At 41.8% G+C, this 72,089-nt stretch overlaps 1 protein-coding gene across 1 annotated transcript; it reads right to left on the reverse strand.

Moving 5' to 3' along the window:
• Window positions 1-16,316: 16,316 nt before the first annotated feature.
• On the reverse strand, window positions 16,317-60,303 carry DOK5 (docking protein 5). Its single transcript, XM_059827263.1, has 9 exons — window positions 60,238-60,303; window positions 39,909-40,016; window positions 29,249-29,363; window positions 29,029-29,148; window positions 28,115-28,304; window positions 26,628-26,763; window positions 19,568-19,630; window positions 19,228-19,348; window positions 16,317-16,384 (listed from the first exon to the last, which is right to left on the reverse strand). The coding sequence occupies exons 1-9, from the start codon at window positions 60,301-60,303 to the stop codon at window positions 16,317-16,319; spliced, it is 987 nt and encodes a 328-aa protein (XP_059683246.1).
• Between the last annotated feature and the right edge of the window lie 11,786 nt (window positions 60,304-72,089).

Genomic DNA, 72,089 nt, shown 5'->3' on the forward strand with positions numbered 1-72,089 from the left:
TCATCTAAGGCATTCAGATCTGTACCTCCTGCAGCACTGGAGAACGCTGTTGGGCTCCCGACACAACAGTGATGTTACCACATGGGCTGTTCGTTTGCCCATGGATAGCCCTGTGGTGTTGTGGTTACGCTGTCTTCAGTACCCATACTTGCTCATCCACCTCTTACACACCATGGAGCTTCAGCCTGCCTCTGAGAGAGAGACGGATCAAGATGCTTGTGTCTTCATTGCATGCTCCTCCTCTTTTGACCAAGGAGCATCACTTTCAAGAGCAAAGACCAGGTGTTGAGATGCTGCCAGGTCATTCACTGCTTGGGGCGGTTGTGCAGGACAGACTGAAGAAAGGCCACTGGCTCCACTCTGCAGCACAACGATGTCCCCTGCAGCCCTTGAGGCTTTCAGAGCAGGTAGCACCTGGAAGGGATGTGACACCTTCCCCTTGGGAAGTGCTGGCCCTGAAGCAGCCCTTTCTCCAGGGCTGGATTCTTTTCAGACAGGGCAATCCCAGCTTGTAAAGCCCACCTGAAATCAACTGTATAGGATTTGCTCAGTGCCAATTCTATTTATTTAAAATAATGAAAAAATGTAAAAGACAGATGTCTGCGCAGTTCATTCAGGAAAGAAAATACAGTATATTTCTGTCTGCCCTGAATCAGGTGGGGACAATTAAAGACTCTCATCAGGAATGGCACAAATACTAATAGAGCCAGAGATGTTTTATATACAGCACTGCTTCAGCTGACAGCTCAGAATTTCCTTAGAGTGCTTCCCTGATGGAATGAATTCTACCTTCGATCTATACTGCAAGGGGAGGAAATGGATATTTAAGTTATCAGTGTGTTCCTGTGGACTTTTATCCTTGCTACTAGTAAAATAATAAGAGGAACCCGACGTTCTTGTTGCTGTGGCTTTCAGTGCACGTGTTAAGGCAGTACGGCTAATTCTCTGCAACTTAGACCTTGCCACCACATCTGCATTATAGTGCCCGGCGTTATCACAGGACCAGGGAATTGTAAGTGGTCCTGAGCAAGCCTGAGGCAGAAGCTGTTTATTTGTGATGGACTTGTGGAAAGTCATGACTGAGCAAGTGCATTGGAGAAGCCTCTGGCAGCAATTCCAATCACCAGGATGTTGCACTGCATTTTAAATGACTAGTCTCCAGAAAATGTGTGCGTGTTGGGGAAGGGGGGATAAAATACACTCATTAAATCACAGCTTTTCAAAATATGATGTCGCAACAAGTCATATCCTATTAAAGGAATCAGAAGATAAATGTTTGCTGTGGGCTGGTGAAAGAAGCCAGAAAGAAAAATAAAGCTTTCCACCCTGTGTGTAAATTGTAAAAGATGACTTCTTGTGCTGCCTTGCTTCTGCCAAAGAAAAAACTCTTTGCTAACTAAGAGAAATACAGCAGAAGACAAATATCACAAAAATAGAGACAGCAACTAGGGCTTTCCACCACAGAATGTCTTATTTCTGAATGCAGTTGTGTTTTGTTTAGGTTTCATGCCATACAGTCTGCGGACCAGGGCTTTGCTTTAATCCAAGCGAGTTCATCCAAACCTAGGGCAAAAGGTTCATATCTCAGGCTCTGGTTTCAAACATTACAGAGATAAGAAACAGTTGTTTAAGAAAGGAGGTATTTGAGCTCTGGGATAAAATTAATGAAGTCTCCTGTTTACACCAGTATGTGTTACTGTACAAGCAGTACCAGGAAGAGGGAGGACAAGGCTAAAGTTTCACTCAAAATTCTCAAGATGCCAGGAACTAGTGGGAGCGCTGCCCAAGCACGGCACCTGCATCAGCCTCTTGGGAAATGGACTTTTTTTGATACCGTGAACTTTTGCACGTTTCCGTATAAAAGATGTATCTGGTGAAACTGATGTGTTATGACAGAGCTCTCTCTTTTTCTTCTTACATATCAGATTAAAAGATGCGTTGCAAGAATTCCACATTTCTGTCACGGCTTCGCTGTGTCCTGCTTTCCACAGATTTATATTGCTCAGAGAAGAGTGGCAGCTGTAATTCTGCCTGCCTGGCAGCCCTTGACAAAGACAATGAAAGCACTCTGGGCTCAAAAGAAAATTGTTATTTAATTAAAGCAACAGAAAAATTCCCTTTCTTGCGGTAGCCGGCAGCCAGATGGGCCCCAGCATCGTATCTCTCTTTTTCCCTTAAATCATCTTCTGGAGAGGGGGTAAGCAACGTTGAAGAAACAGTTTTACACACCACAGAAATAGCAGGGACCAGCTTCCCAGGGACCTGGGTCCTGTGAGTGAATTATCAGGTGCGAGCTCCGCAGCACCTACCTTTGCCTACATGGATCTCTTGGGTGTCCAGTAAAAGGCGAGTCCATATCTCAGCCTTTCCCTTTGTAGAAAACCTCTGCTCTTCATGAAGTTTGTAGGAAGTTAATGATCTCTGAAACCATGACCACAGTGTAAACTCAAAAGCAGATTACAATCAGTATGTTTGAACAGTGAGGTGGTCTCTTCTGACAAGTCTTTTATTTTGGTATAAAAGAGTGCTGAGATCTTTTTAAAACATCTCTTCTAAGTTCGGAGTCAATCAGATGTGTCCTTAGAAGCTGGCTCCTGGTGCCTTTGCTGCAAAACCTAATACGAGGGTTTGCTGGAGGCATATATTAATGGCTTTAAAATGAACTTTCAGCAAATGGTTCCTTGGGAGCACCCCTTTAGCCTGTACTTCAGAAACATTTTGAAATTAAATATAGTGAAACAGACAGCTAGAAAAATAGACCATATTAATACTAATAAAAACCCTAATAGACAACAGGCTGCAAGGCCATTAAAATTCTAGTCATGGCTGGGAGAGCAGACTGCAAACTTTGGAGACAACAATGGAGAAAAAGCAACTAACAGCAATTTTGAAGAGAATCTGACGTGATTGTAAGAACATCAGCTGGTTCTGCCTTGGTATAGACTCTGTTGTGACCCCCTGCACGGCAGAAATATAACATAATGAAAGACAAGGCATATAAATCAGCAATCAACTCTTTTTTCTTCTCGCCACATCAGTAACAGCTAAATGAAATGAAGATCTGGGATGCTCCCCTGAGCTAGTTCTGCACCACTCAAATTGCACTCTAATCTGCCATATTTATAATGCAAGCAACTTCAATGGATTAGGTTCTTCGAAATTCAGTGTAATTTTGTAAAACAAAGTAATTACGAAGCCATACTCTCCAAAGGGCTGTTAAGGCCACAGCTTACTACAGTGACAAAAGTGATCCAATGGAAGTATGAATCTCTGGATCAGTATCAGTGAATCATAAATACTTTTTTCCTTCATTCTGATGGTGGATACTAACACATTGCTTTGTGATCTAAAATTTCTTTTAATACAATGTAACTATCACTGTATGCTGTAGAAAATGCTTGTAGCATGGGAAAAAAGTGGAAGGAATTATGAAAATGCCAGTATTTTAGGTGGAAATAGCCATCCTGATACCTTTGTGTATTTTTACCCCATTATACACTTCAGATACCTCCACAGGTGTTCATTAAGTAGTCAGCTGATTGATCACCAAAGGATAGCTTAAAGTGTCATTTCAGCAGGACCCTTCCAGGTGCCAATAAGAGGCAAAGAAAATAAAATCTAGCTAGAACTTCTGATTCTTGAATATAATACGGTTTGTGAAAATTGACAGCACATGGTGGGAAAACACACGATACTGCAATAACGCAGCTGGAAAATGCCACTAAGTGTCATCAGGGTAAGAAAAACAACCTTCCTGCTTTTGTTTACTCAGAGTTAACTGATTAATTCTTTATTTTAAGGAAATCAGTTCGAGTTGCCAGTCTAGTTTGTATTTTTAACAGATAGGCGGCATTGCATATTGGCCAGCTGCCCACCTCTGAGACCGACTTCTTCTCTGGGAAGTTCCCACTTTGCTAGAGAAAGGGGTAAAAACTCAGTTCTGACAGAAAATTATAAATAAGATAATTCTTACTGCTCTTAGACTTAGTGCTCCTCGGAATGTGTGGAGAGGCTCCTTTCTTCTATTTTTCACAGGAAAAAATGGCTTGTTAAGTTCTATATAAAGGGAGGGCACGAGGCATAGGACGGCGTGCTCTCCCACTGCTGCTGAAGCCATAGCAGGCTGGTGAGATGCCTGTTGTTGGGTACCAGCTCCTGTTTCCATCCTCACCTTCCTCAGGGCAATGACTTTCCTACGGAAGCGAGCTAGCCAGGAGTTGGGAATTGCAAGGCAAAGGAATGCCTTCTTCAGGGTTTGATATGCTGGGATTCAGATTTGGCTTTGCACACCAGGATGACAGTTCTCCCTTCCTACGGCAGATACTGAACGGATGGTGAGAGTTCACTGAAAAATCCTGAAGCTGAGACAGTCCCAATGCTGGCACACCTAGCTATTGAGATAGTCATTTAAATGTTAATGCTATGTGGTCACCTACTTTTATTCCATTTCTCTTTACCCTGATCAGAGTTTGGCACTTAGACAATAAAGTACTTCCAGCTCCAGCTGATGATTCCCTTTTTGAGGGCATCAGGAGAGTTATAAAAGAAATGTTCCCTTGCCCAAAGAACCAAAACAAGCAGAGTTCAAATGTGTTGCAATGTCAAAAAGTATGTTTTGCTTCATTCAGCAGCAAGAGAGCTCACGCTTGCCCATATGGGAAAGCCAGCGCAATTATCTGTTCGAGTAACTCTCCAACTTCTTTGACTCATGCTTTTCACAAAGGAAACATAAAAGCATGTAAATCTGATAACAAACTGCTACATCTGGAGGGAAAGCAGCTCTTTATTTCCCATCAAGATGTTTTTACCGAACCACTGTGAAAAAGCACCTTGGTGTACTGTGTCAGAGACAACATTATTTGGGATTTTTGACAAGAAACTGCTCATTGACTTGTGCACAAGCTGCAAATGTGATGAAAAATAAAATGCAAGAAAATAAATTATAAAACAATGATGATTCAGGTCTTCTTACAGTTAAAACAAGCAAACTCCTTCCTGCTAAATGATTCCTTCCTAATGACATTCATTAGAAAGTACTTTGGATCAGGCTATTCTCTATAATGAGGGGGAAATCAAGGAGATGTCACAGTTTAGGAAGATGGAAAAGGAACAGTGCAATCTGCAGGAACTTGTATGGACAATAGGGACAGGGTCTAAACTTCTCACATGCTGCCTGTGCATATCAGCTCCTGGCTTTCTCTCCCAGCAACTGTCTGCTGGTTTGCATGGTACTTCCCCGCTCACAGAAGCAGCAGCCAGATTTCCTATCCTACACACATTTGTTCAGCAAAACTGTGCTTGATCCAACTTAGAGCAAGCCAAAAGTTGATTTAACCTGCAGCTGCTTCTAATAACTCCAGGCAGTCAAAGAGCAGAGGTCGCACATAGGTGGTAGGTACTGACAGATGCATCCAAAGGATCCATATGGCATCTTTGCTGGAGAGCCACCACAGTCGTAGCTACCAAAAAAAATAAAAGGCTTGTTCATATTTTACTATCATCAAACAACTTGTTTCCAGCTTATCATATTGCTTTAAGTACAAGTTTCAGTCCTTGATTATGTCCGGCTTTCTTAGATGCATTTTGAATGATTTCTCTCTTGCTTTCTGACCAGTCTATTTTTGTCCTGTTTCTCATTTGCAATAGGCCTGGAGGAGATATTGCTCCTGGGAACAGAAGTAGCATCCCAGCTCAACGCTGGAAATCAATACAATTAGAAGATGCTAGAAATCTAGTTTTCCCTGAAAAGCGGGGGTTGTATTTTGAGTTCTAAATCTGCAAAACCTTCCCATATTTTGTAAAGCAGGTGAAACCACATCTGCAAGTACCTTCCGGAGTACCAGGGTTTGTATTCTTGCCTTATGGGGTAGATAAATGAACACGTGTCAAAAGCAGGAGCAGCACTCACAGCCTTTCATGGACAATGATGTGTCAGTCTTGATTCTTCTAATAAAGTAAAAAAAGCTAGCACTATTCTTCAGAATCCCCTAATCATAATCAAAGAAATTAACTAGCACAGAAGCGTAATCAAATAACATAAAAGGTTTGTTACCAGCCTGATAGTAGATTCAAACAGATTAAAAATAGCACTGTCAGCCTTCCTCTCCTAGAGTTTCCTTCTTTATTTCCACTGGGCTTGGATTTCTTGACTCATTTTATGTGTTACAGACCTAATGTTCGCATTGACATTAGCAGCGACAGCCGGTAATAATGCCATTGTCATTCGACGCTGACTTCCTGCAATCCCAAGAGTGCTAATAAACGGTTGCCTGATCCAAGCCCAGCAATATCAATGGAAAGGATTCCTGCCGCCTTCCGTGGCTCAGTTGTTCACTTTCCCAGTTTAAGGTTGAATTAAGAGGTGACTATTGCAAATAACACAAACATCACCTGGCCTTGCTCAAATGTCAGCTTCTATTTTGGGCTGTGTAGCTCAAGGAGGGAGCCTGGAGGGGCCCTGACACTGAAGGCAACCTTTTCTTACATAACCTGCTATATGCTCTTATTTAAATAATGGCTCCTCAGGAAAACAACATGCTGTCACAGGACGTTCCCCAGGGGAAAAAAGACACACAAAAGAGAGAAACAGTCTTCTGCAAATGCATCTGCTTAAGAGGTTCTTAATTCCAGTTTTCTTACAGGTAGCGTTTCTCCAGCTAAACTCTCCCCATCTGACGTGAAGTCTTTGTCAACAGTCAAACAGCACAAGCCTAACTGGTTAGAAGTTAATGAACAATCTTATCCTCCTTTGGCAAAAATAAAGTGAAACTCATAAAAAATCCAAAACTTGAGTAAAACTCGAGTAAAACTCAAATCCAAAAGTGCTCTTCATACTGAACCAGATGTAAAGATTTTCAGCAACAAAATCTGCCTGTGAGTTCTCATGCCTGCTTTCCCTTTGTTTCACTTCTGATTCAGGCAGGGCTTTGCACCACAACAGCTGGGCACTGGTGCCAAAATTCTGCCCTTTATTTGCTCCTGCCTTTGCTTTGCCCCTCTCCGTGCCAGCAGCCCCAGAGTGAAGATAACCTGGGAACGAATTCAAGTTAAATAGACTAACAAAAAGCCCTACCCAAACAAAACATTCACCAAACCCATGTGCAGTTTTGAGCAGATCGGTTTTCTGCTGACGGAGAGCTAACTCTCACTGTGCCAGAACGAAGATCTAACGACAGAGATCTAAATCAAGGCACAGCCCACTTTTTCCCTTTTTCCTTTTTTTCCCCACCCGAATGAATATGGTTTGGAAATGATATATTCTTAATATCCTGCAGCATATCAGCATCTTAGGAGGCTGGTTACAATAGAAAGCTGAGCTTTAGGTACCTAGGCTGCCCTATGGCAAAAACTTTCATCCAGTTCAGTTGGTGCCAGATCAGGCACTGGTGGGCAGGTCATGGCTTTCAATGTCAAAAATCACAGATCTTCAGTAAATCCTATTCCTGGCCTTAAAAACATTGACTGAATAGAACATAACATCTAGGTCTGTGTAAACCCATCTCACTTTTTTTAGGTGTTTAGTCATCAGCTCTAAGGATCAGGCCCATGTTAACAGGTGTATTGTATTTTTCTTGCTGCCTGGTCAGTTGGACAGATATACATGTAAGCATGAGATGGAAGAGAAGATATATTCTTATACACTGGTGAATTGTGCAGTGTCAACTTGTGCACCTGGTTCTGCTACAAATGAAGACACACTTCACAGAGACTACTGAGCAAGTAAAGAAATAAAGCAAAAGCAATCAGAGAGCATCAAATCTTCCAAGATAATTAAACTCTAATTAAGCATTCTGTTCTCACTTTGAACCATAGATCACACAATTTAAGCAATTTTCCACGAGGATTTGACAATCACATGTGGCAAAAGAAAAGCAACTTTTGATTGATTTTGTTTCATTCTGTAAGCAAATAAATTGAATAATACATGGGATAAACAAATGCTAGAAATAACAGACACCCCCCCCCCCCAACAAAGCTAAATGGAATTTTTATTTTATATATTGCTGCTCTAGGTGGACCCTGGCCTTGGATCGATCCTTATTGGCTCACTGCAAAAGGTTGGCAAAGGTCTGCCACAGGAGCATTTTTACTTGCAAATACTTGCTACCTTTCTGAAGTAGAGAAAAGGATAGACTGTGCTAGAGACCTACCATGGCTCTCAGGAAGGAGAATGACTCAACCCCTCTTAAAAGCATGCATTCTATTTTTCCTTTGGTTTCATACTGAAAATGCCTTTTGTAAAAATTCCAGGTGTCTCAAGGAAGAAAATAGTAAGAATGTGCAGTTAGCCCAGATCAAAGCATGTCGCTTGACAGTATTCCTAGTAAAGCATCTGTGCCTGGGTATTGCGCCAAATCAATCTTCCTTCCCAGCAAGAGAAATGCCACTTGTGTCTCAGAGGGACTGCCCAACGGTGCGAGTCCAGCCCATTCTCCAGTGATGGATGCCTTTGCATAAAAGAGAGGGAGACCTTTTTTCTTGAGAATTTCCACTGAGAGTCTGGATCCAAAGAGGAATTGGGCACCTCAGTGCCATTCCAGCCCACGCCAACAACCACTGGTCCTCTCCTGGGAAGGATCAGCCTCTACCGGGATCCTCTTGACTTGCGGTGTGAGCTGCAGGGTCTGTACAAGAGAGCTGACAGCTGGAGGCTGTGAGCAGTGATGGACCATGACAAGACGGACCGAGCCAAGTGAGTTACAGCAGCTCATCTCCACAAGGCAGGGCTGTGCGACATTGTCCTTTTTGTGGGCTGGCATGGTTGTAAGGTGCGGTAGCATCTGCAGAAACCACAGACTTGTTTTTTCCAATCCATCTCTTCATTCAGCTTAAGAAAGGACGTCATTTTGCTGGGGCTTTACGTGGACATTGCTCCATCATAGCCACTCTTGTTCCTCCTTGCTGCCTATGTCCACGGATGTTCCAGTATCTGAACATATGGAGTTCCTTTGAGCCTACCCCCAATACATTCAAAAGGCACATGAAAGACTGGCCTGGTCGTCATTTTGGGACAAATACACGAAGAAAAGGGCAGGTGACGCATGGGCACCAAGGGGACACCGGACCAGAGCTCTCTAGCTGTGATAGGTCCCTCCAACTCCTTATCTTTCACAGCTGGCAGAAGAGCTATAAATCTAATTTTGCTACCTTTTCCCTTCCTACACTGCAGAACGGCATTTATGTGTTTCATTTATGCTAAATGTAGGTACACTTTCATTTTACTAAATGTGACAAAAATACAGATCATACATCATTAATACTGTCTGGCTTTCAACTGAGTCATTACATGTTTATGGAGAAATAAGTATTTATGCAACTATTTACTTCAGTTTTATGGACAATATATTCCAAAAAGGTGCATTGCCTTCAGCATAAAGAGTTTTCTATATCATTTGGTCTGTATAGTTTATCTCATTATGTAAAATTAAGCACTCTTTGTTCAGTCAAAAGGATACAATAAATTGTATCAGCAAGTGAATTTCTCTTATTCATTTCTCTTAGTCATTTTGTAATGTCTTTTATCCAGCGATCTCAAAATAAAGACAATATCTGATTAGAAGCTATAATTTCATACAAGCATGATTTCATACACTACATATAAATAGCGTGTCCACCTCTGTGGTAGAGTATGCTAGATTTTTTAAGTTCACAGCAGAATATAAAAGTATAGGACAGGAGGTTAGGGAAAGTCAATGTAAAAAACTGAGAAACAAATTCAGGCAGTTGCCAGAGTTTAAGTGTGGCTAGGGTGCAATTTTCTTACAAAAAAGAAAAAAATACCAAAAGCGTCTTAACAAGCACAGGTAATTAGAGTCTCTTTTTTATGTGTCCTTTAAAATATAATTTGTCCAATAGGGCCAGAGTTCCTCTTCACACTATTTTATGTGGTCTTTACCGTACTGTTTCTGAAAATGGCATGACTCTTACTACACATTTATCGTGGGGACTACTGCCTGCGGATGTGCCATTCCATTTTTAAGATGTGGAAAACCAAGTGGGAATCCCAGGTTGTGCTGGAAATAGAGCCTGAGCCAAAAAATGAGCCCATCTAGACATTGCTAGTTTCCTCACCCGAGGATATAAAGCTCTTCACTTAGGTTGTGACCTGTAGCAGAAGTGCAAGGGCAAGATAAATCACCCGCATCCCCCGTTTTCTCTGCTCGGCGGTGATGAATTGGCTCAGAAGTACGCGGCTCCTTTTGCTAGGAGGCGGCTTTCTGGAAGCTTTAACGGCGACCAGCTGCAGCTGGGTGACTGTGACCTAACGTTTGGAAGCTGGAATAATGTACTAAGAAAAACCCAAGCAAACAAATGAACTACCTTCCTTCAGGCAAGCCTCAGAGCCTGCCTCTCTCCATCACCGGGACGGAGCAGCTGTACGGCTGTGCTGCACTGTGCCGACTCAGGCACCTTCGGCGAGACATGGCGGGAGCTGAAAGCAGAAGGTCAGGGCTCATTACAGGCTTTGGTTTCTCCAACTGATGTAAGAGGCAGGAGGAATCTGTGCAAATCCAGCTACATCTACCATCCCTCCTTTCCCTGTGCAAAACCCGCTAGGTCAGCAGCAAAGTGGGAAGAGTGGGCTCACGCTGCTGCCCCCCAGTCCTGCTCACACGGTGCAAAAAGGGCACCAGCCGCGCGCAGGGAAGCATTTTCTCCTATATATTTATTGCTTGTACAAAGGGAACTTCCAGTTCTCCAAAACATTTGCACTTCTATTGTGTTTCGCTCAGGTTTAGCCACAGAGATCCCTTTTAGAAGAACCCACAGGTTTCACTTTGTTTCTATCGATACACAAGCGCGGGACGAGACGGAGCGTATAGGCTTCATATGGAGGAGGTGGTGGAAGGCGCCGCGAGACAGATAAAGGAAAAAAAAGTCGGCGATCTTTGGACGTTCCTAGCTCCAACCCCCGGCGCAGCGGGAGAGGAGCGAGGCAGGCAGGCGGCGGCAGGGTAAGGAAGCGGGAGCGGGTGCTGCCTTCCCCGCGGCACGGCTGGCACCCGGTGGCCGAGGCGGAGATCGCGCCGCCACCCGAAGGCACTGCCGGCGCCGGCGGCCCCTCGGGGGGTGCAGTGGGCTCACAGTGCCCGGCCCCGGCACGAGCCCAGCCGGAGGCAGTCCGAGATAGTTTTGGTTGCTCCTGTCTGTATTTTCTCACGTTCGTGTGACCGGGAATTAATTTCACCAGAGAGACGGTAACTTTTTTTAGATGGTTTAGAGCAAGATGAACTCCGCACACCTTTTATTTCCAAGATTCGCAGAGTATTTAATAGACAGTTAGCTGGGAAAATACTCACATACAAAGCCAACCATCCTGAATGTCTCAGCACCTAACCCCCTTTTTTAGGCTTGTCAAGAAATAGAATAACGCATAGGCTAAATACTAAAGAGAAAGCCACGACAATAAATTTTTTCCTGGCAAGTTTATTTGCTGGCATTTGTAAATCCACTGAGAAAGTGTAGTGCAATCAATACAGCTGAGGCCCAAGTTCTAATTAGAGCCTTCTGTTTGAAAACAGCTTTTCTTTAAACGCTACGTGGCTAGTGGTAGTGATAAAATATTCCCTAAAAATAAGAAAATGGTTCATTAGTGTTCATGGAAACAGAAGATCAATCTGCCCTTGTGAAAGTTAATGAATACACAGAAATATCACGTCATGACCCCTGATCTCAACGCCTGAGGCAGCAGTATTATTATGCACTTGCCAGAATTGCTCAGCAACAGGACTCAGATACAACTCTTACTGCATTAATTTTATCTGTGTGATTATTTAAATTAATGACATTCTGGCTGCAAGTCACAAACTTCAAGAGATGTTCATCTGCTTAAATATTAATGATGCTTTTCTGCTGTAAGGTGTGAGAAGGGAAAGCAAAACTAAATACTAACAATTTTAAGAATAAGTATTAACAGTACGAGCACGAAAAATAAAGCTGTTTCACTTAGACAAATGCTGAAACAACCCGCTTAAACTGCTACCCTCCATCCCTCAGGGAAGCAAAAATTGTTTTGTTACATCTTGGTCAAGCAAAAACTGTAAGAACCCCTCTATTTAAAAAAAAAAAAAAAAAAAAAGTTTTGAAGCATGATGAAAATACCTTGAGGTCTTGAGCGACTTTTGGCAAGTCCTTGCATGACTCCATCTCCTTCTATAAAATGGAAATGGAGAGGATGTCAGCCATCCCATTTCTCTCAGCAGCACGATGATTTACGGCAGTTACGTTGCCCTCTATGCTATTTTAGATAATAGCATTTGCATTCTGTTACCTGTAATAAGAACATCTAAGAAAAAGAAATGTAATTTGAAGTCTTGATATTTGAAGTCTTGATTTTTTTTTTCCCCTAATGTACTTGATTCCAGATTAGCCTTTTAAGATCATTACCCGCCGAGTTCTGCTGCAGTCTGGACCCTCTCCATCTACCTACTGTGCTATTACCAGTTCGCTGGTTCATTCCTGCTCAAAAGACAGAACCACCTTTCTTAGCATGGATTTGAAAAGTGGGGTAAGCAGCTCTATGCTTTCTCTTCCGATCCCTTCTTCTTTCACCCCTAAAACACATTCTTCCATCTCCACAATTATGGCTTGCAGATTGGTCACTGGTCTTTTGTGGGATGAAAGGCACCAGAAGGTACGGCATTTCTGTCCTGTCTTTGAGGAGCAGCCGTCTGAGAAATCGCACAGCGTTACTTAGAGTCGTATGAATAGGAGAGGTTACACAGAGCCAAAGACCCGCTCATCTGGATGACTTTGCAGAACACTTTTCTGCCTTTGAAAAAGTTATCTAGGAAGATCTATGGACATTGGAGAAAGAACAAGGTTGATGGATATAAAAGGGCGTGCTGGAATTTGGTGGAGCAATTGAAAGTAGTCCGTAAAAAGCTCAAAAAAACCCTTGTGAAGTCCTGTTAAATTGGCGGGCCTGTGTGTAGGGCAGAGACTGGAGAAAAATAGTTCTCAAGGATTTGTCACACACTGATCCTTGAATCCCGTGGTAACCCTGAGCCCTGCAGCTCTACAAATGGATTTGCAGCATATTTTCTGAAGTACATTTCTTCAGAGTGTATCTTAGGTACCTGAAGGATTTCCACTCTAATTCTGCACCTGTGTTCACCGGCGTATCAGGTACCGCTGGCACTCAACTGGTTCACACGATGGCATCATCATATCGGTGTTTTACACACACAGTCTGCTGTACAGTCTAAACAACCCAACTACAAATACAGCGAAGACCTTTCCCTCACCATAAAGCCAGAAACTATAGGAGTAGCAAACCCTCTACTTCCTTCAGCTAATGACCTTGCTAACTAAGCAAGTTAGCAATGATGCAAAGTTAAGTGACTTAATCTGTCGATACCAGAAATTAAAACAAAGCAACTTCTTGATATTGTGTCATAAACAGAGTAATTCAAAGCAAAGCTACTTCTAGGCCTTTTTTCCATCCTTCACAGCCAGTTTCACTAGAAAGAATAATATCAGAGCTAGTTGATTTAATGACCCTTCATTTAAAGGCCAAGGTTAGAGTGAGGTTTCTTGTCTTTGTAATTGGACTGTGCAACCACAGATAGTCTTACTGTATCAATCATTGCCTGAGTGAAAGGTGAATAAAAGCATTTACTGAACTGTCATATCCATGATAAAACAACAGATGCTGTCAGCTCTAAAGGGAATACATTAGCAGAAGTAAACCTGAAAGATAAAGACCTATTAGTCATAACATACCTTTCAATCACTTATTTATGTTAGCAGTTCAGCTTTGAAATAAAGTGAACATAATCCTTATTTACAATAAATTAAGCTTATCTTTGCACTATGGTGTATCTTAAACAAGGATGGCATATTGATTTTTTTTCCTTCAGAACCACGTTTACCTTCACCACACTCAACAGTTTGCTTCCCTGAAAGCCCCTCTCACCTCCAGTTCTGTTAGTACAACCCTTTGGATGTAGAAACTCAACATCTTACATTTTCCCAGTGTTTTACTTCACAATTGAGAATGTGTTTATGAAACTGATCTATAGATCCTCAGCCCAAACCAGTTAAAAGAGATCCTACTGCAGTGATGACTGGTTACTTCAGAACACTGTAACAAACAGAAAGGCTGAATTGACTTGGAAACATCTGTTCCTTCCTTATTCTTGGAGAGAAAGTCTGTTTAATAAAGGATGGCAAAGACATTATACAGTGCACAGTGCAACTCAAGAGCTGAACTATCCCAACATGTCAGCACTGTAAGAGGACACAGCTATTTGTAGTAGCTGAGCACGTTAGCTTGGGATCGGCCACCATACGGGCCTCCAGCTGAGACCTTGCCAGCCTTAAGCAGAGCAGAAGAATTACTTCAGCTGTCTTGAAAGCTAAATGCTTTTACATTCCCTTGCGATATTTAGTTGTTTTGCAGCAACATGGCCTTGTTGCCTCATGTTCCACTTGTAAACTGCTGTAACCCTTACATCCCTTTCTAAAGGGCTGCTGTCTTGCTTCTCTCCGCATTATGTATTTGTGTAGTCAATTAGCCTTGTTTAGAAGCACTTGTCCCTATGGAATTTCTTCAGCTTGCCCAGACCATTTTGTATTCTTATCTTCTATTCCTGTGTCCTTCCTTCCCATCTTATAGAACTGCAGTTTTAATAAGCACACTCCCTACTGCTCCGTCCAAGTGGTTAACCAGGACTGGAACCAGACACAGAACCGCACACCACTCTGGATATCCTCCTCCAGCACTAAACACTGGCAGCATCTCTGAGTACAGCTCACTGTAACTATGAGTGTAGTTTTGAAATCTACTTTTAGTCATCATGTGGGTGATGATCAACATCATGTTCACCCAGTCTGCTTTGAAACTTCATCTTCAGAATTAAAAGCCAAGCTTAAGATACTTGCTATTTTTACTCAAACCATAAGACCATTACCTCTGTCATAGAGAAAATTAGCCTGTGCTAACTCATTCTCTGCAAACATGAACAAATGTAGCTCATTCTCTATGAACCTACTCTGGCCATTGCATTCTTTTACTTTTCTTCCAGGATATCTGCTGAAAAATTAGCTGCTAACATTGTACAAGCTTAGATAAATGCAATTACCATTAGAGTTGTATCCCATATTTTTTCAACTAAAAATATACAGAGACCATATTCCCCACTAGTGCCATCAAAATAAGACCTAGTCCTTAAGCTTGGTTAGGTGAGCAGGAATGAGATGATTAGAGAGAATCAGTCTGACTTGTAACCTGACAAGGCATTCTTCCTCAGAGCTTGTTAACAAAAGGATTTAACTACACCTCGCTAAGTGCAGCGCTTCACTTGCATTCGGGGTAAGCGTAGCTTTCTATCTACAGTTGTTACACATTCCTGACCGTTTGGCATAGCACACAGTTGTCAGCCATGCTATTTTTGAAAAGTCTGTTTCCTGTTAAATTAAGATGCTGGGGCCAGTCTCTGAAAGTAATGCATAACATGGATGATGTCAAAAAACAGAAGAATCTGCTTTCTGCCACAAAATGGTTTGTGGCATTGTGAGATTCCTGTTGAATCTACTACTCTGTTTCACTGAGACACCCAACGAGTGCTTGTGTGGCTTTAGATGCAGAGGGGGGACCCACAGCAAACCACTGTCCCCCCTCCATCCTCCCTTCTAGTGCCCTGGTGGCTCCGCAACAGCTCTGTTCACGATGCTGATAGCGACAACAAAAAGCACTGTACCACAAATTAAGTGGGACTTTTTTTTTATTTTAAACATTTACAGAGGTGGAAATAAATACAGGAAATAGAAGATAGAGAGGGTGCTTTTGAAAGAAATCTATCAAGTCTTCATCAGGCTTCAAACAGGGAAAATTGTATCCGATAGCTGCTTAAAACTGGCCACCATTTCAAAGGTCAAGGATTAGGCTGAACAACAATGTAAATAACTAAAGATAAGCATTACAACAAACAAGGGTGACACAGCTGACATCAGTGAACACACAGCTGTAAAAGACAAAATGGAACCACACTACAACAGGAAAGTCTTATATATTTACAACATACCTATCATACAAAAACATTCGGAAATATTTAGGGAGGGATTTCTTCTCTGTCCAGCTGTAAGATATAAAAGAAACACTGGAGGGTTTGTTGGTTTTGTTCCCCTCCCCAATATCTACAGAATAGTCTTAACTTTTGGCAAAGTTTAAAAAAAAAAAAAACTTTGTATTGCAAGAATTTTTCATCCAACCTGAACTCTTCCGTGTTTCCATCCTTGCTTATAGTCGTCCCTGTCATCCACTGGGGCAGTTTGTCAGAAGATAAAGAGTTTGTAAAGTTCTTTACAGTCTTTTATCGATGGTCTGACCTGTAGGTTGGAAAAGTATCTGTGCGGTGAAGCTTCACTGGGCTAGAAACATCTTCGCCGAGTCAGATGCAAAAAACAGAACAACACTCAGTAAGACACAGGCACCTTATTCAGCATTTTATAAAGGACTATGTGAACAACAGATTACAGCCTTTTAATTAAACCTATCCCCGCTTAATCTGCTGCTCTGTCTCAGAAACATCTCCACTCAGATTTTCTTTACCAGTTCCTTCAGAACAGAGTTGTATAAAGCAAATTAGTTTTTTAAAGTTCTGACTTTGCATTTTAAATTAAAAATGCACTTTAGCTCACAATATTAGCATCAGTTTCTTTCTGTACATTAGAAAAGGGGAAAAGAATTAATTCGGGAACCATAAATTCCAACTGTGGTGGAAGAAAGATTTTGCATACAAGGTTTCAGATGCCTCTACCACAGTGAGTGAAATGCTGCTTCATACGTATGGAATTATACAACTCGGTGTAACAATTATTTCATATTTCTTTCTCCAGTAATAATTGAAGCATTTCAAGATTTTGGCAACCTAAACTAATTAGAGGTGCTTGGGGTACCACTGAAGTAGTAGCTCTGACTGATGAACGAGACAAGGACTTCAGTGTCTTTCCCAGTTACAACGCTGGCTGCACAGCTTACCTATTTTACAAAGACTTTTACTACATTCTCATGACGACTACCTCCTAGGATCCTTCCCCCCCCCCCCCCCATTTAACAAGCAAGCCATTTTTCTAAATATAAATCAAGTGGTTTGTACCCATACAGTCTATTTATCTTGTGTCAACTCAATGCTGAATTATTGTTTTAATAAAGGACTCTATAATAAGGCACAGTAAGCCCAATCCACTGATTGTGTCAGAGTGCTGCAAGCAGTCTTGTTCTCGTGTGCCACAGGCTGCCACCAGCAGGTCATCTTCCCATGCCCTAATTTATTGAACAAATTTGAACAGGCATGTAAGTGCTGCTTTTATTATTCATTCCTCCTCTGAAACATTTGCCAGGTTTAGCTGGGGCTTTTTATGTGCCGCCTGCCCCCTCTAGTGTTGAAAAAAGGAGAAAGGAAAAATATTAGCTTTTATGATTTGCTGAAAAATTTGCCAAGGACCAGAATGGAATATAGCTATACGTGTCAGGGCTGCCAGCACTTTTAATTTTTAATCACAGCTTGTGATATTCCGTGTTCTGAAAGTGCTAACCTCTACAATGTCCTGCTTTATTGAAAAAAGTAAAATAAATATCTATCATTCATTATTCCTTGAGAAACTCCTCAAGGAGTTTTCCAAACCAGGATGTTTTAAAATACCTGTCTAGTGATTTCTGAATACTTGATGTTGGTAAATGCTATCTCCGTGTTAGTACTAGAAAGCCCTGCCAGCTCCTGAGGTTTTTTGCTAAACACAGGTTTACCTGTGGGGTTTTTTGCAGCAGGATGAGGCACCAAGAGCAGGGCTGCCCCTTGGAGCAGCACACGCCAGCCCTGACCTTCAGGGATGACAGAGAAACAGCCTGCATCCTGATGACCAAGCTGAGCTTCACTTCCTAATGCCCCCACAGTGAAGGGAAACTGCTTCAGTCCATCTTTATCGTGAAATGTTTAATCAAGCTCAGCCCTTGTTCCATGTGTTGTAAAAATAAAGTTATGGCAGGTATTGGCTCCTTCCACTCAATACTCCAGGCTATCTCCCTTCTATTAAGTCTGTTTAGTCTGTTTTCTGCTGGCTTTTCTGAGTAATGCCCTGCTCCTGACTTCACAACTCATCAATACCAACTTCTGTGCAAACACTAACTCAGCCAATCCATGTAGCTCAGAGTGGAAGACTGTGCTTTGAAATACAAATAGGCTTTTTTTAAAAAAAAAAAAAAAAAAAGAAGACATCTAAAACCACGCATGACTACAAGACGCTGACATTGTACCAGTTCCTCAGAGGTACTAAGCCCCTGCAGCTCCCACTCCAGAAGTGCCTCTGGGGAAACCGGCACAAAGCAACAACAGTGCGTGGCGGGTGCTGCAGTTTTCACTTTATCTCAGGAGATCAAAGTTCAGTGTCGAAACACGCTCCGAAACGCAAAGGCAGGGATGGCTCATGCCAGCACTCCGCGAAGGCCCTGTTGGCCGCCTCTTCTGCGGGCGCGGTGGGTGGGCTGCCTTCCCTCTCCCCATCCACGCGCTCCCTAACCACTAGATGTCCCTTGGTGACCACGGAGGGACAATGGGTGCAGGACCTCCCGGGGGAGCGATTCCTCCCTCTCTGCAGCCTGGGGAGGTTTTCAGGCATGAGGGCACTGAGCTGTGCTGCCCCTTGGGCTGATGGCAGGGAGGGGATTTGGAGAAGACGTCTGCCCATCTTCAGGCCACAGCGCAATGCACAGTGGCAGCATTGCAGCTGCTCAGGCAACAGTTTTCTAGAACTACTTATCGTGGCTATTTCCTTTTACTTTCCCTAATTCAGCTGGTTTTGAGGATGCAGTTGTTGGATGTTAGCAAGTACGCAAAATGAATAATGAAGACTGCATCATTTTTAGTATGAGGCAGCCATCCAAAGGAGAGGGGAGCCAAACAGTTTTAAGTCTGGCAAAAAAACAGGTGCCATTAGAAGAAAGGAGTTGGCAACCTTGATAACTGGCCATCCTGTAAAAATGGTCAGAAAACTTGTCAAATGAAGGGTTCCTCTCCAATAGGAGGTAAGAATGGCACCTCCAAAGACAACTCCTCTGCCAAGTTGTCCATCTTAAGGTGGGATGTGCCCTTCTCATCATAAACCAGACAGTGGCAACTGCCTTAGACTGAACATCAGCCTTCAGTGAGATGGACAGATACTGAAATGATTCAACAGTGTCACGACCCGATTTCTGCATTGACTCTTTCCACCCCAGCCCCTTACCTTGCAGACCATAGAGCTGGCCAGTGCTGTGCTGTCGCGTGATGTGCTGCCAGTAGGCACTGCGGGGCAAGGGCACCATGGTGCTGAGGGACACGGCTCGCTCGCTCATTTTCATCTGAAGCTGCGAAGCAGAAAACTGATGTGAAGGAGTCAGTCTGAGAATAGCACGACCACAGGCTCCAAGAACTTCTAATGCAACAGCCAGCACAGCCTCTCCCTCCCTCCCTCCCTCCGTCTGCCCACCCTACATGAGCAGCAACGACTAACTCAGGGGTTAGTCTCCACAGGCACACAGCACTCGGGTTAGGAGGCCACGCTGCTGTTGCACACCAAAGCTCACCTTGGTGCTCCCCTGGTCCTGGGCTAGCACTGCTTCCCCTGAGGGGAGTTTTAACTCAAGCAGCTGAAACAGAAACCGGAGATCAGTGGAAGATAGGAGAGTGCTGGTATGCTCCCCCTTTAGCAGCAAAGCCATCCAAGGGTCTTCCCAGCTACGGAAGCTACTTCCCAAATCTATATACAGCCTCAGCACACAAAGAACCTGACTGGAGATGTTTCACAAGGGTGAGGACAAGTTGTTCTTGTCAGTTTTGAAGCATTTTCCATTCATCTCCCATCTCCTACAGCTGAGGAACGTGCCAGCTGGATGGCACAGGAGTTCAACACAGGAGATAACTGCATCCTTCAGCTAAACTCCTTGAATGAACAGCACATCCAGGTATGCTGAGAGGAGAGCACGTGGGCTGCAGTGCATTGCTGGAAGCCCCGTCTCACACTTTCCCCTCCATGCAGGGCCTTCAGCTACATTTTCCTACATAATCACAGCCCCTTGTTAGCTGTAGTGTACTTAACCCAAAACTATATGAGAACTGAATACTTTAAGGCATTTTTTTCCATTAATTTAATAAGATGTATGTGCAAGCTGATAAAAATAATTGGATTTTATCATAAGCTTCACAGTACAGCTAAAATCCTCCCAAAGCTCAAGAAAACTTCAGTTCAAACATAATGAGACTGCACTTGACTTTTCTAATTTATAAAGCTAGCTTTTTACAAAAAGAGTAAGCTTTTACATTTTAGTTTCACAAAACCTGAGGTGAAAGAGCCTTTTACAAGAAGATCAGTACATTTTGGAGCAAAACCAAACAGGTAAAGCAAGCACAGGAAAGAGGTGAGAGCTAGCTGTATCCAAAGAGACCCAGTTCCAAGTTATTTAGAGGTGCCATCTACCTTCAACCTCCTCTCTGTACGGTGGACACTATGCCTGTGATGTGAAGGTAAAACAAAACAAAAACAAACCCAGATCAACTCCTGCTCTTAAAACACCCACCTCCACGTCAGCTGGATGTGAATCACTGCACCATGCAAGGTTCCACCTGTATCGTACAGCGTATTTATTACAGCTCCTTCACTAAAGCCCCAACACCCTTTGCAGTGTCATCGCACACATCTCAGCACCATGGAAACAGACAACAATGGATCTTTTACTGGGAATAAAAATCAGCAGAGCATTGTGAGGATGGCATTTCCCAGCTGGAGATACTATTTTAGTGGTTCCATTTATTGGTGAGTTGGACAGCAAGCTAAGGCAGTTTGGGCAACAGTTTGGCCATCAGGAGGAATGCAAAAAACCAATAGGTTGTCTTGGGAGAAAAAAAAGAGACACAGCTAGAGAAAGATTAGATAAAGACACAGAAAAGGGCCAGAAGGGGTGCCCCTCCTGAACTCAATCAGCAGGGGAAAAAATTAAAAAACCCAGAGCTGGAGATAAGAATTACTATGTTATGTCCTGAATACACAGTGTTTCATCAAAACATCTTGGACTGTGAGCAAAGGCAGCTTTAACGATGATTGATTTCATTCTCACAATTAACCTACTGTATCTCTGTGGCAACAGAAAGAGTAGGAATAACTTGATAATGACCTGGCTTTATGCCGCAGAAGCACCCGGCTCCGTAAGCAGGTCGAAAACAGTCAGAATTGGTATGCTGGAACAGGCATGAGCAAAGGCTGCGAGCAGAGCGCCAGGTGGGACGTGCGACTCCACATATCATTAATACAACAAATAATTTGTTAACCGGAGGGTACCTAATCCGTAGCCTCTTGCCCTCTTCTGCCCAGGGGAGAAGGAAAATGCTGAAACTTGAAAGGAGATCAGGATCCCCAGAGCGATCCAAACGCAGCTCTCTGCACACGTGGCAGGGATCAAGTTATGTTAAGTCACACTTAAACCAAAGAAGCAGCAAAGATGTGAGAAGTGGTGAGGGACAACACAAAGCCACCCCCCGCAGATCCAGTGGCTACAAGAAATCTGAAGAGGAAGGGCGTGAAGAAGCAGCACTCGCAGCCATCGGCAGCCAGTGCCGAGAGCAGCTGGGGAGCTGCTGTGCCACCTCTTGTCACCTCTTGTCACCTGGATGAGAGATGTACAGAGCTATATAAAGGCAGTTTGCTGGGCCAAAGCACAGCTCTGGGTCAAACACAGGGTGCAGTTGGTTCCCAGAAGTCTTGGGGGCTCAGGGAGGAAAGATTAAGTGGTTTTTTTCTTGGATGCCACCTTAACAAATGGCAAAATTGCATTAAAAAATTAAAAATAAAAAAAAAGTGCTGCTAAATTTAAACAAAAAACACCAAACCCACAACCGCCCACAAAAAAAACTAAAAAAAAAAAAAAAAAACCCGCACACCAACATTGTCTCAAGCTAGCTGTGAACATGGCTCCAAAAGGAAAGAAAAGAAAGATGACTTAAGGTTTGTTAGGTTTGGTTCCTCAGGCTGGACAATGCAATTTTCAAAGATTTTGCAGAACAACTTGCGCTAAGTAATCCTTCATCTTGGGATCCCCAGTTGGAGAAGATTGTACTCACGGTGTTTTTGAGGGAATTTTCTTCCCAGTGAAGCAAATTTATGTAATAAACCAAAATCAATTAGAATGATAATTGCTTAAGAAATATTTGCTAATTTCATTACAGCAAAACTACAGAATGGTCAACTAACAAAAACAACTTCAGAAATTAGAGGGCACTAACATATTGCTGCCAATTTGACTACTATCCATCTTACACTAGAGTATTTGAGGATAGTCAGATTTAGAAGTTTAGGCAGAGGATCGTTATATCAGTGGAGAACTCAGGTGGCTTATTTTGCTGATTACAAAATATTTGTAATGTACATCTTTGTCCAGATTGATTGATTTCCCCTGTATTTTTCTTCTGCTTTTTAACGCTCCAACAAGGAGTTCATTTTAGATGCTTGCATTTCATGCTCAGCTGTCTATATTGTTTCTGTCTCCAAGAATTATTGACCCTGTGTGAATTTTCGTATTAGTGAAGCTTGAGCTATTATTTACAGAACGGGTAAATGAAAGTAGAAAGTAGGAGATACTGATGGTGTGAAATTAAGTCTCCACTTAGTGGAGAATAGTGGACAAGAATACACTTGAGTATTACTCAATATTCTTCTTTTATTTCAAAAGTTAGTGAGCACCATTTCCACTCTTAATGATGAATCTCTGTGGAAATGGCCCGAGATAACAGCAGGCTCTAGCCTGGACAGATGCACTCGCACATCAGATGGATCTAGTGCGAAGTGCACTCTTGAGTTGCTAAGAGGGGAAGAAGAGCCAGGGAAGGCTGCCGGTAAACTGGCTGATAATATCTTTCTATGAAGCACTGAGCTTTAACTGCCAAAACTGGGAAGTTCACTGTTATTACTTTAGTGAGATGTCAAGTTGTAATGTCTTTTTTTAAAGCAACCTGAACTGAGAGCAGGCGTAAATGACAGCAGTCAAGTCACAGCACTACTCCTGTCAGTTTTCATGACAACCAAATACTCAGGCAAATGTAACTTGAATAGATATTTTCTTTCCGTTGTCTGGCAATGCAAAAGTGAAAGGAAAGAAACAGTTGGATGAGATAAGTTACCAAATGACCAGGATGGCTTCATGCATGGCTAAGCAAAGCCAGCTCTTTCTTCCCTTTAAAAGAAAAAAAGGGAGAGATCTTTGAATTCACTGAAAAGGAAAATAAATGAAACCCACTTGTGAAAGTGTCACAGACTCTGGTCAGCATATGCTCAGACCTCTCCAGAAAGCAACAGCACATTAACAGAAAGTGTCAGGGTGAGGTTCGCAGCTGAGGAACCACTATCGCATCAATTTTCCACATGCATTTCAAGAGCCAGAGCCAGTTATAGTCACGAACTGAACCAACATACTGTAATATAAAAAGAGTGACTGCTAGGGAGGTGACAGACACATTATAGCCCACATTCGCAACAGTACTTGGCAGCTTTATTTCACTCTATCAGCATGGGACATTCAACTCCTTTTTTTTTTTTTTTTGTTTTGTTTGCACAGGCTCCAGGAGCCCTCAGGTAGCTTAATACCATCTTCACCTCGGTCTCGGATAATCACGTCACTGATGTAGCAGTCGTCAGGATTACAGAGGCAAACAAGATGTTCAGTGGAGGCTTAATTTCTCACCATCAGTATCTCCTACTTTCTACTTTCATTTACCCGTTCTGTAAATAATAGCTCAAGCTTCACTAATACGAAAATTCACACAGGGTCAATAATTCTTGGAGATAGAAACAATATAGAAAGCCGAGCATGAAATGCAAGCACCTAAAATGAACTCCTTGTTGGAGCGTTCAAAAGCAGAAGAAAAATACAGAAAAAAAATACAGAAGAATCAATCTGGACAAAGATGTACATTACAAATGTTTTGTAATCAGCAAAATAAGCCACCTGAGTTCTCCACTGATATAATGATCCTCTGCCTAAACTTCTAAATCTGACTATCCTTGAACCGCAGAGAAGCCACCAAGTCTTACTGACTATTTCGGATCCAGACAACGTTTCTATGACAGACTTGGGAAGCTCGTATGCAGGGGCATATGGACTCATCTGAAACAATTATATTCTGCTACTGAATTATAAGACTTCCAGTTTTTGCCAGGAATATGTTCTTATCCCCCACTTAGCACTCTATAAACTCTATAGATCTATAGGTCTAGACCTATAGACTCTATAGGTCTATAAAATTAGATTTGGGAGTTGCGGTGGGACACAGTGTTCATGAAAAAGCTTTTAGAGGTTGTACAGCTGCTCTCTATTGAAATCTATAGCAACTGTGCATCTGTTGAGTCTATCGGCACTTGTAAGATGGAAAATTTACAGCACAGAATCAGACGTCAGCTATTAAAGATGCTATTACATAAGTGTAAAACCACCAAATATGAAATTGCCTGTAAGCCTATTCACTATTGTTACTGAACTTATCTCTGTTTTTTGAAAATTAAATTGTGCTCTCAACAGGTTACTCAATCACTGCTGATCCTGGTGGGCTACAAATGTTAGCTAGGTATGCTGACTTAGCTTAGGTTAATTTTAATCTGCTTAATTTAGGTACTGTTGAGTACTTGTATCATCTACCCATCTGTCTCAACTTAGATAATTTTGGATATTTTTGAACAAAACCTCTCTTTGCTAACTAGAACTATGAAGTTTTTTGTTTTAAACGAAAGTCAAAAACAGCAAAGATGGTGTTAGATGATACTTTACTGGGAAAGGGAAAAATACCAGTGCAGCTGGCTGCAGAGTTCACCTGCTAGTTCCAATGTTTTTGCAAGAAAGCAAGCAAAGTGTCGAGCTCTTCCTAGCGAACCTGCAAGCGCTGGGAAAAGCATGTGGTCTAAATGGACACCGGGCAGAGGCTGCCACAAGAAAGGCTCCAAGTTAGTACTTCATCCTCACAGACACAGCACTCTCCCACGGGCTTTACAGAAGTGACCACATTGTAACGACACCAGCCAGAAGTTAACACAGTAGCGTCAACTGAAAACTGGTGTGTCACACTATATATAGTGTGAAATACATACATATGTGTATATATATATATAACACTAACTAGTCTCTTTCCTGTTGAAAGTAAAGACATTGTATGACCCACAACGTCTAGAAGCAGACTTGAATTTTCCTCACTTTCCCATTTCATTTATCCCACCTGCTCTACAAACGACAGAATTACCCATTTGCCTGCACGCTCGGCTGAAGCAATCAGTTACCCAGTCCACAAGATTGGTTGGGACACTTGGAAAGAGTTTCCTATTGCTCTTCCTCTTCTCATTTGCTCCTCCTCATTGGACTGTTATTCAGAGAAATAACTTTCCTATCCTGTATTTGCCTTCCATTCTGTCTCAAGTCCAAGAAAGTGGAAAAACAAAAAAAATACAAGTACTTAAGACAATTTTTTCCCTTCCCCATTCCCTCAACATCCACTCTTCTCATCTTTTCTTAAGTTTCCACAAGTACTAATGGCATTTTGTGTTTCATCCCAGCTGGGTCATCCAGTTAATACTGGGATAATTCATCACTACAACTTATCCCTGAAACCAAGACGTTAGCATAATTACTGAAAGGATTAGACATGGTTGTGGATAACAGCAGTGCTTATGTTTACAGTAAGAGAAAAACATACGTCTTATTGCAGATTACACAAACCAATTACTACTGCCTGGAATAGAGATGTTGTTTATAGCCAGGCTCTTCCACAGTTGTCCATTCTGGGCATTTTGTACATTCCAGAAAGCCTGTTATCTTCAGGATACTAATTTTGCTGTCAAAGTCAACCTGCCAGTCTTGGGGTGTAGAGAACAATTGTGATATGGGATAAACAGAACATACCTTTTCATTCTACAGGTTTCATTAAAAAAAAAAAAAAGGTAGTAAGATCCTGAAACACATTAGGTGCAAGTGCCATGAAACTGCCTTTCTTAGACAGAATGCTTTTGGAGATGCCACACTGTCTGTTCTCAATCTGTATGCTAGTTTTGCACCTTACACTCCTATATTTCCTACCAATCATGTGTGTCATAAAACAAGTTTTAGACACAAAAAGCACTTCTGGAAAACAGACATCCACTGAGAGATCAGACAAACATCTAGTCCTCCCCCATAGTTTAATCTGAACCATATGACTCTTTCCAAATCATCCTTGGAGTGCAGACAACAATTAGCAAATGGAAAACTGAGCATGAGCCACAACATTTTGCAAATAGACTGATGAGAAATGCTTCCAAACAAACTCATGATGCTGATTAATCAAAGGAACCTAATGAGAATGTGCACTGACAGGAGCTTATCATCTCTGTATTAATTCACACTTATTGATAGCTTTGCAAATACAAAAATCAAGGACTGTAAGTTTCCCTGTTGTTTTGATCCTTGAAAAGCAACCTCAGTTATATATACTGCCCTAAATATTAAAATCAAGCACAATTTAATAAGAGCAATAATCAGACTGCTTACTACCTCTGAATCAAAACTTAAAATCACATTGAAGAAACATATTGTTCACTGGTGCCCAGTGCAAAATAACAAGCATAACGAGCAGCTGTACCATTGAATTTTTCACACTCTGCAACAAGCGCTCGTGTTGTTCTGCTATGGCCAAAGCAGCCGAGTGAACCTTCTGGTAGATTGCTTCCCCATCTCTGGTCTGAAAGATGAATAGTCCTTCTCCTGTGTCACACATCCTGCCAAAGCAAGAACAGACGGGATCCAAGCGTAAGATTTAAGTTTACAGATCACCATGAACAAGCAAAACTTTACCATGCTGCTCTAAAAACGCTATTGCCCAAGCAGTGAGAAAACAAACGTTGTTGATATATGGAACGAAGTTATCTAAAAGTCTTTGCGCATGGGTCTTACCACCCCAGTCCAATCTTACTATTTTAGCCCATATTTGTATTGCTGTCACCAAACAGGGACTCAGCTAAGTACCACTGATCTATCATAAATGCTTACACTCTAGAGAGTTCATGTGCAAGACCCAGATTTTTAACATTTAGACCCTATTTAGAATCTGTGCTAGGTAAGATTAATTTGCCTTCCTCTTTCCGACTTTTAACACCGCCTGTAATGAGTTTTGCAGAGTTTTGTCTTCCACTTGAAACAATAAATACATATCCTTAGCATCCCAACTGCATTGCCTTATCATGGATAATGCATGATCAGCTAAATAAAAATGTACCCTTTTCCCCCCTGAGAGGACTAAATTCTGCAGTAATATGGAGGATGGACATTTTAAATGCCTCTTCCCTTTCCAGATAAGTTAATTGTATGATCTGTTTCTCTTTTACTATTGTAATTCTTTAATGTGCTTATCTAAAATAATGCATCTATATCCCTTAGAAAGGATTTGATAGTTTAGTTCAACAAATAGGTGCTCCAACTTCAGCCACACAAAGACTTCAGCTCATTAAGGCTGAGCTGCAGAAAGCAATACAGAACAACATCTCTAAAACAAGGAATTGCATTCAAATTTCTTATAAATCCATTTGTCAAATAGATGGAAACCAGGAATATAATCAATGGAAAACAGGAGTCCCTTCTCTATTACTTCAGCTTGCTTTTGGGAAACAACTGGGCACTCACTGCTCTCCACTTCTCCTAGTACAGAACCCATAACTCTGCGCCCAAAGGCCCACACTGTACAAATTCTGGAATGATGTTCACCCCTTCTTCCCAGATCTGTCCATCCAATTCTCTGGCTCATATAACGCTTTATTTAAGAACAACCCTACACAGTAATACACAATGCTGTCAGCCTCCACCCTGCAGTCCCCCTGCTCTCCCACCCCCATCCGCAGGCACTTTTATTTGGCAAGTGCTTCCATTCAAGCTGCAACCTCGGATTAAGAGGGGTTTTTATTTGTTTTTATATTTATTTCAACATTTTTTTTTAATTTTTTTTTTAGCAGAGGGTACAGACTAGCCTCTGTCTGAAGATAAGCTCTGATGTCCTTCAACAACCTTCAGAAGTGGTCCAGAGCATCACCCAGCACCACCAAGGAGAGTAATGCAATATAGCGAACATACACCTACCTCCCTGCTTCAAACGTGAACCAAGATGGGTCCCGCCCGTAGCGTCGGAGGGCACTTAATGGCCAAGAGATGAGTTTTACTCTGGGATTCTGGATGTCCCAAAGACAGATATTCTCAAATGTTATCTGCAAGGTACATTCCCCATGCACATCTAAATTAGGGGATGGCATCAAATACACATTGAATCTCTCTGGGAGAAAAACAAAAGGTTAGTCTAAAATCCCTGCCCATTAAATGTACAAGTCATTAAAGGAATTTCCTATTTTCCACCTCTATTACAAGACCTTATTTCCACTTTGAACAATTAATTCAAACACAAAGACACAATTCACTCCATGTTTGGGGCAGTCAGAATGCTGCACTCAAAGGGCGTCAAACATTTGTGCATGCATTCAGGTACCAAAGAGAACTGCACCATCATAATCCTGATATTTGCAAACAATTAATAAAATTGTGTGCATGAATAAATACATTGCAATTGCATTTGTGCATGTAATTTGCATAGGAAAGTGAAGTAGCCATGGGCTGCGGTTTTGCATGCAATTACTATTTATTATTTGCTTTGCAATGTTGCCAAAGAGCCTCAGTCACAGACTGAAACTGTTGTACAGACATCATACAAGAAAACACACAACAAAAGATAGTCCCCATCTCCAAGAGTAACTAACTTGTCTGAGAAAGAAAAGTGCTATTCCAAAATAATTCTAGTTACCGTACTTATTATCTCTGGTAGCAATTAAAAAAAACCCAAAAGCCAAAAAAAACCCAAACAAACAAAAAAACCCCCACAAAACAGGAAGGAGGGCTTAGAAACACCATTTCGCACCGATTTATTTCTGATATTAATATGCACAGTCCAAAAGATTTTAAAATAATGCAATTAAAGATTTAAAGCTCAACAATTATGTACCTACCACTCTGCTCCCTCTCTACTCCAGATGCCAACAGGTCAGGCTCTCCAAGGCTAATGTCATTAATTCGCGTTCCAAGACACTCCATCTGCAGCACCTTGCACCACTCATCTGCCTCAAGTTCTGTATAAATGCCCAGAAAATCTGTGTGTAGGTATAATACATCCATAATTTCACAATTAATGCTCTTACGTTTTCTAACGTGCATTGCCATTTTACCCACCTGACTCACAAGCAAAGGTTTTCGATGTGTCATCATTAAAATAAATCCCAACAGCATGCTTCTTTGTGCTTTTTGGCATTCGTAATATATTCTTCACATTATTGAGTTCTGTGACCTGAAAAAGCACAATTTGGAGTTTTGATTAGGAGCTTGAAAAGATGTATGTCCATTATTGACTGGAGAGGGAGAGAAAAGAATTATATCAACTTTCAAAGGACAGAAAAAAGGAGAGAGAACATCAACATGCCTATGATTGCTCTTAAAGAAATGCAGCCTTGACATGAATCACCTTAGACGATCAACTGGAAGACACTGGATGATGAAGCAGCCACATCCTCCAGTTCTCTCTTGTCTGTACATGAGCTTCAGTGCAACACCATCTGAACAGGATTTTAGCCAAGAGGCAGGCAGAATCAAAGCTCACTCCAGTTTGAGAAATATTTACATGAAGGACATGACAAAGACCAACCTGATGTAGCAGAAGCAAAGAGACATGAAGATAAAAATCTAAAGGATTCACCCATTTGGAGGAGAAAGTCCGATTCCAGTACAGCTTTCATCGAGGAGGACAAAACTGTAAGAATGGTGAAAAGCTGCTCTCTAGATTATTTTTTGATGGAAAGTGAGGATTTGTTAGAATGGTCCACTTAAAAAAAAAAAAATAAAATCACAGCTTTAGTTATCGGAAAGCTTTTTAGCTTTAAAGATTCACAGACTTGTAAACACAGATTTCTGTTGCTTGGTTGCCAAAAACTGGTTGGAAAAACAGCTTTCATGCCAAAAAAATAAACATTTATCTGTTACCTTGTATATAGCTTTAGTAAATACATACTACAGTTGCTTCATATTTTTAACATCGACTTTTCACCCTCACAACCATAAGTAGCAGTCCTAAATTTGACCGAGGAGGAATTCTTCATTATTTAAATTCCTTTTAATGTAAAGGCTAACAGCCAGACAGGGAATCAGGAAGTTATATTTAAATATTCATTTTTAGAAAACATTTTGCTGGTTCTTTTACATGGTAGGGGTTGAAGAGAGCGAGAAAGAGGGGGAATTTAACAGAAGTGTTCCCAAAGCTGTACAACCTAAAAACTTCATTACTTTGGTCTCATTAGCCCTGTGCAATAGTCTCTTATCAAACTGTGTCAACTCTAAACAAAGAAATGCAGTACTTGTCTTATAGGTAAGACTCGGGAAGTATAAAGAGTTATCAGTCTTGTAGGGTCCAGCAACAGAAACTGCTCCTCTAGAGCATCTTGGGTTCACCAGCACACCCCCTGCATCTCTCTGGCCCTTCAGCCTAAGTCACTCGCTTCTTGGAGTCAATTTATTGCCTGTTCCCTTCCACAGGGAAGACCAGACAGTTAAAATCACATTTTCAAGCAAGACCCCTGAAAAGGTAATCTTACTGTGAATGGAAGGAACAAAGAGCAGTTGGTGGGTAATGTCTCCCAAAATAAAAATAAGCAACACATCCCATGTCCAGAAACTCACTCTAGGAGCAGTAGCGGGAGGAAATAATGGAAGGAACATCCCATGGGGAACACACCAAACCTTCTGCATAGCTGCCAAATTTAGAACTCATGTTTTTATAGCCTCCAGGTTCAAGATTTTGAGAAGTGTCAAAACTGAGACTTCCTAACTGTGCTTAATTTTGCGTGAGCATTTCTTACCTTCCAGGAAATCCTGTGATGGAAGCGCATCCCCCAGTGCTAACAAGACACCAACAAACTCATTGTTAAATATGACAAATCTGTCATAACCTACTCCCATCGTGCTCAGCACGTGGCAGGTCAAGCACAAATTGCCAGCTGCCAAGTTCAACTCTCATATATTTTTCTCATATGCCAAGAATTTCTCAAATGCAAGAGGAAAAAAGAGCTAGACTTTTTCATTCAGGACAGCAACCACCCTGACATTTATACTGAGCACATCTACATTTTCTGCAAGTGAACATGCTAATGAAGTTTTGCACCTACGAGTACAAAAAACAGCAGAAGCAGAATGTAGCCATACATTTTGGTAATTAATCATTTCGCTATCTAGGATTTGTCCTAACATAAAGCATATTTCTTAAAATCAGGCATGTCACACTCCTACTGCTGGATATCCCAGTAATTCTCTCTAGCCCGATGAATCCTGAGGATGCCGTGACGAGCCTCAGTGAGATGATAAAAGGTTTATATCAGTCAGGGAACAGCACACTGCTTCTCCATGCTGGCACAGGAGCCAAAAGCACTTTCAGCAGTTAGGAGGCAACTGGTCAGCTGCTGCCCCCATGCCCCCGTCAGCCCCGGTGATGGATAGCACGTGCTGCCTCAGCCGCTGGCAGGGAGACACCCTGCATCCTAGCAAGGGAGGCAAAGGACACTTGACCACGTGGAGGCTGCTAGCTACTGCACAGGGCTGGGAAAGAAAAAATGACCAACCAACCCAAACAGGATCACTAATGACCCTGTGTTCAGACTGAGTCATGCACCTCCAGGCCAGATGGGAGCAGATGTTCATAACACCGCTGGGAACGTGAGAAGGACAAGATTAAAACATTTGCTTTGCCTGCCTACACTAAAGGAGAGACATTTCTGATCACTGTTTCTTTCACTATGACTCCAACCTTGTACATCTTGCCTTCACTATTCCCAGCATCCCTAAGACCACACTCTACGCCCCAAGTTGTCATGTTTTATTCTTATTAGGGCTGCAACTACTGCCCAATCTCCCTACATGAGTTTCTACAGCCTCTGCATTACTGGCACAGAGTATCCATCACCCATTTCCTCTCTTTTCTGTACTACCAGAGACATCCTGTACCTTCCAGTCTCCACACTCCAATCTCCAGCTCACCCCTACCCACCCAAAGGCTTCCAGCCTTGCACACTGTTGCTTATGTGTTGTAGCCACATTGCAGCTCTAGGACTGCATCATCTCTGAACCCAGCCACGGGGATGGAGATTTGCTCCTGCCAATATCTCAGATACCTGTGGTCTCCCTCCAGTCTAGGACTTCAGGTCAGAGGCAACTGATCACTCCAACAAGATCTACCCAGCACACCGAGTAAGACAGAAGCCATGAACATGCTTTGCAACCAAGAATTTTCTTTCTTTAGATCTCCCAGTCAAGAAAAGTTTCACCAAAAGTTACACAGCAGCTCCTCTGCCATCCTACGGCCCAGCACAGCAATCTCACTTCTCCTCCCTCCGAGTGAGGACAGCCACTTTATGGTACAGTGGACCATTAGGGAGTTGTGCAAAACTCAAGCTGTCCAGAAGTATGATGGCTGGGTGAATTGACCTCATGACAGCACAACTCGCAACTCCTGCATTCCCCTTTAGAAACAGCCAAATACGAAAAAAGCATGAATATAATGGCATCATTGTTTTAGAGCTGAGAATAGCAATCATTTTTTCCTTCTTATCATAAATTCCTCTCAAAAGCCAGTTAGTCACTGCAGTAAAGTACTTCTTTGTAATCTCAAATGCAGAGTAATATATTCCAATAGAGATTTTACAAGAATCAGCTCATGCTTGAAATCCCAAAGTTCATCCTTCTGAACAGAAAAATTTGTTTTCATTTGAATATGCCTTCTCCTACATTTGCTTTTTATTACTGTACTCCCTCTAAGTATACTATGCTATGAAGAAGACAATGCAGATTATGTAAGACATTATTTATCTCTTATCTGTGGCTTTCTCAGTATTCACAGTGGTCTATTTTGCTTTTCTGCGGTATCAACCAGCAGTTAATTCATCTCTATAAGCAAAAACTCTCCCTAAGTAACATAAGAGCAGAGGTTGAAGATAGAGAGCACGCGAGTGTGCTCCTGACCTGCGCGTTAGTGCAAGGGCAACTCAGACTGATGGGCTTTTCCTGGGTCTGCAGGGTGGGTGTACAGGGAGGGGAGGAAGGAAAAAGGGGTGCAGAGATAGGGTGAACATGAACAATTTAATCATATGAGGATGATTTTTTTTTTTTAATATGTTTATAAAGCTCTATCCTAAGCCCCTTCCTCATCATTTGCCTCTACCTCCAAGTGCTATATGCTGGGAGAAGCGAGGAGGGACAGGACAGGGACGCAGTATAACCCCGCACACTGCAGCAGTCTGCAGTAACTCAGGTGCTTCCAGGAATCGCCTTATGCCCTGTGTGAATGCAGACTGCCTGCACTGCAAAGCACAGCAGCCGTGTACCAAAAACGCACTCCAAGAGCCCTGGCTCACAGCCTGGTCAAATAAAATTGCAGGCGATTTCACCCCTTGGGTGATATCTTGACGAAATACTGAAATCAATAGTATTGTGCCATTCATTTCACTGATCATCAAATCCTTTGTAACTCACGTTTTAGCTCTGAACTGGGAAAAACCAGGGTATTTATATTTGGAGAAATGCTAGCTACAACATTTGGCAGCTCCTGGGTTATTTTGTGCTGCATTGACTGCTTGAGAGCTCTTGTATAATGGCATTTCACAGAGCACGGTCTGAAAGTCTTCACATGCATCCGAAGATTTCCTGATGACATTTGCTTCTGTTGAGCGGCACAGCTGACACCAAAGCATCTCCCTTTGAAGTCTGACAGACAGGTAGCCCCCAGTTCTGACCCCTGATCCAGGTCCAAATGTCTACAGTAGTATGCACACACTCTAGTCTCTTCCAAGCTGGTTTCAGACTAACTTTTTCTTCAGTACCAGACCTAGCAGACACAGGGAGAATAACAGATGGACAAAATCTGGCACTCTGGGACTCTGTCTGAAGTCAGTGGCACAAGTGATAGCATGCAGAAGAGTCACCTGAATTCAGTCTTTCAGCTCATGCCTTCCTTCTGTCCTGGATACAACCTCGTGACACTCAATTTTTGTGTCTGGCAAAAATATACTCAACAAGCAGCTGACCCCTCTTCCCTTTTGGGACAGCCGCTGAAATTGCCTTCACCTTTCAGAGGTACTCCAGGGTGGCAATAGCCCTTTCTGGCAAGATCCAGCTTTAGCCAAGAAGCCGTTCCTCCTGCCAAGGCTCAACAGTGCACCTGTGCTCCTGAGGGAGAAGTCCTCTAAAGATCACTTGATACTTGACCTGCTGTGTCACCCAGCAAGGAGCTTCAAAACGCCATCATTACCCCAGGTGCCTAAACAGCCTTCCTGTTGCTCGCCCTTATGCAACAGATGGTTCAAATTGTCTGGCACATATGCACCGAATTCACACTGAAGAAGTGGCAGGCTGCTAACATCCTCTCTACCACGCTTTTGGAAAGGAGTCAGGAGCAGACACCAAACACCTGCAAATATTTGAGGCTGAAGTTTTCTTTTTTTGCATTTTTTAAATAACTCTTCCCCCTGCCAGGCTCTTGCAAAACAGTGTTTTCATGGTTAGTTTAATTCACGTATGTTTTATTTGTCCACGATTAATAAGTAATGTGCATTTATAAACTTAGTTCTAAAAAGGTGGGTAAACCGCAAATATCAGACCTAAGCCAGCGTTAGCAGAGAAATCACAAGATGAATGATATTTTGTGGGGTGTTAAAGACCTTCCTTTGCATACTTCTCCCCTCCTTTCTTTCAAGCCTCCTTTTTTCTTACTTTCAAGCCTCCTTTACGTTAAGATGACAATCCATATAATTGAAATACATTTCACTAGATTAAAAACTAAAATACTTGCAGAGCTGTGTGGTAAGAGAGTTCTGAACCAGGAACAGGGATTAATCATTCATTTCCCAACCAACAGTACAAGCAGACAGAGCTTCAATTCAAAAATTCAATTCAAAAATTCTTCCATCTCTCCTATTCCCTCCGAAAACACGCCAAACACAGTTTACTAAAAATGGTCTTCAGCATTCAAACTTTTGTTTGAATTGATACGTAATTCTCAAATACGGGTAGCCTTTCAGAACACAACACAAGGCAGTATATTTATTGTCTACACAACTGCCACATTCAATGGTTTTCAAGTATCTTGTGTTTTAATCTTAATTAAGGACTTTATGCTTCTGTCTTGGCTTCCTGAAAATTCACCCCATGATGAGTACGGGTAGAACACTTCCCAGGACATGCCAGGGGAATATTTAATAGAAAATGCTGCTGCTGCAATTCCAGCCCAGTCCTGCTTATAAGATTTGCCTGAACATGTCTATCTTAGGAAGTATACATAACATGGTAAAATTTCATATAGATTTTTTAGTATATTTTTATATATATTTATGTTAAAAAAAAAAATTACAGCCATGCCTATATCTCCATTTCTTCAGTGAGAAAAGTCACCAGCTGCTGCTAGTTTTCACTTGCTCACACACAGAATCACACACACTGGCCATAACCCCACTAGAGTCCAACGCTGGCTTTTTCAAAGACATTAAAGCTGGGAATGAGTACCAGATTGAGATGCAGTTCTTGCCATGATTCTCAGAGAGGCTGCTCCTTCACTCACAGGAGCAGCGGAGCCATGCACAAGATACGTCCTTCCATATAGAGGGACACGTGCCTGCCCCACAGACTTGCCATGAGCCTCGCTGTATGGCTTTATAGTGAAGATACCAAAATATCCTGACAAGTTACTTTAATTCTTTTAAAGCCTCAAACCAGGCATTTCATTCATAGTAAGTGATAGTATTCATTAAAATAAATGTTTAACAGCCAGTTATTAGCAGAGTGGTCATACTTTAAACATTTAATTTGCTACCGATACAGTTTTGCATTAGCAAGCCTGGAAAACAATTACAAATTACACAATTCAATTTTCCAAATGGATTATTCCATAACTAGACAGAAAGACTGTTTAAATTACTTCTGCTGTTTCAAGGCAAGATTAATACAATCGGATTAAAACTTAGATCCCCTCAAGGAATCAGTATATTCCTGTCAGCAGTATGCAATTAGTTGGTTTTGTATTGAAATATTAAGGATTCTTCTGGCACATCGCAAAGTCAAAAGTCACTTGGAGAAATGAGAATTTCTTCCTTCCTCCAACATTATTTTGTTAAAGCATATGGTAATTTGTGGTTGATTATTTACATCACCAAGTGAAAACTAGACAGCTACCTGAAAGGCAACTGTGTAGATTTTGTAGCCTGGATCCTAATTATTTTCTCTCCCTTGTGGGACCAAATTAAGTGGGCAATTTGGTTTGTATATGCATATTTCCAGTTCACTTCACAAGCTACAGATGACTGTTCTCAGACGACCTGTATTTTAGGACACTTTAACCTTTCTATGTTTAAAAATAAAGAACAAGATTAGAAAGTATTTAAAGGTCATTATTATAAAAAAAAAGTACTTATTTCTTTTATTGTTTTAAACTTTGAGTGACAAGGACGTCAAAATTCAGCCTCTAGTGCAGGGCTGCAGAAGAGGACACATACATCACGTATTCAAATGTGAACAAATTAGATCCCCCAATATGACCAAAACACCACCGAGACACCTCAGAAACACTGCTTGTGACCCAGACTTCAGATGGATAAAGGAGAGACCTTGACCGGAGCTGCCAAGGAGATGTTGTATGGTCTCAGATCACAGCAACTCAGCTTCAGCGACTGGTACCACCACGGTGCCCACAGAACAAATGCTCTGGACAGACTCTTTCCACTAATAAATCAAAGTAACATTTGCACTTTAATTCATCACAGAAAAAAAACCCCAAACAAAATGAAAGAATTTAACACTTCAGTGAAGGAGGCAGGTGCTATTGAAAAATTAGCTCCATTCATCATTTTTCTTTTTCTACCCTTTACAGCTTTATGATGGATGAAACCTTTCCTGAGATTGATGGGGTGAGCAGGGGCTCCTCAGTTTTCTAGATTTGATGCTGCTTTCAACAGCATTTGAGAATCACTTCAAAACCCAGGTAGGAAGTTAACAACCATATTTCTGAAACATTGGTAATCTGTAAGTGAGGTTTTCCTCTTACAGTATCATTTATCAGACGGAACTGCATTCACCCTTAGATTCATTAGCACAAGCTTTTGACACAGTGACACTTGACACATTAACAGGACTGGCTGGGCTTCTCATTTGGAGGATTAACTTTATTGTCAGAGACAGCAAGAAGAAGCCTTCTGCCCTGCAGTGACAGAATTAGAATAGTCACAGAAAAGCCTCTACACACCACCAAGCTGTTAGCACAACAGCTGCTCTGGCTGACCAAACGTACATCAAGACAACAGCAATGACTATCTTAGACCTCTGGATTGATGTCTTGAGTACCAAAGTTCCGTTAATATTATACATCAAAAACAGGTGACAAGTAGTGTTAGTTGAAGGCTCGGCCATATTAAATTGGTTTTTTGGCCTTTTTACTAATAATCAGCTATGCTTTTTATAAGAACCGCTTCAACTACAGAGCGGTATACAGCAGCACTGACATGTTCTCCTTTTTCAACACCTCATATTTAATACTGTTAGAAGCTGCATAATTCACCACCTTAGAAATTCACACACTTACAAGGCTTATTTAAAAACGAAACTCATTTTTATCCACCTGTGCTCTTTGTAAGTTCACACTTTTTACCCAGAAAATGCTATTTAATATTCATTAGCTTCCTTTCAGTAAGGTTCGTTAAAAATAAACAGGACCTGTCAAGTTGTATAGCTGATGACTCTAGAATTAGAAGACAGCCTCATTTGCCATCACAGTGAAAAAATCAGGAAACCGCAGAGAGCCCCACTGCCAAACAGCAACCCTGCCGAAGTGACAACCCCCTGTCCTGGGCAATCGCATCGAAATTGCCCTACTTGGTTAGCACTGCTTCATTTACAGAGTGGCAAAGAGGAGTGATAAATGTGGAAAACAAATGCTGATGGCAAATGTTCCCGGAGTGGCTCCCACAAATGGCAGCGAGATCGCTGCCCAGTCATCCATCCTGTCTGCACCCCACTGCAGAAAGCTCTCCCACAGCGTCCGGGCTGGCGTGGTGCTGGGAAGAGAGATCTCTCCATTTTATACAGGAGGACTGCGGGCTTGCTGGCAGAAACCTCCGCACTGCATCCCCTAATCTGGGTCTATGTGCCTGGGACCTAAAGCAGACAGACGATTAGGGGAAGGGCTCAGAGCATTGGAGCTGGCAGTCTAGCTCAGCAGGTCCAAGACACCAAAAAGAAAAAACCATAGAAGCTCAGACTGATCATCTCGGGTATACTCAGCATAAGACTCAGACCCGAAGACGCCACCCTCCAGTTCCTGAAAAGGAGACTTAGGATATAATCTATCAGTTCACGCCAGCTGGAACCAGTGCTTTCAGGAATGCACGCTACATTCAAGTGACCTGCATTCAAGTTTGTTTTACTCCTCCAGAAGTCACTGACTGTGGAGTTTGACCATTGCTTATTCCTGTCAAATAAGCTACCAGAGAAATCCAGATACTGAATTTATAGAAGAAGCAATAGTTTAACATTAAGTAACTGTTAACTATAGACTAAGCTTGACTTAAAGCTGAAAATCCCTCAAAGCTAGTGGGACTTTCTATGGTGCTTTAGTCTGCTGATCCAGACGTAGGAAACTACTGTTAGGTTACAACCTACAGATTTTCTTGAAAGAAGAGAAAAAAATCCAGCCTCATTTAGATTCCTTATGGATTTCACATCCATTACCTAATCTGAAGTTCAAGTCAGCATGTGCTGCTGATATATTGCGTTAATACAATGGAAGAAATACAGATTTGCATCAATAATTGACAGAGACATACTAATATAAACGCAACATTTCACCCAAAGCTGGAAATTGTCTTATACACACTGTGCAACCCTCACACACATAAAATTAAAAAAATGCACTTCTCATGACACTTGAAAGTTTCTTAATATAAATTTGAATGAACTATTTCTGGGCATGACTTACTACAAATAGCCACAGGTTTTATGAACAATAAATTACAAATTACATGGCATGTAGCTGGAGAAGTTTGAATTCAGATTCAGTATTCCCTCAAGATTTCCTCCTAAATATATGTCCAAGTGAGTAAGTGCAGATCAGCCTCAAGCTGAGCTGTGCTCGCCGACTCCTAGGAATTTATGCACATAATTCCTAATCTTCTAACATATTAAGCTTTTGCCAACAATGATTATAAATTAAAGGGTTTCTTATTTTCATCTCCATGCCCAGGAGAATTACACATGTAAATTCTCAGATGAATATGAAATGTGCACATAACTCCAGAGAAGTGATTAGAGGGAAAAACTTCATTCTTTTAATACCGGTGAATTTAGCAAAGGTTTTCACATCACCACTGCACAAGAAGTTTTCACGTGGCCCTTCATATCTGTAGCTGTCTACTGTCTCCCACAGATGCAAAATCCTAGTGAAATGGGAACCTCGAAGTACCCAGCTTTTTGAATTCACAAGTTACCTTGGTTGTTTGCTACTGTAATTATGAAGAGTAGTAGTCATTGCAAAGTATTTCAGCTCTAATTTTAAAGGGCTGAGGAGAGGAAAGGACATCTTCTCTAAAAATAAAGTGATTTTCCGTTAGCTTAGCAAGATATTTGCTACAAAACAGAAAATAGAACACTTACTCTGCCTCTAGTTTACTGAACGGAGGAACATACAAGTGGGTTTAGGACCTTGATAGTAAAAAAGTTCCAATTTTCAGGCCAATTAATACATGACAACTTCAGATTTCATTCTTGATTGTATATAGAAACAAGTTTGAGAAACAACCTTATTACCAAGTCTTACCTTGTGATAGCATCTGAAGTAAGCAGCTCGTTCATCTGAGAATTTCTCCAGCCTCTTTGGCCCTTTGCTTGACGCTTTTTTGAATACTAACCAGCATCTCTGGTAAATCTAGAAACACAAGAGAATAAACTTGGCATCTCTAATGACTTGAATATCACTAATATTTGCATAGAAGTTAAACTCATAAATCAGCTGTTGCTCTGGAGCTACAATTAATGGCGCTCGGTAGACAAAAAATAAAAATCAAGTTAGTGGATAGTTACATCCTATTTCTTTTGAATTACGATACAATCAGAAATTCTTATGAAGACAGTGCAGGCTTGCATGAAAGGTGCTAGGAAGAAAGAGCCGTAATTATGCTTGCAAATGTAGGGCTTTCTAGGAAACAGCTTTTTTAAAATAAAGTGACACACTTTTCTATGTGGATTTGTTACTAGTTCCAGTCTTACATGCTGAAGACGGACATGAAGAAACCTTGAGCAGACAGGTAGGAATGGAACACAAGTAAGAGATAAAACTGTAAGTGTATATTCTATGTGTAAGGGTAAATGAGGATGCATAAGGGAGAAGAAGCTGAATCACTGGGTAATGGAAAAGACAGATCATTTAACTGTAGAACCAAGGACCATTCTGACAACTGGCGTTTTGCTTGCAAGGTCCAGCTGAACTTAAATTCAAGTTACTTGGAGCAGATTCTGCAGAGTGGTTGAAAAAACATCTTTCCATCTGCAGCATTAAGCCACTTCATCTCTGAAACTTCTGCCCCCATTTCTTGCAATCTTCCCACCTATTCTTTAACTGTGGTGCACTTTCTACCATCCTCTTACATTCAAAACCATAGCTTTCAGCTTAGATAACATACTGGCTGTATAGAAGGAAAAAATTATAAGCCTTGCCAACTGTTCACAGCCTACATTTAATCAGTAATTCCAAAGTAACACCTGGTAAGTTAGAAATAAAGCAAAACCGCCACTAAAATTAGTGTGATTTCAAAGAAAAAAATTTGATCAGCTATTATCAAGTAGTTCACAGCTCTGGCAGAGCTCCAGCGCAGCACAAATTCACTGGAGTGATCAGTGATGAGACCCATCAAAACATCTCACTGCCTCCAGCTAAGCCAGCACCCAACAGGTAACCAGCAGACAAGGCAACTCCCTCCTTTGAACTCTCGATGGGTTTCTAAGCAATGTATTCAGCACAAAATAATTCTGTCCGTGAAAAGTAGCTATAACTTTATTTCTGTGTCCAGAAATGATTGTGATTTGACTAGTTGTGCTTCTTTCACTGGCTTTTAGCTGTTCCTATAAAGATGTTCAGGGAACCATATTATTCCCCCCCAGCTTTATTATTCTGCCTCACGTGGGCACTCATACTCCTGGCCCACTTGGCTGCAGAAGCATTTAGCATATGGACAGGCTGCTCTGATGCCAGGCACCAGCTGAACACATCAAGATTTTCTTCCAATTTTCCAGCTTATTGGCCACTCAACCTGTTCTGTTTAATGCAAGGGTTTGAATTTAATTGTTCAAGACACTGACCAAAATGAGAGCTTACCACCAAAAAAGCAATTCAGATATGCACCCACTTATACTGGAAAAGAGTTTCTACATTTGCCTTCTGAGAATCTTGTTTGCTGGGCCCAGATAACCTCATCACACCTGACAAGAAAAACCTCTCCAAAACCCCACCCAAAAGAGATTGTCAAAAGTTTGAGTATTCAGTCCTTTTGCTTTTCAAAAACCTATAGTTCTAACCTGGCAATTAGGAGCCCATAGAAGAGAACAGAAACCTTTAGTAATGCATTTGCCATTGTACAACACACATGAGGACAACTACAAGGTGATGATGTCCTGCTCAGACCATTTGCACTCAGAAGCACCTCTCTGGGTCAGCAAGCATCTCAAAGCTGTAGCTGCAACAGTGAGCTCAGCAGCACACAGAATTAGGGGCAGAACAGGAGAATAACATTTTAACACAAATAAGGAAATAAAGTTTTGCTCTGCCTCCAGCGGGGCAGAGATCCAGGACAGTTATCGTCCTTCCGAATGCCACTAGGAGCACAAGTACTATTAACAATCAACTCCAGTCAAGCATGGTAGACGGCTGTAAGTTGGTGCTACTGGAATTTATTACTGTAGTTCAACAATGACTAATCCAAGACTAATTCTTGGATTTAGATCAGAATCAGGGCACAGCTGGGGAAAAAAAACCAACACAAACCCAAAACCTGTTACACGTAAGTACCTCCAAGGATGTAAAAGCCAAATCAGCCTACAATATAAATACCGGTCTTCGAGTTTTGGTGCCACTCCTGTATTACAATAATTCTTTAACAAAGGAGTCCCAGGCTTGGAATACATTACGCCAGAGCCTCAGGACATCATCATCATGACCCAAGCAGCTACACATATAAAGAACAAATGGCATTCATGATGCTAACTTGAGCAAACTGGAGAAAAGTCAGGTCGTGAAGGTCCCTCCCCTGAACTTCCTCCTCCTTCTGTATGAGCTAGTCAGTTCTCTCCTCTTAATGGAATCTCTAAGCAGAGAGATTTTACTGCAATAGTAGTTTAAAGGCAAACAAAGTATTTTGTTTTGATTAGAGACAATGAACAATTTTTTTCCTGAATATACAGTTCAGAATCCCATTACTGTTAGTGATCTGATGGTTAACTCCTCTCTACTGAGCTTATATAAACAAACTCAAAAAGAAGATATATCCCCTCACTTGAAGCCTGCTTAGCACCCTCAAAAATGAAATAATGGAGCCATCACGAATGGGTACTATTATCAGAGTCACATTTCTATGCTCCCATGACACATATCTCACAGGTGAACATCCAGCACCATCTTAACTGAGCATAAACTACATGATACCCTAAACTTCTAGCAATAAAGCAATAAAAAAAAGGGATTAGACTAGATGACCTTTAAAGCTCCCTTCCAACCCAAACCATTCTATGATTCTATGAATAACCAATTTGGCAGCATCTGCCTAGGAGCTCTGAAAGCCCTTCAATGCAGTCAACGCACAGAAGAGATGATATGCCCAAGACAGAGAGCTAATCACAGACCCTGTTATGAGCTACGATACAGAGCAAGTAATTAGGTCTTTGATGCCATCATGATCTAGTACATGTCTGAGAACTGTCAGTATTTCTTGACGTTGAAGACAGCACGTGAACTGTTTGTGTCATTACATCTGTTTTGACAGCAGCAACAAGAACCAGCCCCAAATGCTCTTAGGTGCCTATTCCATCATGAATACTTAGCTCACTTATCCCTCAGATCAACATTTTCACTACTACTCCATGAACAGGAATTAGTTGAAAGTACTGCTGTAATTACTTCCACTCCAAACACTTGGGCTGGCAGTGATTAGATAATCCAAACAGTAAATCAGCATCTGATGCGCTGAGAGAGAACAGTAATAGCTGTCATTTGCATAACACCTAAAACTTACAAAGCTCTCCCTGTGAGATCTTCCAAGAAAGCCTAAACTCAAAATTTAATTCGAGTATCAAAAATTAGCATCTACTTCCTATGGTCTCTCCTGAAAATTTCAGCTTCTAACAGCCCATCGAACAGGTAACAATGTAAAACTCAAGGGAAATAACATGACTGTTTACGAAGTAGATCATCCAAAACCAGATAGGTGATCCAATATGCATGTCCAAGGTCACATCAGAACAGTTCTAATTTTGGCTCTAAAGATCAGCTGATATAAATCATTTCCACAACTGAAGTCAAAGAAGGAGTGACTTCAAAGGAATGATGCAATCTGAGTATTTGGATTCCTGCTCTCAGTGCTGTGCCTTAGGAACCAGGCAGGACTGCTCAGCCATCCCCATGCTCCTTCTGATGCTGGAAATACACTGTGAAGCAAAGGAGCTATTAACCTCAGCTGGAACTGGTCAGCATCTGGCTGAGTAAAGTGGAAAAAATTCTTTTGACTTGCCTGGGTTTCATGGTTCAGTTGTGGTTTGAGAATACTCTCATGCAGGGAGGGAAACTGAAACCCGAGGCTTGCTGTCCTACGTGATGACCCAAACCCATGGTCCGTCCTGGAAACGGGTGTGGGGAGGGAGACCTGTCAGTCTTCACCACCTCCCAACCGATCAGAAAAGCAAGATAACTAAGAGCTAGACTTTTGAGTGCCTAAAATGTCATTCTTTATACATGAAGCACAAACTATTCCACACAAGAAACAAACATTTGAATTTAGAAACTAAAATTTGCATTTCAGTCCAAAGCAAGTTTACCCCACCCCTCAATACTTTTGTTCAGCAACTGACCTAAAAAAGCATCTGGCAATAGCCAAATATTTAGAAATTGGAGGGGGAAGGCTATTTTTCATATCTTGGGGCAGGGGGGTTAAAACTGGCTATTTTTTAAAACTAAAATCTGTGGCTTCCACTACACTATGGCAAAGCAAGTCTATTTTACTTCAGGACCAAACAATCCCACCCCTTATTTGTTCGTTATTTAAGAGGGATATAGAGGTCAGAGACAGTAGCACAAAGTCTCATCTGGCAAATTTCTCCTTTGTGAACAAGTGAACCTTCAGGGAAAGCTGCCCTATTTTATTCCTGTGTTGTGTTTTTCTGCTCTCTGCCCTAAAACAAAGAATTCCAATGAACTTCATTTGCAGGGACACTGACTTGCTGTCAAATAAACACATACTTTGCTTTTTTAAAAGCAGTAGCTGAAAGTACTATCATGCAGCTTGGGATGATTACCAGAAAGCCTGAGCTATTGTCAGGAACTTGACTTCTGTGACTCCGATAACCTCTAGAAACAGAGAATCTATTAAAGGCACAGCACAATAGCACAAGAAATTTCCCACAGTATATTCAGAACTCTTTTTTTTTTTTTTGGTAGGAAAAAAACACTACCACTTTATCCAAGGCTGGTAATAGCTCACCCACTGAAGTACCTCAGTTGCATATGGAAAATTATTTGAGCGTTTTTGTTGAACTTTGCCAGGGAGTCTCCACTGGAGTGGGGTTCCAGGTACAAGGTCCCTTCCAACAGGGAGCTGTTCACACAGGAAATTAGCCAGCTAGTGCGAAGTGTTTGGATCTTAATTCTTCTGTTTAAAAAAATACCTTAATATGTCACTTCTGAGTCAAGAGGTGGTAAAAAGCCCTGAAATAGAATCCTTAGCCTGAAGGGAATTTGTGAGGAGACTGGATCTAGAATTTTGCTCTGCATCTAGAAAAATGAAATATTGCCAACAAAGGCAGATTGCAGCTCATTCATTTAATGATATTCACTCCTCAGACATGTCTGAAGCAGTAGGTCTCCATTAGGTTGCTGTTTCTTTGTGAAAAACTAGAGGACTACTTTCTAGTAAAGAGGTCTAGGTATCAGCAAGTATGATGATGCCTTATGTATCATGTTGAATGGGACTGTGTGGCTCTAGTGAAGACCCCACAATCTTTCCGTGACTTCACAAAATGGAAGTACTTCATTTGAATGTATTTCTTCCATAATGTTATGACTTGCCTCTACTTTTCCAGCCCAGCTTTGTCCCTTGCCCACTTCATCCCCATACTGGCAGCTGCGTTCAGCTCTATTTCATTCTGAAAAAACACAACCTAAGTATAAAACAATTACAAGTAGATGGATTACTAGAAAGAATCACATAGCTGTAAACATATCTAACTTGTACCACAATGTGTTTAGCATGACTTAAACTGTGCACAGAAATGTAGACTGGTTTACCGGCTTTGTAAAATAAGCAGCAAAGTTGTCCACATGTTGTCTGTAAAGATATCGCTGCACTTGGCAATGAGACAATTTCACATTCCCAGAATACCCATTTAATGCGAGTGTGTTATGAGTAAGCGATATTGCATTATTCTTTGTGATCAGGTTATAATGACTACATAAATCAAAGTTGGTTTACATCAAGCTCTCTTCTTCTTTGGAGGACTAAAGAAAAAAAAAATCTAGATTTCTCCTTCCCTGAGAAACACATTTGTGGAGAGATAAACCTCAGTCCTTCCTCTCATTCAGTATACATCTTCAGAAACAGTATTTTACACTAAGGAGTCATCCACAGCTGCTAATAAGGAATGAAACTGTAATCTCGTCTCTGTGCCTGTTCAGAATGCACAACATTGCTCAGTATTGCAAAGTTTTTTCATCAAGTTACAAAATCCAGCTTTGGCACTGGCCAGAACTTACTATAAGACCAGTGCACAAAAAAACGCTTGGCAGATCTTTATGAATCTATACACCTTCTTTTACTCTTACACTTACCAATGCAAGTCACAACAGATGCCTACTGCTCTAAAATATGAGGCATTTTAATCAGTCTTTCCTCTTCAAAAACTCTTTCTTTCTACCCATTCCCTCCCAACTGGAATTGCATCAACCAGAAGTGGGATTTTTGCTAACGGTTCAGCCTCAGAACTCAAACCCATTCCTCCAGCCTTAGTTTAAAACACCAAACAGCTGGATTTGAGCCTACAGATGCATTCCCACTTGGCACACTAGTTAGAAGGCAACTTTGTTCTAAATATTTTTTTATTTTTTGGTCCTCCGTGATTACATGGGATTCATTCCACAGACAAGATTTACTTACTGCCAAAACATCCTCATCAACTGAAAGTCTGCGTGCTGTGACCTAGGACACATTGTCCAAGCCATGGCAGGGTGGTGAGGAGCATAACCTAAGCACAGACAGTAAAATGGCTCACCCAAGATTACCTAGCAGTTTAGTAATGGAGCCTTTGTTTTATTCCATGTCTACACCATGCTCTGTGACAATGTACTCTGACAGGGAAACACAAGCAGCATTTTACAGGTTTTTCTTGTAACTGGTATATATTAGTCATTGGTTCAGAAAAAGGGGAAAAAATGCTCAACAAAAATGCTGCTGCTGCTGGCACAGGTCACCTCTGGCAGATTTCAAGATGGAATGGGCTCACTGAAAGACAAGAAGGGATTTGCTGATACATTCCAGCCTGGTAGAAGCTTTTTTTTAAAAAAAAAAATTTTAAAGGGACACCTGGGAGCTTATGAGAGCCCTTTACAGTGAATCACTGCAACTGTCAATAAAGCAATTTAGAAGCAAGGTACCCCTTCAAATTGTTAACGCACTCAGCAGCTGGAAGTCTAGAGTTCAGAGGCATCTTAATTACAGATCCTGGCCAGATGATGAAGCACATTACCAGTGAAATCTCTCTGACATACAATCTTTTGAGGGCTTTGGAAGGACACTATGGTTCAGTCCAGACAGGGCAGAGAAGCCACCAGACTTGGGTGGACACCTAAAACAGCATTCTGGACCTCAACAGGCAGGGAAAGGGCTCCAGGAATGCAGAACATCCAGGAGGTTGGCACCTGGAACAGAACAGTGATAGCTGCTAATGCAAAATGTCTTTAAGAAGACAGGGCTGGGATTTAGGACTTGCTTATCCCACATGAGTGTCATAAGTGTTTTGCAAAGGAGTCATTTCTTTTCCTTCTCTACTCAGTGCATGGTGCCTTGAATTTGCATTGGCAGGTGCTCCTTACATGCAACTCGCAGGAGACTGGTTGATAAACTAATGTGTAAATAAATTACACTGGGTAATAAACTACACAGAAGATGTAAGGGATAAGCAGTCATGCTGTTAGATGTGATAGAGGGCAATATAGAACCTGACTCCATTTTTTATTTTGTCTAATGACTGTATAGAATTTCAGTACCTAAAAGACATCAAAAGCAAGACTTCAACTTCCAGTCTACTCTCCCTGCAAAAATGATGAGGTGAATGCAGTATCAGTAGGAAGAGAGCATTACCTGAAATATCCTTCCACTTTCAGGCCCTTCTTTATGGACTTAGAGCCTTCAAAGCATAGGGTTGCTGGTTTGTTGTTGGTTTTTTTTTTTTTTAATCATGCACAGAAAAGGTTATAATTCTGGGCTGCGTAAGGCCATTAGAGGAGAGTGCCTCCAAACACCAAGCAGCATTTACAGCAGAAACTGTCTCTTGCTAGTGGCAGCTTAAAAAAAGTCAGACTGGAGCTAAGTATCTGATTTGGTTCCTTGAACATCTGCTAAGCTTTATATATGGGCACAGTTAATTCTAGGCATGAAACTGGATAGGAGAAAATCAGCCTAGGACTCTAACTACTAAAGGAAGAAAAAATAGTAAAGGCTTCAATGCAGACTAAAAACGGACTCTGTGCAGCCAGCTCATGCTGGCTGAGCTCTAGCGAATGTAGTGGGATGTGCTGTCCTGCTGGGTCAGGCCATTAGTGCGGTCCAGTGAATTAACACAATTTAGTACTGTGTTAGAATTAGGTAACAGCTGAATAACTTAAAATGACTGTGATGAATTATGGTTTGGAATTATTCTTTTTTGTCACTAAGTATCTGATTTGGTTACTTTAATTACATGGGCTATAGGGGGAAAAATGGCATTGATACAGCTCATTAACAGTTCACAGAGCTCACTAATTAGTACATCAGATGTAAAGAGGCTGCCGAGCACACATGCGCTAACCCTTGGTAAGAGCCGCTCACAGCTCTAACAAGAACACAAACTCACCTGCTAAAGCCATGGGAGGGGGATGCTCTCCTGAACTCAGCTGTCAGAAGGCACAGATGGGACTTGCTCCATGTTTGGAGATGAACTGTACTAGCTCACAAACTCCCAGCAACAGGCTTTGTTTCAGCCCCTCAGAGCATACAACCATTTGTAAGAGCTAAAATTACACGTGCAACTCTGAAATACAAGACTATGCATAATGAGACAAAAAAAGGGCAGAAAGTGCACACGAATTAGGCCTTTATCTCAGTAGAGTAAACTCTTCAGCAGTAAGCTGCCAGCATCCAAAGCCAGACATGGGAGAAGGGCTTTAGTTTCTCAATCTTCAGTGTATGACTTGAACGATTCAGCTGTACCTGTTGCCACTTGCCCACCTGTTAAATTCAGTTAATGATGCTCATTCTGTGCTGCTTGGAGAGCCAAGGATGACAAATGCCCTGCAAGCCCTTAACTAACAGATGGGTATAACTGCCCATTTCTGGCCGGCTGTCATTCTTTGCCATTCACCAATTAATTTAACTGCAAGCTTCAGAAGCATCACAAGTTTCCTGTAACAAATGCATTACCTCCGTTCCCTACAGACACCCTCCAGACACCTCAAGTCAGTCTCAAGGTTAGTCCATTGTAGGGTCCCAACATGAGGTAAACTTATCTTACTCCTTCCACATTTTTCTTTCAATCCTGACGTCAAAGCTATGCAGTCATAGGTAATTCCCCCAGCCTCTCTGGAGCCTGGATCAGTTTTAAAAATCAAAGTGAATCTGCATGAAAGAGCAAATAATGCTACCAAGTGAGTCACCGCGAGCTGGACTTCACCAAAATACGGTGCTTTGTTAAGAGTGACAGAATTACAGCCCATTAAATCATAGTAACAAGCACTTCAGCATTGCCTTACAGGATTGCAGCAAATAATTGAAGTCATTTGCCTGGACTGCTAGATGGACTGATACTCTGTTCAAAGCTGCTGCAGGGAGAAGTCCACGGCAGTCAAAATCCATTTCCCTTTTCAAGCACTTCGTTGCAACGGCTACAGAGCGATGACCTTCAGTGTATCCTGAATTACTGAAGGCATGTGCACAAAAGGATCCAAGTCACAGCAGAAAGCCCACGGGGCCTGTGATCAGCAGATGGACTCCATCCTGGGTATAAACTTATGATCCTGCATGTAAGAGCTCCATTGCTTTGCCAGAACTCGTACAGCTACCAACCAGATGAAAAATGTCACCAGTTTGTCCAGTATTTTAAAAACAGAATTCAGTCAGTTTTCTAGTAAAGGTGCAACTGAGGCTGGGGGGAGGGTTTTGTTGGTTTATTGGGGGTTTTTTTGGTTTGGGTTGGGGGAGGATGGACTGACACTGACTTAAAGAAACACAGATTAAAATGAGGATTCCAGAGCTAATATTTCCCCAGTAGACTTCAGCTTTCCACTGGCTCTTGCAATCCTTTTGCATTTGCTTAGGCTAATCTACACATTAGTTCAAATGGACAAACCCAACTTCTACTAATTTCTCATGTCCCAGCTGTGTAGTAGTAATTAAAGAGTTCTAGAGTTCATTCACATTTAGGTAGACTCCATCCTCATGAAAGTATGACTGCTGCATAAAAAATGTCTACGAATAGCTTAGCAGAACGCTGTCTTAATTTGCACTATTTCATTTAACAGAATAGCCACTTGTATTTTACCATAAGCAATGTGCCAAGAGTATGTTAATTCAGTACAATCAGCTAACATCCATCCTCACTGGTGTGGAGACATTAGTGAGAGCATCAAGAGGAATTTTTCCTTTGCTGACCATAGGGCATTGATAGTTCCCCAGATAAACATTACTTGGTAAGCAAAGGGACAACTTAATCTCCTACATTAATGTTCCTGGGGAGAAATACCACTGATTTTACTGTTTTGATATTTTGAATTGAAACAAGTTACATTATTTTCAGTAAAGGGGAAAAAAACCCCTACTATTCATTCCAATAGCTTGAACTTTCACTGGTATTTCTGACAGCACTTGATGAAGTCAGACAAGAAGATAATAGGAACAGCCCATCAACTTCCATGGTGTACCTAAAACTACACAAACATCAAATTAAGATGTCAGTCTCAGGTGCAGACCTTACAGCTGTTACCTTCTTTCAGGTGTTTTCCACAAACACTGCAAAATGTTAATTTATCACTGATCTAACTTCAGGGTAATGCCCATATACACCAGCAGGAGAATCACCTTCACACTGTGTAACAAATTGATGATGAAAAGGCATCAAAGCCATGAACGACTAAATTCCCCCTGCTTATAATTGGGTTTTCTTTTCCTTTCACTGCCTTTACAATCATTCTTGGCATACACTTTCGTATACAGAGCAGCTACTGCAGTCACCTCCAGAAACTGTACAGACCTTTGTCTAACAAAGGAAGAGCAAGTAGTGAAAATGCAGAACTGGGACCCACAGCTGGCAGAAGATGAGGGCACTGTTTGAGATAAAAGTGGAAGAAAAAGGGTGTTCTGGTCAGGTTTGCGTTAGACTTGTTAAAATGAAAACTCCATCTTTAGAACACGATAGCAAATGGGTAAGAACCACTTGTCTACTAGTTAACTCAGTTTATGAGAAAAGGCAAATTTGGCAACTCATTGTTTTGCTTAACGAATTAAGCCCACCTTCAAAAGAAGAACATGGAAGGGAATTTACCAGAAAACATACACTGGAAAGCACAAGAAAAACTGTTCCTGCTCCTAAAAAGGGCCACCATCGAAACAGGAATTTCATACTCCAAATCATGATCTGCATAATTTCCCATCTTCTACCTCTTGGAGAAAAACTGGAACAGTTCTTAGGCTTGTTTTTTGGGATTTTGGTGGGGCTTTTTTGGAACCAAATTAGGCTCTCTTATTTCTCTCCACACAATCCTAAAGATCAGATTTGCCTATTTTTAAGGCACACAAACCTCCAGATTTCCCAGCTCAGTTTAGAATCATAGCTTGTGCTATGAGTGATATCCAAAACAAACTCAGATGCTGTCCCAAAATGAAACTCAGATAGGAAAAGCGGTGTGATGAAAAGTGGGGGGGCATGGGAAAGATATCAGACCCTTGCTTCTCCATCCCGTTTTCACAAGGCAAAAATTAGGATACCTTAAGAAAAGAAACAAAATGTAATTCCACCATGTGAGTCGCAAAACCTCCTTTTAACTCCTCCTGAATACAGTGCTAAGCACCCTGGTCCTTTAACACAGATCACACACCGTGAGCAGCTCCCGAACGACAAGTGCTGCCCACTTTTCTCCAACTCAACTTCTTTGCTTCGAGGATCTTTCCTCCAATTCCAGAGGTAACCCCATCAAGACACCTACTGACCTGGACTCAAATCCCATTAACTTTGCGCCTGAGGAAATCCAAAGGGCACTTGCTCATGGGCTGATAGACCCAATGCCAGCAGCCAGATGGAGCTGCACCAGGTCTTGAATGACATTTACTGGTATTCCTCCCCTTATCAGCACAAGGATAAAAGCTCAAACTTTCTAAGCAATGTCCTGGATCCTATCCCTGCTGCCACTGACAAGTTCCAAGCAGCAAGAAATCTTAATATCTGTGAATATGTTCCAACACCTTACTTAACAGTTTTCTAAAAATATGATTATCCAATGGGCTTAATATCTTGGAGGTTGAAGTTGGCATATAAGAAATCTGTGCAGTTTTTCCTCTGTCTCAATGCTTCCAGACTGAAAGGAGCTGTGTAGGTAAACACTAGGGTTTGATTAATAAAGATGCTTCAAATGTAGATATAGGCAGACAACTTTTCCTTCTCCTTCCCCCCCCCCCCCGCCCCCAGCCTTACATCATTCTTGTTTCCAGTTTTCACAGCTCATACTCTAAAATCCCCATATTAACTTTCTGGCATGCTTATTCAAGCGCCAATCTCTTTAACCATATGGTTCTAGTCCTGCAGATTGTCTCTCCCCCATTTTACCTCTCCTCCCACAGGGTTTCACAGAAACAGTGCTATGCAAAATGTGTAAAAGTACATGTCATTTTAAATGTTCAACACCAATCTTCTCAATGAAGTTTCTACAGAAGTCAGTTTAATTAAAATCAAGAACAGAAAACCCTGAAAGCTTCATCTCTTTTCAGTTTTTGACAATCAATAATTTCCACTGAAGTTAAAAAAAAAAAAGCCTCAAGTGGACAAGTCCAAAACTTTATGGAAAAGTTTTTCCAAACTTCTACGCATGAAGCAGAAGTTTTCCCATCTAGTCCTAAAGCAAGTGTATGCAGTAAGCATTAATACTAAACTTCCTGAGGAACAGTCTATAGTACAAATTGTTGTATTTCCCATTTAAATCTAGTATATGGCCACTGTCCAACATGTAAGTTCTCATGCAATACCCAAATACAAAAGAGATTAACATCCTCCTAATTTTAGGTGAATTTTTCACTTATTTTCTAAGTATTTTAAAAAAACCCCAAACTTTGATTACTGCTTTATCTGCAATATTAAAGTAAGAAGCAGTCCAGAAACCTAAGAATGATTTTCCATTGTTTTTCAATCATTCCAGAAATACCTAAGTACTGCACAGGCTACCCCACTTAAGCAAGCATTTGCTAGAAACAAGCAACTAGTTACAAAGTTGTGAAGAAGTCAGCCCCCTCCTCTGCCACAAACTGAAGACTAAACTATTCCTGTTACGGGCTATATAGCAAGGAGAGCCCTGGTTCTGCCTTGGAGGACACCACTTACAGCACATTCCTTCACACTGATGTGATTAAGAGGTTTTGGGCTAGTCAGACCCAGCAAGCAAAGAAAATTGACATGCACAGATTTCGTTTCTGTCCTTAACAAGGTTAATACTAAAGAGGTACAAGTTTACTGCTGCATTTCCAGCAGTCACATCTTTCAGAAGGGACCCTGTTACAGTTGCCTAATAATTTTTACATCCCCGATTTCACTATGACCAAGACTTCACTGAATTTGGTTAACCTGGTTCAGATCAGTGTTAAACAGTGTTCGGAAGAACAGCACCCACCATCAGAGGATAGCGACAGACACCCCCCATGCAGGACTGCAGGAACACACCAGATGCTGGAGAACCCGGTGCTTGCCATGACTGAAACCCTGGAGGACACTGGCCGGTCTCCGTGTCCTTAGGAAGCTCCCACGGACAAACACAAGTGGTATCAGAATTGCACTTTTGGGCTTCAGCTGCTAAAACCCTGCTAACCCTCACGTTGGGTGCTCGGATCTTTTTCTTGGATCCAGCCCAGATTTCCGTGGAGGACCCACTCTAATAGACAGATGAGGCTGATCATTCCTTGCATAACAAGGAGGTGCCTCCAACAGATGGGGTTACACACAACCCCAAGAGCAGGCTGTGCAGATTGTGGATTTAATTAGAAGTGTTGTTAAACAGATACGACTGCAAGAACAGTTCTGTGCCTCGCCTCGTAAGTGCAAAGTGGAAGATACCTCATGAGACAGGATTCTGCAAAAATCTGTTAGCAGCGTTTCCTCTGCCAGACAGAGGTACAAGAAACAGATTGCTAGGTAAAAAAAATTCCACTTTACTCCTCTCTTTCTGTCCATGTGCTTTATTGTCTGACAAACAGATACAGAAGTTTCTGCAGAGACCTGCATTTTTAGGAACAGACACTTAGCTGTTAGCACAGCTCCATTAAAGTCAATGGATCCTCCCAAATGAGTATTTTTAATAGCCTGTAATAAATTGACAGTAATACAAAGTTGTGGAGCAGACTCCCAGACCTCTGCATGCAGGAAATACCTTCATAAAATCATGGCAATGATAAAATAAATCAGGCTGCCTGTTAATAATGTCCAATTTTGAGAGTTCCACACATTATTTTTAGTGTGCAGATTGTTTTTCTGGGTTGTAAACATCCAGTCTATCTAGTTAGCAATACTGTATGTTCTAGAAAGATAAATACTTTGTAAAGTTTTTCTAACAAACAACAAATTGCCAGGACTATTTGTTTTAAGTACTTTTGTCATGCAGAAGCAGTAATCTATGTATATTAATTCAGCAGTATATGCTGTCCTACACTGTTCTAATTTTAATAACCCTGGCTTTTATACAGGAAAAAACTTCATCCTCCTCTAGAAAACAGGTCACCTTAACTTTCATATGCAAATTATTTCAGCATTTCCTAGTCTGCTTTTAGATACATATGATCTTTAGTGCTTTCTTGAATCCTTTGTGAAAAACATGCATTTAAGCTTGGGAAGGCTACTTCTACGTTTGCACGAGCTAAAGTTGTTTTACAGCTCCAATTCTTGCATCGTCACCATGAAATGAAAAGACAGACAACAGAAGTAACACGGTGCGAATAGCCAGGGAACAGAAATAGTTCCAACATTAAAGAGAAGTTTGCTGAAGCAGAAAGCATCACAACTGTTACACTTTCTTTGCTTTATAATGAAAAAAATAAGTATGCAAACAACTGTACATTCAATTTTTTAACCATAATTCGTTCCTTATTTCAACCTGGATTTATATTGGATTATGGCATAGACCTTTTATATCAAAAGTCTTCCAGAATAAAGACATTTTAAGAGCTTTGTAAGCAAGACAGATAAAGATTGTTTCAGCATTGGGAAGTTTGTGACAGAGGGAAAAGCACATGAGAGCATAAACTACTGTAGATGGTTCCACCTCTATTTTTAAGCCTTAAAAATTTACCAGATTCTGTCTATCCTTGCTGTCGGATTTTTTCCTGGAAGATTGTTCAGTAACATAGTCTCCTCACATTGCCTACGCAGAGCTTTGATCCACCTTGTACCACAGCAGATCAAGCACCACAGGACACAGAATGAAGCTCGCATTTTGATATACCTGTTTTATTAACGAGTTTAAGAGTGATACTACCTGAGAAATGGGGATACAATGGAAATAACTGCACACAAGCCAGATGTGTTCACAGTAGACAAAGCTTGGGAGAAAGAGTGCAGTCATATTTGTATTGTCTTAAGGTATGTTCAGAAAGGTATTCTACCCCTCCTGGAAAGCAGCAACATGTAAGCCACCACAGCTAAACCCTCTATCGGGAAGAAGGTGCTTAGTTTCCAAGCAAGCCAGAGAGAATGTTTTTGGAAGCCAGTGATTTCTAGTCAATCAAGTATTATGCAGAACTAAGCCAGACTCTACAAGGCTTTGCATAGCTGTGAATACGTCCAACTCCTTAACAGAGACATCTCTGCTCACCACCAGCACATCTCAGCTGGTTCTTTGAGGCACTTCTGTTTGATCAGCACTATTTTGCTTTTAGCTACAGACAGCTCAAGGCAGTTGCTGTTCATCGAAGAGATTGTTTCCCTCTGACACTAACAGTACTTCATCACTTAATGCAACAAGACACTCCAAGTGTGTTACCGGCATACCAGAAACCAGGGGCTGACAGCTAACCCCATGGCATCTTGCTCCAGCAGTCTCCCATACATCAAGAGGCAGGGACAGGCCAGACGCCTGCAAACTCCGCAGGGTCTTCCGAGGGAAACAGCACCATCTTCAAAGCCCTGCACGCAGGTAGGCAGCCGGCACCCTCCCAGTGCCACACCATCAGCATTTCCAACGCTGCTGCCTGTACCCTGAGGAAAAGGCTTCAGGAACATCACCTGCCTCCACTTTGAGCCTCTGGCACTTACTTCTGCCTACACCTTGACAATGGCAGTAGAGGATATCCTTAGAGCAGCTTCTGTGCTGCATAATCCTTGCTCAAATTGAAATGTGGCTTCCAGCAAACCTGAGCTTAGGTGTGGAGGCAGGATGGGTAAGCTAAGCCTTAACAACAGGGAGTTCAATAAAAGCGTTAGACTGCAACCAACACACACTGCTGGGAGCCCCCCACCCCACGAGGAGAGGTGGCCTGGCTGCATCTCGAAGAGTATCAAGTGCCCTTTTTTCTTTTAAAGCTCTTTAGGCTCACCAAAGGCCCTCTATTTCAAAGACTTGTTCCTGTTTTGATTATTAATTGTTACTTGAACACTCAGTTGAGCCAACCTGCAATGAAGGCTTAAGTGTGTTCACAAGCAGTGCACGTCCACCCATCCTTAAAATGGAAACACAAGAACTGGCCTTTTCATTAATGAGAGGAAACATCCCCATAATATATTCCCCCTCAGAAAGGTCGCATCTGTATCACAGAACAAGACATTATTTGAAAACCATAAGCACAAAAAAAGCATTTTTAGGTATGGAGGCCACAAAACATCTCCCCTGTTTCATATATAGATTTAAAGCACTTAATCAAATGAAAGGTGACTGCAAGCAAAAGCGCTCGGCACAACAAGAGCATCTTCTTTCCCAAAACATAGGTCCAGTGGTCGCTAGTGGTCACTGGTGGAAGCACTGCTCACAGAGCAAAGCTGATTTCTTTTTGTTTTAAGGAGCTCTGGAAGGTTGTGCTTTTACACTGTCAGCAGTTTTCTAGCACACAACCTCCTCAGTGTCACTGCTAATGACATAAGAGAGGGAGACCATTGGCTGAGGGAATTCTTTTTCTCCCTATAAGGATGGAAAGAGTCGGGAAGAGTGCGCTTTCTCCTGAATATATTTGGCTCTGCAGAAGACACATGTGATACAAATGTTGCTATGGAAACTATTCTATTAAATAATATTAAATTAAATTTACATATTTAAAGTGTGCAAAACCAGTCCAGGTACAAAACTAATTAGCCTAAATTCAATCTTGAAATTACAACGTAGGGCCTACCAGAATTGTCATTTTTCTTTTGAAAGAGGTTTGGTTTTGAGCAAGCTGCTTCTCTGCACCTCTTTCTTTCCAAATCTAGCATCTGCACCCCAGTTATTCAGAAAAGTCATTTCTTGAGATAATTTGTAAATACAGGCTCTGCTCCTAGTTCCCTTGGTGATGGAATTACCATAGCGTTACAGAGAAAAACCCAGGAGCTGAATTCAGTCTGAAAAGACAATGCAGTGATTACAGCTGTGCCACCATAATATTGGAATGTATTCTAGTAACTCCCACTTACATCTCACCACACACAGAGTATTGAAATTCTTCTCAATTAAACAGGAGTCCTACACGGGGCTGGAGTAGGCTTGTCCTTCCTAACGTTTTCAGGGTATGGGAAAGTTCTTTGAAAGTTAGTATTTTAAGGTCTAAAGTATTTTTTTCCCTTCCTGTCCCCAGCTCCTGGGTGTCCAACAGCCCGCCCTCACACAGCTAGCAGAAAATGAGCTGTTTGCATCATTCCTTCCCCTCTGAAGAAGCCAAGCTCCCGTTAGCCACTGATTAAGATTGAATTCAAGCTCTTCCTAAAGCCAGGCGGCAGCCCCAGGTGCTCAACCAGCTTCAGTACCAGCCCTGCCCATACACACCTGCAGCAAGGAGGAGAATTCACAACGGAGAAAGGACACATTTTAGCTGGGGCTGCGCACCGAGAGGTGGGTGCTGATAGTTGCACTGCTGCCGCAAGCAACACAAGCTTGTCCTGCGTTTAAAGAACTCTGGTTAATCATAATTACCCACTTCTACTTGGGTGTTGTAAATCAGGGCACTGGGCTTTTAAGCAGCTTATAGAAAATGCAAGTTACAGGAAGAAGTCTGCAGCCATGTGTTTCAACCATCTATCCTTAAGTAGTGGGCCAATACTTTAAATGGCAAAGTACAAGGAGAGAAAAGCATTACTGCTAATGAATCTACTTCTTTCCAAACAAATGGAGCAGCAAGATTTGAATAGGTCACCTCTCCCTCATAGCACAGGCCTCCATCTCCAGCTCTAAAGCAGTGACAGCCAGAGCCAAGGGCAGCTACTAGCTTCCCTCCTAACGTTCTCCACAGCATGGGAAAGCCATTGGGACAGCATGCCCAGAGCCAAGGGCAGCTTAGGGCAACAAACCCAGGGCTCTTCATTTTAACAATCTATGGCCACGGGAACTCTCTGGGACTTCGCTTGGACTTCTTCACAAAAGCACTTTCTATCACCCTTTTCACACTTTCCAGCCATTGATAATGATACAAACCTTTGGTATTAGGAGGAATGAGATCAAATAAAGAAACTGTCTTGTCAAAGAAAACATTTAACATTTGTTTCATTTCCATGGACTCAGCGTCGTTCTCCATTTCTTCCTCCATTTTTGCACTGAGCTGTCAAATGCACTTCTAATGAGAGAGCACTGAACACTTCCTCACCACCGCCACCACCCTCAGACTGTCTTGGAAAGCCTTAATAAAGGAAAGGCAGAGGCAGGAACAGAATTTACACCTATCTCAGACTTAGATGTGCCTTACTCACATGCCCATTAGGTTTCACTGTTACAGTATGGAAAGATGTGTCAAAGTTAATCTTACTCTTCATTTACGCTGGAGCAAACTGAATACTAACAGACATTCAGTAATGAAAGGATAGTTATGATACACTAATTCTGCCAAATTTATTACAAGTTCTCTCATAATGATGTTATCTCCATCTGTCACAGAATCATGCAGTTCTTAAAGAATGGACTATGCCTGCAAGTCCAGGTACAAGAAAAATAGCATCTTCCATTTAGAGATGCCGGCTGGAATACTTTAAAATGCTTTTCAGTTTCCAAACAAGTCGGAGAGATGCAAGTTACCAAAACCATAGAGAAACCATTGAACATGGGTACAGCAAGAGAATGAAATTGTAATTGTAATGAGCCAGCAAAAGCTTTCAGATGACCGTGCACACACCCCCATAATAAATCTTGATGCAAAGCCCACACTATGAACATTCGGAATTGCCAACCCATCGGTTCCCAGTAAACATAAGAAATTAGTTCCTTTCCTGTCCTGAGAGGCAGGTACATAAAGTAAAGCATTTTATATACACAAAACCTCCTGCCAGTTTGCATCCCCCTGAAGCCACGTTGGCTCGCTAAGGGAGACAGGAGGTGTGGAGCACTCAAGTCCCATTACTGGAGCGGCTCTGGGAGCCTGCTCAGGGGAGCAGGTAGCAGCAGCCCATGAACTGTAGAACAGCCCATGCTTTAAGAGAGCATATGCCAAACAAGGTACTGTAGGGAACTGACCTGCCACTGATGCCTATCTAGTACCTACAACCGAAACTAGGGACGGGCTATGATAGTAAAAGAACAGACTTAAGTTTAAATTAAATAAGGAACCGGAGGGGGCTTTGTGGATTTTCATTTTGTGCAACTCAGATGCGATGAACTTAAAAGCCCTAAATATATCACCAGCTCTTCACCTGCCCCACTGAGGACCCTGATTTGCGGCAGTCCCCTCCCAGGACCCGCAGGGCTCCAGCAGCTGCAGAGCGCTCTCAGCCCTCACCCCCGCCCAAAGTTCCCCCGCACCCCCAGACCCTCAGCCCCGAGGGCAGCGGCACCTCCAGCCCCCGCCTTCCCCCGGCCAGCCCCTTGCTCGCCGCCGGTCGGAGCCACCCGCGCTCCCTGCCGCGGCAGCCGTACGGCCCCGGCCCGAAGTTGGCGGCGGCTGCCCGGCTCCGGGCGCTCCGGGGAGCTCAGTGCGAAGGGCAGAGCCGGGAGGTGGAGGCGGCACAGCCTTCCGGGTAGGCAGCATCCCCATCTCCCAACGGCAGAGGAAAAAAAAAAAATGTATATATATAATGCATATCTATATATGCGCATTTAGGTGCCTTTATTCCTCTCCCCCTGCCCCCAATTTTTTTGTTTCGTGTCTCCCCTGCAGAGACACCCACTGAGCTCAGTTTGCAAAAAGAGGAGGACAAAGGAAGGGAAGAAAAGAAAAAAAAAAGGGAAAAGAAAAGCCCAAAGGCAGGTGCCCCTCGGGCGAGCCCCGGAGGGGGCCCGCACTCACCCCCAGCCGCCTGCTCCGGATGCGCACGTAGCCCTGCTTCACGATGTCGTTGAAATTGGAGGCCATCCTTCCCCGGGAAAGTTGGAGGCGGCCGGCGCCGCTCAGCCAGCCCGCATGGCGCGCAGCAGCCTCCGGAGCCGCGCCCCGCTCCGCACCGCCCCGCGGAGCGCCCGCGCCCCGCGGCGGGCCGGGCCGTGGGAAGGGCTGCGGCAGCGCCCGCCCCGCGCCCTCCCTCTTACAGCCCCGCAGCCCCCCCGGCGGGGGCGTCCGCGCCCCGGCGCCCCTGTCCTGCCACCCCCCGGCTCCGGAGGGCTCGCGCTCCGCGCCCCCAAAAGTCGGCTCTGAGGAGCAAAACGCTGAGCGCTCCCCCCGGCGCCCACCGCCACGGGCTGGTTCGGGGCTTGTGCTACCGGCTGCCGAAAGGCTTTACGCCACCCCACGTTGCACCAAGCACCCAGTTTCCCCCAGCTGCAGGCGGGTCTGCTGGGAGCAATCGGATCTGCCCCACCGTGCTGGGGCGATGAGGATCTGCCCTGTGGTTTTCCCCAGGAAAGTGGGTTTCCCAGAAAGTCGTTCAGATGCCTGAAAGTCTGCCAAGTGGCACAGCTCCAGGATCTCCTTCTAAAGACTGGTAACCTGAGCTGCTGTCCTACGGCGCACTTCATGTCGTGGAAATGTCACGCGAGCATATGCTGCATTTTCTAGGCAATGTTGCAGTAATGAAAGACTTTGCCTGGCACTGGGTCCCGGGGTTGCCTTCTGCGTCCCCTGAGCTCTCCTCTTCCAAGAACATTGCCAAGTACGCAACAAGCCCAGGAGAGAGGGGCTCCACTTGCTCTACATGGGTTACCTGTTAGTGGTACGCTATAAATACTACGCCCTGGAAAGAGGGACCGTTCATCTCTTCATAACAACTTTTAATAGCACTACAAATATAGGCAGTCTGAGGAGGAGGTCAGCCAGATAGATGACTTTGACTTGGAGGATTATCATGCCATGGAAATTACAAATGGGGTAGGAAGGAGAAAGGCAGGGCAGAGAATCACCTCACAGCTGTGCTGGGTGCAGGGCGACGTGGGAGCGATGCCCATTTTTACTTAGTTGTTCAATGACTGCAAAACTCACCTGTGATAAAACTGGCCCCTTTCTGGTTTAAATGTGTAGCTCCTTCGTATTAGGAGCAGCCAGAAATGATGGTGGTTGTTCTGCTGTGGTAACAGCATGGTGCTTTCAGTTCTTGCTTGAAGAGGTGATTATGCTTTGCAAGGCTTTAGGAAGTATTAATTGATGGAGTGGATTACAGAGATAGAGTGTAAGACTCTCTAGCTGAAGGGCTAATTCACTTAGGATGAAGGAGACAAGTCTGCAGTCCTTGCCTCAGAGTCTACTTTATTATTTTACACTTCCCTCTCCTTTTCACTGAGCTGTTTTACAGAATGCAGAAAATAGAACAGCTTCAGCTAGAAACAACAAAAACTTCCACACCCATGCACCAAAATACACCAGAAATGAGAAGAATATTCTGAGGCAAGTCCGTCCACTAGGATAACACGACCCTAAATGAACACAGGAGTTGCATATTACAAAGCATATGTTCCTCACTGCAGAATTGCCAGGTAATGTGTTTTTGTTAAATATATTGTACAGACCCAAGAACACTGTGAATACCAGTGCCGTAGCACCATTCGTTAGATTTCATCGCTGGTCGAAAGCTAGAAGTTAAGACACCCAGCCTGCTTCGTCTTGTAGAGAAGTGTGCATTCAGCGTGGAAATATATTTCACAATCTCAAGCACCATAAAAATACTGATGCTGGAAGCATCAAGTATATTCTAAACCCAGAAAAAAACCCAGAGAGCGCTCATTTTGCTTTCAAAGACATTTGTAGCAGGAAACAAATTACAGAGCCACTTTAGATGTGTTTTCAACAAGTTTAGACGTTCCTTCTAATCCCTTCCAGAACCTGTAAACACATACTGCTGATTTCATTAGCCACTAGCATATTCTTGCAGGTAAACACATTCCTAAGAGCTTTGCTAAGTAAAGGTGGATTTAAGCCTGTGGTTATTCTTTGATGAATTAGGATATTAGTGTCCACTTACATTTTTACTTTGAACAACATAAATCCCTTACACATGCTACGCTGCAAAGAGAAAATGCATTTTAATTCCCATGTGTGCAGTATGTTCCAAGAATGTGCCAGAAAATCTCATTGTTCAGGTTTTCAACCCAATACTATCACTAGAAAAAAACTTGTTTACCAGGTTTTCAATACTGATGCAAATGTGTGCTCTCACTGTTCTGACAGGAGTCCTTCTTTCATTTCCCTAGGGGTCTATTGACCATTTGCACTCCCTGTAAAGAAATGCTGCACATGTTTATCTATATTCAAAACTGTTTAAAACCTTTTTAATAAGCTTTCATTGAAATGCAAATTCTTTTCCTTTTAATGACAATGTTATTGCTATTATTTCTTACGAAGAGAAGAGTCAAGGGTCACTTTGAAGTACTAGCCTGCTGTTAATAATTTAAGTGGATTATTGTTATATTCTAATCTCATAATAACTATCATTGTGTTGCCCTACAAATGAGCTCGTTTGCTTTTAGGGCTCTAGAAACAGAAATCGCTGTTACACGTTTTAACTGAAAATGAAGGTATCAGTTTTTTTCAAAATGCCATACTGACATTTTAAAAAGAAGTTACATTCACCTTATTGTATTTGCAGCATGTCACCCCCTGTGTCCGTGATATTATTTCATCACAGTCTAAAGGCAAAATTTGACAAACATTTCTGAGACTTACCAAGTTAAAGAATAAGACCAACCGCAAAGGCCATTTTAAGGAAGCAATATTTTCTGTGGAAGTTATTTCCTTGAACAGATGGAGCTGGTACTAGTCAAGCATTTCCTGACAAAAAAGTTTCTCATTTGATCACCCTGAAATGATTTTGTGGAAATGTATAACATGCATCAATATTCTTTTATGAAAAGCTCCCATAACATTTGGCTCCGTAAGGTCAAGATGCCAACGTTTTTCCACTACTGTTTTGATTTTTCAGAGTAGTTTAGAAACAGTAACGTCACAATGAAGTGTTCTGACCTTATCAAGTACTTTGAGGTTACTGGAATGCAATATTTCAAACATATTATCTCCATGAAAAGCTTTTTGGCATTCCTACGTCTAATTTTGTTCTGGCGTGAGATAAACTTTTGACATTTCCTTCTGATTTTTGCAATGGAAATTCTGAATTTGGACTAGTCCTAGCTGCAAGGAAATGCAAGAGATAATGAGCAAAAATAAGAGAGTGTCATTCTTTTAAAAACCTGGTGGTTTTGCTATGCTATTGCAAACCTTGAAATCCCTTATTCTCCTTTTTGCAAAGCCAAACCTACAGTGCTGCCTTGGATCATTAGGCCAGCCATATTTAATTTTGGAAAAAGAAAAAACGAAGTTTCTTCTGAATTTACTTATTTCACAATGAAGAGATTTGGTTAGTTGTGCCTTATAATTGTGGCTTGTTCTACCGCTGGTGCTAACGCAAAATCATACGCTGGATCCACAGTACAAAACCACTCAGAAATTCTCTTCCTTCACCATTTACGTATCATTGTGCTAACTGATTTTGAGTGAATGAATCCTGCAGCAATGAAGATTTCTCAGATACTTTTCTCTGCTGTTACATCTTCTTCTACGTCTTTGTTTCTAATATGCCAGTAAGGCTGCCTCTGCAACGGCCAGCACAGTCAGGCTTCAGGCAGAGGAGTAGTATGTTGGGTGACAGAATTCAGGAAACCTTCATAAAATTTGGGCTAGCCTTTGGAGGTAGCTTACCTGGTGAAGTGAGGGCAGGACCCTTGGTTAAAACATCCTCATTTGCTCCGGGGATTTTTGAATACATTTGGTATAAAATTGCATTAGTGAAATGCACACATAACTTATTGGCAGAATTACTATGCAGATGTCAGTCAGTGCCAAAACATGAAAATTCATGAGACTGAACGGTTAACTTGAAAAAAAGCCCTACCATAACAGAATGTAGGCATATAGCTACTTGCACAGTAAACAGGAAAGTGCCTGCCAGCATAAGCCACTGATAATCAATATTTAATGAAAATAAATAATCTATTAACCAGGCTAACATGTCATTTTGCACAGTAATATTGCAGTATCAGCCACTGAAATTACCTTGCCTCTGCACGATTCATTCAAATAATTTTGCTTCACGTAGACCAAGGTGGTGAGAGGCAGAGAAGATAGCGGGGGCGGGGGGGGAAGCAGCAAATGAAATGCATTCTTTTACTGGAAACTTGGGTTCTGATTGTAATATTTTGTCCCTAACAAAATTACTGTCAACACAGTGAATGTTAAGATAGAAATAAATATATGCTGACTGAATCTGCAAGCAAAGTGAATCCAGGGTAACATTAGCTATTGAAAAATCCGACTCATTTTGCTTGCTTTGTATTTCTGTGACAGTTACAAGCATTTAAGCAACTTTTTCATCCTCGGTCTCCTGAAGACATACATCAAGGGACCTTCCTGCATCTGCAGAACACAGCTGGAGGGATTAAGTGGGACTGAGGGGTGGGTCACAAGGTTACCACCCATCCTCCCGTTTCCGATAGGTAATTTATCAGAGTCTGCAGTGTATCAAAGCGCAGCTCTGGGACAGGCAGCTCACTCTGATATTTGGCTATGGCAGAGCTGGAGTGCTACAGCCTGTGCAATTGCAGTTTCCCTGACTGCCTGTTTGGTATTTCCCATCTGAGCCAGCAGAAGAACATTAATCCCAGAGTAGGTCCCAAAATATGCAACTGTCATCTTTATTGAGCCGTGAGTAGCCAATGCAGCAGTGCCAAAGACTCAGACCTCAGTGACAACTGAATCCGGATTACACCATGTGCACGTGAACGACTCGTTCCTGTTTGTCTGTGTGTTTGGATTTAACTGTGTTGCTTGTGTAGGTGGATTTCACTGCACAACATAGGTGGTTGTCATTGGGGCTGGCCCAGCTAAACCCCACATACATTGAATAATTCCTCCAAGAGATCCTTCAAAACAGGACCTACCACCACTGATGGTAAAATCAGTATCTTCTGGGATAGGGCAGACAAGACAGTGAAGACAAGCCTGCTAAAGGGTATCTCAAGAGCCAAATCGCCAATACCAAGCTGTGAGTGAGATTTAGCACATAAAGGTGTAGAAATCATACCATAAATGGATGTTTTGCCTATTCCACGCTCACAAAGGAACTTGACTGGGAAAGCATTAATGGTACCCAGGGAAATATTTAAGCCAGGGCCTATATTTAATGGTATCTAAAATTTTTAAGAAGGTCATTCTGTAGAAACCTAAACCTTGCCCCTGGTAATGTTGTCTAGGAAGAGGGTTTGGGGTTACTACTCGCAGTCAGGCTGCAGTATGCCTCATCAGTGCTGTAGCAAGATGCTGGCTGCTATTACAGATTATTGAAATAAATAATTTACTATTATCATGCTGCAAGAAAAGCATCAGATAAATTTCAATTTAAACCTGAATGTTAAGGGTTTCACTTGAAAATTCAAATAGAAGCTTCTTTATGTAACTTTAAACTTTAAACGTGAGAAGTTGTTTCTAAATTAGACTTCAGTGTATATATTTATAGATATTCCAATACTGATTGATTCCAGTGAATTTATTTCCTGTTGTTTTGCCCTAAATACTCATTACTGAGCCAATATCAAGCTAATCTGATGTCTGTGTTAACAATGTCTACAAGGCAAATTCTTATCTTGACTCAGTGCATATTTAAGCATTTATTGCTGTATGTCTACTGAAAATTTACGCCTGAAAGTTTTTTGATCTTTTTGTTGCTGTTAAATGAGTTAGAAAGAAGTATATATTCTAATTATAGTATTTGCAGATCGCATTTGGAAAAGATATCAAATAGTGTCAGTTTACAATGCAGAGTTTGATATTATGTGCTGACTTACATAATCAGTAGATTTGGGGGCTGGATTTGCACATTTCATTGTGCAGTTGGAGGTTAAATTTGCATGAGTGTTTACCAGAACTGGGCAGCGACTAAAATGAATGAACGTGAAAACAAACACCATTCCCCATTGCAGCATGACTTGCAGGTAGGAAAAGCCAAAGCTCTCACCCTGGAGCTATTGAACCGGGAAGGCGTGAAGGGTGGATTTTGTTCTCTATGTCATTCTCCCAACTATCAATGCCTTCGTATGGAGGTGGTACAAGAACAGTTGTGCTTTGTAATGCACTAAAAGGCTAAAGTAAGTTATTTCCCTTTAGAAGCAAGACAAATTACTAGGAAAGAATGATGTCTGAATCACAGTGCCTTCAGACTGAACCATCAGAAAAGATAGCTAACCAAAAAAATGTACTTTCTCACTCTCCTTAACTAGAGCTGAGACAAAAGACTGCATCAATCACCCTCCCGCACATGCAATTGGAAACATTCGGTTCACGTGTGAAAACCTGCATGTCACTTTTTTGAAAAGGCAGTCCAAATTTACAGATGTTCTTTGCTAACTTTGAAGGTGGAAATTGAAAACAGCCATTATAAAACAAAGACTAACTCAAATACGGCAGACACCAGGACAGCAAGTCATTCTTTTTGTGGCACGCAAACCAATCTGGAATTTGTATTTCAGTATTGAACTAAAAATATTATGAACACTTTCAGAGCAGTAAAACGCAAATGACAGGCCCTCTGCTCAAGAAGTGATCAGAGCTGTTTGCATGACGCCGTAACACCATGTAGCGAAAGGCTCTGTGTAGAATACAGATTTTGTAAACTTCTGCTAACTGCCCAGCGACTTGCATGTACCTTAAATTGAGTCACTTGTGACCGTTCTTTGTGAGACACCATTTATTAATTGCATTTGCACTGATGATGAAGTTAAAGTCTTACTGAAGATTTAAGGGGACTTGTCTGGGTTCAGCCACAGTGCTTCTTAGTCTCTTTTCCTAAGCTGCTCTAACAAGTCTGGTATACCAATGGGAAAAGATTCTCAAAGGCTAAATGATTTCTCAGATTTCCCAGGGTCTTGGTCAGAAATAGCAAGAGAATTCATTCCACATGCTTACACCTCCCGAGGGTTGTAAATATTGCTGTGGTTCAATATTTGGAGGAGCAGATTCCAGCACAGGCATAGAGTGTCTAAACCAGGAAAAGTTTGCCAAAGAGTTAATTTCAATTTTATGTCACGTCATTCAAAAGCAATGTGAAAAGACAGGTTTTTTGACTGGAGAATATATCAGTAAAAATATTTGTTTACTATTACCCAAAGTTTAACAAGTTTTCTAACAAAGTTACCATAAATTGAACATCTGGCTCTATTGGGTGGAATTTAGAGACCTTTCTCATGCAGCTACTTCCCTGAGGAACAGAGAAGAATGACTTAACGCCCAATTATCCTTGATTTTCATGCAATTTACACAGAAAGTATTGTAAATTGCATCTCTCATGTAAATTATTTCAAATGAGTATTCATTAACACAGGTGACTTTGCTTGCCAAGGCTCAGCTGGCTCTGGGGACTCATCAGTTGTCCTAAATGGTGGATATACACACTCATTAGCAGGAACAGAGAGGAGGAGAAAAGCACAGGCATAAACATACAAAGAGCACTCATTCATAAGCAAAAACAACAAGAAAAAACTTGAGAAACATGCACGGCCCAACATTAACAAGTCTTGTCAGCAATGCCTTTGTTTCCTTACTGATATTTAAATGTTAGTTTAATTCAAATTTAACTTTGTCATTATTTGTGGCCAGACTCATCTATCTCACTTTATGTTAACATTCTTTCAGTAAGTAGTTTACAACACATTAAAATGTTAAATTAATATTAATAATACATGATTCTGGGTGGTAAAAAGCACTAAGCCAAAAGGTTATAAGTTATTATAAAATGTAGTGCTGAAGAATTACTAATGCATTACACAACCTGTGTATTCTACAACCCGTAACAAACCGTTTGCTGCAACTTCCATCATTGTATTAAAACTTTGTAATATCTTTATACAGGGAACTCTTATGCTGGGTCAGAACACTCTCTGACGCACACTAACACGCAGTTTCCCGAGCCTTCCAGCTCCCACCTGCCAGAACAGAAACCTTTGGTGGTGAGATGGTGAGGAGCAGCAGCCCAGCCTGCATCCAGCCCAGCTCTTCGCAAAATAAGTATCTGAAGGCTGAAGATGAGTATGTCCTCTGTGCGCTTTGCACTATTTTTTAGTTTTGATCATTCTTTGACACGTGTACAAATCCAAACCACAATTAATTTTCCTTTAAATAGATTATACTGATTTTTCCTGTGAAAGATTAACCAATGTAAATTGCTGTACAGCATGGGTAGTTTGGGTGCGTGCAGTTCTCTGCTACTTTGTGCCTCAGCCAATGACCAGCCATCCTGATAATCATCTCCTCAGCTTTGCATTGATCTTTCTCCATACATTTCAGTAAACAACAGGAAATTGGATAGAAGGATTCTGTGTACAATTTGTGAACAAGCTAAATTTGCCATCTGTCTTAAAGTATTGAAATTCAAATTGTGGTCATTCGGGGTGAGTCCTTATGAATGTATACACTCAAGCTCAAAGAGCCTTCTCTTTCAAAACAAACTACGGCCAAAAGAATGGGGGGAAGTAATTTTTAAATTGTAACTGATCTCGCTGTAACAATATTACCTGTCCCTTTTGATTCCCTGAGCTTGAAGAGGAGTGAAAAACTGGCAGTATACTCTGCTTTTGGCATTATTGCAGAACTTCTGGGCATCGCTTTCATGCTTCAGAAATCACTTGTGTGCATTAGGCTTTTCAGAAAAGCTTAAGGAAGCCCAACTCTTAATGAATTTTCAGCGGGGTTGGGATGCCTATCTCTGTCAGGTTCCTCTGAGAGCCTGTTTATTACATTTTGAAGGAGGCTCTTGCAATGTATGGGAGGAGCTTTCCGAATTTTCCAGTTCCACTGTGGACTTGGGAGGTTTTAGGCAGGGCCATAAGGTGCAATCCACACAGCAAGGAGCAAACCTGCTCCAGAGGTGTGTACATCGCAGGGGCTCCTGGCAGTAGCGAAAGCACACGCCTGACCAGGAAGCATAATTGTCCTTCAAGTAGGTGCCGCGCTGCCCTCGCCCCTTCCCTGCCTCCCCCCCGGGCAGTCTGGCCTTCCCTCAGGTTAGATGTGGGGAAGGATTCGTTTCTTTGCTGCAGATCTCTTCTTGGTAATTTTTGACCATGAGCACTAAAACGCTACAGCCTTGACTCATCAAGAGCCTTAACTGTGAACCTAATTTAAAGCAGTTCCATAGTGACATTATAAATTAATGGTCTTACTCACGCAATAACGTTTGCTGTGTGCTCAGGCGATGGCTGGTCCAGGGCCTCATTCCTTGAATGACAGATGAGTAATTCTCTGTTTCACTCTGTATCAGCAACACTAGTTTTGAGAGGTTTTTTTGAGAAACTGGTGTCTGCTCCTTGTAACTTTATTACGAGGTTTTGGTTGGAGTCTCAGTGAATCTAAACTGGTAGAATTTAATTCCCTTCAGCTGAATGACGCCAGTTCGCACTAGTGGACACATTGGTCTTATCTTTTGCCTTGGCAGCTTTCCTCACAGTCTCCAATCCCAACACGTGCTGCAAACTTCAGATCTCAAGTAATTGTCCGCAATTAATCTTTTACCACAGGAGTTCACATAAGGTCTATAATTTTAATACAGAAGGTGGGGGCAACAATAATGACATGCAGGCTGTCAGGGCAATTCATTTGGCCGTCAACACATTTTCTGCCAGCTTTCTTGTAGAGCAATCCCTTACATTGGGATAGGTGTCACCAACACACACATTCTTCTGGCAGCTTCTTCCCTCTTTTCTGAACATCCTGCAGCTACACATAGGGCCAACAGCGTGTCCGTCACTTGATGAAAACACGGGCAATTTATGTAACACATGGATCTGTCTGTGGCTGGTGCGAGCTCCCGGGGGCCGTTTGTACCCCCCCCCCGCACGGCCTGGCGCGGCTGCGGTGGGGTAGTGGATCGAACAACTACTTGGTTAATGGAAAAGCCTGCCTGGTAAGATTGATAGGTAGGTAAGACTGATGAGCTTTATTGAAAGAAAACTAATTCCCAGCTGTGGTTCAGTTCGGGATGGCAAAACTAATGCTTATATTTAGTCATGGAAATAAATAATGCATGAGTGTTACCATGGCATTTTAGCAGCATTTGGGTCTGAAACAGGCGTTGCTGTCATCCCTTCTCAGTCTGTTCAAGCCTTATACTTTGTGACAGTTCATTTCATTAACATTAAACTTTAACCAAATGTTATTTCCTTTTATGAAAATCAGCGGTTTCTATTAGACTTGCTCGGGGTAGATTTGCTAAAAAGCGTTTATGTGTAATATTTAGTATCATCCGAAGGCTACTCATCACATTTTCTTCTTTGTTTCAAACTGGAGAAGGAATGTTTGCCAATAAAACAAAATGTATAATTATGAATCTAATTGCACATATTATCTTTATAAATGTGCTTGCCAACTAGTTATTTTCATGAGCAAAACACATACCTACAATTACTAGTTTTAAAGGTTCAGTTGTGAGATTTCTAGCCTTAAAAGTGTAAGCAATTGGTGATTTTGTTGAACAGAATTCTTCAATAGCTTTTCCCCATGAGCTTTTTTCTGTATGTATCCATCTTAAATTAAGGAACTTGGCTATACTACATTGTTAGCAGTTCCTTGAAAACACTGATAGAATAAAATATATGTCTAGTGGCATCTGTAAATCCATTTTAGATATGTTCAGGTATTGTTGCCGCCTCTCAAGACTGGATTGCAAATGTGAAAATTTGAAGGTTTTTAAAGCTCCAGCCCCTTGTTTAATATCACTACTAATGGGTTTTTTTATTTGTAAATTATGTTTCTAGGCATTTTAATTTCAGAGTAATAACATGACCCTGAATAACAGCTTGGTTTGAACCATCTTTTAGTTACCGGAGTGAGAAGATGTATGACTGGAGTTTTGATTTAGGTTTTCACACAGTTCTGCACATTTCTTAATGGATATCTCTGCCCAAACAACCTCAATAATCCCAGAAAATACTTTGCAACTGATTCACTGTAATTTCTGGACATTTTTTGCTTGTACCTTGATTTCTAGAAGAAAGACAGAAAATTTAGTATGTATATTTGTGTTGATTTCACATACTGACTCTTTTTAAGGACTTTCGGTTAATGCTACCAGCTAAGCAGAATGAAAAACTGATCTAGTGCGTACATTGAATTTCAGCAGAAGCACCATGATCAACAATAAAATAATCTCATATATAAAACACTGTGGACTTTTTGGTCTAAAATTCCTAAACTAATCCAGAAGGAAGATTATCCTTTCATTCAACAAGTTGCAGTGGAGAAGATAAGCAAACATGCAAGAAGATTAGAAAGACTCCCAAATATCCTTGTAAAATAAACTATTAAGACTTTGATGTTACCTTATCTGCCAGTGAAAGATTTCCCAAATGTTACAAAATATAAACAAGCGTACTTCAGAACTGAAAGGCACAGTACTAAACTCTGTATGCAATTTTTTAGCATTTAATAACTGAGCCAGTGCAAATTGCATTCCAATCTTTAAGGAAGCACAAACCATACAGTTGCATGCATACTGCATTTACATAAAAAAAACAATTTGTCTCTGAGAAAGTTTATCAGAAAGAAACTATTTTGAAAGAGCCATCAGCACACGGAGCCATTCCTGAGGCTGCCAAGTCAAATGTCCAGCTCTTTTCCCAGAGTGCAGGCACTGGGAGGGAACCTCTACCCAGACTTGCCTCGCTTCACAGCCGAGA

The sequence above is a fragment of the Gavia stellata genome, chromosome 20 (assembly GCF_030936135.1).
Source record: "Gavia stellata isolate bGavSte3 chromosome 20, bGavSte3.hap2, whole genome shotgun sequence".
Taxonomy (NCBI): domain Eukaryota; kingdom Metazoa; phylum Chordata; class Aves; order Gaviiformes; family Gaviidae; genus Gavia; species Gavia stellata.

What these genes read in the sequence shown, in the direction of transcription:
- DOK5 (XM_059827263.1), bottom strand. Translation starts at nt 60,303, where the DNA reads ATGGCCTCCAATTTCAACGACATCGTGAAGCAGGGCTACGTGCGCATC. An exon ending in AACCTTTGCTTGTGAGTCAG is followed by an intron (nt 29,149 to 29,248) that starts GTGGGTAAAATG and finishes GCATTTATACAG; the next exon opens with AACTTGAGGCAGATGAGTGG. An exon ending in TTCACGTTTGAAGCAGGGAG is followed by an intron (nt 26,764 to 28,114) that starts GTAGGTGTATGT and finishes TTGCTTTGGCAG; the next exon opens with GATGTGTGACACAGGAGAAG.